Source organism: Gossypium hirsutum, chromosome A04, assembly GCF_007990345.1.
Source record: "Gossypium hirsutum isolate 1008001.06 chromosome A04, Gossypium_hirsutum_v2.1, whole genome shotgun sequence".
NCBI lineage: Eukaryota > Viridiplantae > Streptophyta > Magnoliopsida > Malvales > Malvaceae > Gossypium > Gossypium hirsutum.
Window position 1 is genome coordinate 75627953 of NC_053427.1, and position 72089 is coordinate 75700041.

Below are 72089 nucleotides of genomic sequence, written 5' to 3' on the forward strand. Positions count from 1 at the left end.
TTATCGTTTTGTTACGAATGGTCACTCTGCCGTTAAGATCTGTTACCTCCTAAACTACAATTTGACGTGACAGTTAAATGGGTTTTAAATGCCAATGTGGATGTCTAGCTAAATAAATTAATTAATTTTTTTAATTAAATAAATTTAATTAATTGAATTTTCTAAATTAATTAAAGAAAAATATTAATTTGATTTCTCGAAATAATCAAAACCAATGCATCAGATTAATCCTTAAACTGGAAAAAAAAGAACATTTGGTCTCTTTTCTTTTAGTTTTCGTTTCTATTTTGACTGAAAAAATCATCCATTTTCATAGTCGTCTTTGTTGAATCGAAACAATAAAAATCAAATTGAGTGCTCCATCAATTGGTTGGTTTTTCTTATTCAAAATGGAGAAGCAAAAGTTCGATTCAATGGAAGGCCCAAGCATGGATTACAATAAGTAATGGGTTTTTTTTGCTCTTTAATAGGATTTTGGGTTCAGGCATTATGGTTTATTTTTGCAAAAAAGGTGGTCCATCTTTTCATGTTTTTCTGTATATATGACAGACAAAAAGGACATGCTTCATCTTTGTTTATTTGTGTATTGTGGGCAACCACAATAGCAAGCATGTATAGAGGTTGGTGCATCTATTTCTTCTTCTTCTCTATTGTTCTGCTATTCTCTTCTCTGATGGCAACAAAAAAAAAACCCAACTGTTGTTTCTTTTTAAACTGGAGAAAAGAGGGTTTTAGGGCAAAATTTTGTATTCTATATTCATAAAAAAAATTTAACTTTTCTTATCCCAACTGGACATCCACATTGGCATTTAAACTCATTTTAATTGTCGCGTCGAACTGCCATTTGGAAGGTAATAAATCTTAACAATACAGTGACCATTTCGTAACAAAATGATAATGTAAGTGACTAAAGCGTAACATTTCAAATATAAGTGGCTAAAATGTAACTGAGGCAAACAAAAGTTACTATTTTGGCAGTTTTCCCTAATTTATTTGTCATTTATAGTACATTTTATTTTTACTGATTTTAGAACATTGATTTGTTTTCTTTCTTTTACTTACTAGGTTGAGGAGCAAAACCTTTAGATTCAGAATAACTTAAATTATCCAATACCGGTCGAAGAAGTTGTTTAACTTAAAAGTTGTCTAGGTGTAGCGAGTTTTTTTAAGGTGGTTGCAATACCTTCTATTCCATTGTAATCGTCGTTGCTTATGGCATTGGTGGAAATGTGGAGACTAGAGACTTCTACCTTCCACTTTCCCTACAGAAAAATGACAATAACTTTGGAATATGTAGCCCTAATCATAGATCTTCCAATTAAATGAGACATTGTCACCAATGTTGTTGAATTCAAGCTTTAGCCAAAGAAGAGAAGGTTATTCAACCATCATCTCAACAACGAGAAAGATTTAAAGAGTGGTTGAGTAAAGTTGACTTGGTTGCATAGATTGGTCGAACATCCACCAATAGAAGATATCCAGCAATGAAAAATTTCGAGTAGTATGTTAAAGCATACATATTGAATGTCATTGATGGATTGTTTATGAAAGGTAAGTTTGAGAATCTCTACCGCTTAAAGATCTATCATTGTTGGAAGGGATTACTTGTGTCCACACATATAGCTAAAGGTTCACAGTGTTGACATTCTTATGTTGGGCTCTTAACAATATGACTAATAAAGAAATACAACAATTGAACAATTGTTGTACCACCCTTCAAGTATAGGCCTGAATGTGTATGCCATTTATAATGTTGATACATTCTCTTCCATTATCTTTTCTTTTGGTGAGAAGGTAAAAAAAATATTTAACTTTTAGAATAAATTTTGAGTTATAAGTTTTTACAATATGTCTAATAAATTAGTTATCATATTTATATATTTAAGATCAATATAGATCACACAACGTATTATTGAGAATTTACATAGATTTGAATTAAAATTGACAGATATACAACTCAAGAGGTTAGTTAACTTAATTCAGTTCATTGTTATCATCATTTAATGTTTTGTTAACTACACCTTATTAAGTTGACAACATTTAGGTCATACTCTTAAGGGGCATAACTAAAGAGTTGTACACATTGGGTAACGTGTACATGGGCATTATATACTTCTACATCATTGAATAGAAACACATTGATTGGATATTGCGCCAATTCGACATGTATCAATCTATCCCAAGGGAGTTGAAGGACCTAAAGAATTTTGGAATGATGACATGATGGGTTGGCCTAAAAGGGAATAGGGGTAATGAGCAAAAAAATTGGATTGGACTCTGGTAAAAAGGTCAAGAATTTTTCTTCACAACATATCCAAGACCATTAGTTGGACAAGGTTCCACAGTACATGCATTCGTTTAAGGCCAACAAATTAGCATTCTTTTATCCCAACAAAGAGTATTCAATTATCTTAAAGGAAACAACATTGGGTAGCCATTGAATTCAAAATCAGTGAGCTCGAGCATAAGTAAATGCAACATTTAATAATGAACGTAATCTAGAACCAACCCATCTCAAGCTCGAGGTTGGCTATAGTCATCATAATCAACAGTGACCATCCCAAGTTGGTAAGGGATAGTTTGTTGTTGATGAGCCTACCCTTATGGTTCACAACTCACAACCTCTTTAGGCATTCCTTTTCAAAGTTTTGCCACAGAGGTAATCGTTTAAGAGGTTCGCCACAAAGGCATTCCTTTTAGCAAAGTTTGCCGCGAAGGTTTTTCCTACCCAGTGTTTTGCCATAGAGGCATTACTTAACATTCAATATTCACCACAAAGGCTTTCCTGTTTAGATTTTTGCCATAAAATATAGTACTTACCATAAAGGCTTTCTTGTCCAAAGTTTTGCCACAAAAGCTTTCCTTTTCATATAGTACTTACCACAAAGGCTTTCCTGTTCAGATTTTTGCCACAAGGGCCTTCCTCGCACGGAGATAGCCACAAAGGCTTTCTTGTTGGTGTTTTAGACAATAGGGATTCATCTAGACTCACATTTTGTGAGGTTTGCTCCTCATTGTCCCAGTACACATAGAGAATCACACTTGGTAATAACCGTCATTTAAGTTTTCCATATAATGCCATAGCCCAACTATAGTCTTACATGATATGTCCTTTCATAAAGGTGTCATGGCCATGGACTTATCCTTTCAGAGTTTCGTGTTTTTAGTCCCGATGGACCCCTTTAGATGAATCTGCGAAGACAGACACAAACACATTATACATTGACTTATTCGCACTAGACTTATTCATGCTTCCAAACACATATACCCATGCGTATCATTCAAATTCATATTTCATACCCAAGTCATTAGATTTCATGCAATACTTGCTCTCTTGTCCACACTTCTTACATTATCCATCAGAATCATCACATTTTACTTTCTTTGCTTCGGTTTCATGGTTTTTTACATTTTACAAAAGTTTCTAATACATACAAGAGTCGGTTTAGGGAATCACTTGATAACCTCGAAGGCATTTGAAACTTCAGATCTAGCCTTCCTTGTGAAATCAATAATTTAGGCTTTAGATTCATCATGCAGCCAGATGCTACAACCTCCTCTACTCTCAATGAACAGAGAAATTTTGTTAGAACCTATTTACGTAACCTTTATCACCACTTTAAACACTAACACATCACTAAGACTTATTTCTTCAAGTATACTAATAGATATGTGTTCCTTTAACAAGTAGAATCAGGGAATGTACCTTAACAGGAGGGAAATCACTAGTAAAAACTGGGGTTTCAAACTTATCTTTAGAAGACATTTCTATTTGCCTTTAGCCTTAGTTCTTAAGAAGAAAGATAAGCCCTCTTAACTTAACCTAAGTGTCCTTTTAACTTAGCCAAAGTCTCTATCGAAACTTGGTAAACGACACATCAATATTGAGTTGTCCTATCCAAAATCTTCTACTTCTGAGAAACTTATCCGATTTTTTTTTAGCCTTTAAATCTTCTAGTTCACATTTGGTTAGTTCCCAATCGACTTACCTTACAAATTAACTGGTACAGGACCATATTGGTTATAGAGCGAAGCATGCCTCTGGTGTAGACTCATACCTCACAACCATCCTTTGGGTAACCACCACTTTAATTCCACTTATCATCATAATCTGACCGGAAATTCGTGTCTATTTATTTTCATGTCAGATTCTACCTGCCAAAAAAGGCTTTTGGGCGAACTCTACTTCGCCAATCGCTCTTCTTCATGACTACGCGCTATATTTATATATATATGTATATACAATCTTACCATTATTCTTTGAGTCGTCATACTTACCTTTCTTCAAAGTTAGCCGTAAGCTTCATTCGTTTATGATCCACCAGACCAATGCGTCATTGTTGCACTTAAAAAGTAACTTACACTTAATCAAACCCTAACATTGGACACTTAATACTAATTCCTTAAGCCTTATTCTTATAAACAATATTTTGAACTTTGAGGGCTTTACCCAAGGGTGTACCCATAAACATTAGTTTCTTAAATAAATCTAAATCTTACTTATTTGGAACTTATTCTGGAATTATTACTTCCAAAACAACACATGAACACTGGGGCTTCACTAGGCAAGATGTTACATGGCATGTTTATGTTTAGCTTAGATAAGCAATCATATGTATCGTTGGTTTAGCCTGGACTAGTAACCTGTCACGAATATATATATTCAGCTTAGACGAGCAATTGGTGTATTAGAGATACCTATGTATCCGAGGTTGTTTATTGGAGTTCATCAAGTTAAATGGTTAATGTAAAATGAAAAATTGAAATGAAATAATATGATTTTGATGTTTTGAATGGATAAATGTTGAATTGAACATGACCATGATACTGAAATGTTGATTTTAAAAGGAATTGGATTGATATATGTTTGAGATATCATATGGTTTGATTATATGTTAAACTCACTTGGTTGATGTTGTGTTTTCCCATGTTTAGCTAATTATTCCAAATTATGGTAGCATATTGTATTTGATGGTATGGTAAGGTAAGTTTTTGTTTAATACCTATGAACTTACTAAGGATCATAGATGTTTACCCGTTTGTTTTTCCCTTGCCCTTTTAGATAATCACCTTGTGGCATCTATATTTGTGTTTTTGTTATATACCTTAATGAAAAAAGTATTTGGATAAGTTTGGTAACTTGAAATGGTTTGATGTTCTATTTTATATATGAAGATGATAATATATGCATTACATGCTTAATGACGTGGTAATCTATAGTAATAAGAATGTCATATGGAATGTTATGATGTGGTTAAGTTGAAATATGCACCACAATAGTGGATATGAATGTTATGTTGATTTTCATGCTTGAGTTATGTGTTAAATGGATGGTTACTTAGTTCATGGTTAAAATCATGGAAATTTTGATGTTGAATTGTGTATGTATGCAAATGTGAGTTAGGATAAACATGATTGACATGGTTGACATTGTAACACCCTGGATTTGGGCCTAGAAGTATTGGGCCTTGAGTGCGGATCCGTAAGGAGGTTGTATATAGGTATTTAATTGTGCAATGAAATAACACAATTAAATGTCCGCTCTGGTGGTTAATGGCCCTGAGAAGTGTTAGAGAAATCTTGGGTTCAAACTTGGGCTTCAGCAAAAATTTTGGTATTAAGCGAAAAAAACCTGGATGCTTGGATGAGGGCCTTTTAAATTGTTGTGGTAAATAAATGACACAAGGAAGCTTGTAGTCTAGTGGTTGTGGCGTCATTAAGGTTGTATGGGAGCCTGGGTTCAAGCCTTGGCTCTTGTAATTTATTTTGTTTTTTTTAAAGGGAACCTGGACTTTGGCCTTTAGACCTTATAATTAATTGGGGATAAAATATGACACAAAAAGCCTTGTGGCTTAGTGGCAAGTAGCGTGTGGAGCATCTGAGGGGAGGTATGGGTTCGAATCCCATGGCAAGCAAGGAGCATTTATTTTGCTAACAGGGGGCGACAAAAGTTGGTGTTGAATTTAAACTCTGATGTTGGAGGGATCTCACATCGGGAAGCTAACATAAGAGTGGATACAAAGCTGGCTTCAAATAGAGGGAACCATGAGGAGAGTAAAGGTACCTTTCTTGGCTGATCCCTTTCGCTGTATGGCGTGCTCGTTTGGGTTCGGCGTCGGCTAAGAGTACTGGGAGCGTGGATTAACTCCAGTCTCCTATCAGGTGTGTATTTCTCACTACTCTAGCTGTAGGATGGCTACTTCGGGCCGAAAGGGGTCATGTGGGCCTAATGGGCCTACGGGCCCGATTGGATAAGTTGTTTGATTGTGTAGTAAATATTAGACTAGGCTAGGTGAATTTCATATCTGTGGCTAGATTTGGGCTAAAAGGGCTACACGAGCGTGTGGGCCCATTTGGGCCGAGAATAGGCTTTAGGCCCATTCGTATTGTTATCCCTGTTTAGAATACTTTAGTTTACTAAAATTATCGAAATACCCTTAGTTTGTAAAAATACTGAAATACCCTAGATTTGTAAAATTACTGAAATACCTTCGACTTGTAAAATTACCAAAGTACCCTCGATTTACATAATTATTGTTTTACCCCCGATTTACATAATTACCGTTTTACCCTCGATTTATAGAATTATCGTTTTACCCTCGATTTATAGAATTACTGTTTTACCCTTGATTTATAGAATTACTATTTTACCCTCGATTTACAAAATTACTAAAATACCCTTGGTTTCTAAAATTACCAAAATACCCCTAGTTTGTAAAATTACCAAAATACCCTTGGTTTGTGAAATTACCGAAATACCCTCAATTTGTAAAATTACCAAAATACCCCTGATTTACAAAGTTACAGAAATACCCTTGACTTTTTAAAAATTATGGAAATACCATTGGTTTACAAAATTACTGAAATACCCTTGGTTTGTAGATTTACCAAGACACCCTTGTAGGATGAAATGACTAAAATACCCCTATTAGGTAAAGAGACCGTAAAGTCCCTGTAGGGTAAAGAGACCGTAAAGCCCCTGTAGGGTAAAGTGACCGTAATACCCCTGTATGGTAAAATGACGAATATGCCCTTATGTTTCATATGACTGATGTGCTTAGGATTTACATATATTGATATTGGATTAGTTAAGTTTGAGTGACAGGTGGTGGTTATTGTAGGCGATTGATTTTGGAAACGTTTCAACTTCAACCCGTAACAGGTGTGTACTAACCCTCGTAATAGCTTAGATTAATATTTGCTGAGAAGCCGAAATGCTAAAATACCAGTATTTTGGGAACTTGTAATGTTGTGTTTGGGTATAGATGCGATAAATACGATAAGATCGGTGTTTGGATCGATGGAACAGGTAAGAACTCAATTTTGTGCACGATGGTAAGTTGGGCCTCAATGGTCTGAAATTGGGCCCAATGGCCTTTCGGACCCATTTGGGTAGAATTGATAGAAAATGGAATTTGGAAAAGTTGCACGTTAACACGGTTAGTATTGTTGTAAAATTTGGGTTAAGTAGGCTAAATTAGCATTCGTAGGCCCCATTAGGGGTTTTGGGCCCAAAAGCCCGAATATGATAAAGTGGGTTAAAGATCATTGTTTAAACACTCGGAAATATTGATAATTGTAATGAACATGGAAAACCCTGATATTTGGTAAAATTACGAAAATACCCTTATAATGTGAAAAATGACTGTTTTGCCCTTGTGGGCAAGTGATGACTTGGACTGTGTGGTTGACGGATTGATTGTGAATATATGTTGGTGATACGAATGACTTGATTGTGATTGTTTATTCAAATATGGGCATGACATTCTGCATACATGACATGTTGCATTGGGTTAGGTTTTTATATGGATGGAGGAAGTGCAAAAAGGCTTATGCCCCAGTTTATCGAAAAGGGCTTATGCCCCCGTTTATTGAAAAAGGGCTTATGCCCCAGTTTACCGAAAAGGGCTTTGCCCCAGTTATTAAAGAGGCTAGGCCTCCAGATATATGATAAAGCAGCTATGCTGCCAATGGTGTGTTGGTTGGGTGGGTTGAGTTATTCCCCACATGGTGTGTTGGTTGGTACGGGTGGAGAGTAGCGGATGGTGGCATGAGTAGTCTCCCCAAATGGGCTTGCATACATTCATTGGTATTTCATGTGATGTTGAAATGGGCTTGCATACATCAATTGACATTACATGTGATATTGAAATGGGCCTATAGGCCATACCGTTTACAGTAAAGGTTTCAGCCTAGTGAAATGATTTATGAAAAGGCTCTGGCCCAGTGATATGATTTATGAAAAGGCTTCGGCCCAGTAACTGTTAAACGAAAGGCTTCGGCCCAGTATATGTCAAGAATAAATAGGGCTTTGACCCAGATTGTACTGATACTGTGTTTTCACTATTTTTTTGTTATTGGGATTACACACTGAGTTTTCGTAAACTCACCCCGTTTCTAACTGTGCAGGTAATCCCTAAACTTAGATGGTTTGGAGCTGCGAGGGACTCGGAGATGGCCGCACTACTGTTTCCATTTCTTTTAATTGCAATAAGTAGCCGATTTATTTCTTTATAAGTTTTATGTTATTAATATTATTGTTTGGTTTTGGGTTGTAATAAGGCCATTTTAATTATTTTTCTGGGATTATTTTATTTTTAATAACTTTAATCTGTTTGTTAATAAATGGGCTAGACTTAGGACGTGTTTTCAAAATGATAATTGTTTTCAAAATAACACCACGCCACGATTATCCGATTTATCAAAGATTTCAACTTAAATAAATTACAACTCGATTTAGCCAAGTGTGGCAATGGTTGTGGGCATGTTTAGGATTGGATCCATTAGAAGAGCTTGGTACTTAAGCAGCCTTCATGGCTCACCTCCTCTGTTACGGATTCCTACCTGGTGCCCAGCTCCCATTCACTTTGTTAGCTTAACAAAAGTCAGTTTTTAAAGCACTAAAATGAAATATGGGTTTTTAACTTCAATGTGGCACATCAGATTCGGCCATAACGTCTGGGCCGGGTTTGGGGTGTTACATTTAATGGTATCAGAGTCAGGTTGCAAAACTCGGCTGTGGTATGGGTAGCAGAAAATTATTGTTATTTTTTTCTTTTCTTTTTTCGAAATTGGGGTTTGAAAAGGGTTTTTCTAAAATTTTGTTTTGAAATCTCTCAACGAAACTTGACTTGTTTCTGAAAAGATGTTACTGGAAGTGTGGCACACCGAGTCTCCGGCACCAAATCTGTAAGTTCTCTAACTCTGTTTACTGTTTTAGATTGAAATGCTATATTGAGAAACCATTATAGATAGTAGCACTATACTGAAACTCACTAGTTAAGAGTAAACTGTAACGATTGAATTTAGATTTAGTATTTATTTGGTGTGTGTTCTGGAAATGTAGAAATTGTTTGCATGTGAAATCTATCAGCTCTGATGGATAAATGTTTTTTGTGTATGTTAGTATTATTAGTATCAGAGTGCGCAGCGGAAATGTGGTGGTGTAGTCTGAGAGTGGAAAATTTTGAGGACGAAATTTCTTTAAGGGGGTAGAATTGTAACACCTCGAATTTAGGCCTAGAAGTATTGGGCCTTGAGTGCGGATCCGTAAGGAGGTTGTATATAGGTATTTAATTGTGCAATGAAATAACACAATTAAATGTCCGCTTTGGTGGTTAATGGCCCTGAGAAGTGTTAGAGAAATCTTGGGTTCAAACTTGGGCTTTAGCAAAAATTTTGGTATTAAGCGAAAAAAACCTGGATGCTTGGATGAGGGCCTTTTAAATTATTGTGGTAAATAAATGACACAAGGAAGCTTGTAGTCTAGTGGTTGTGGCGTCATTAAGGTTGTATGGGAGCCTGGGTTCAAGCCTTGGCTCTTGCAATTTATTTTGTTTTTTTAAAGGGAACCTGGACTTTGGCCTTTAGACCTTATAATTAATTGGGGATAAAATATGACGCAAAAAGCTTTGTGGCTTAGTGGCAAGTAACGTGTGGAGCATCTGAGGGGAGGCATGGGTTCGAATCCCATGGCAAGCAAGGAGCATTTATTTTGCTAACAGGGGGCGACAAGAGTTGGTGTTGAATTTAAACTCTGATGGTGGAGGGATCTCACATCGGGAAGCTAACATAAGAGTGGATACAAAGCTGGCTTCAAATAGAGGGAACCATGAGGAGAGTAAAGGTACCTTTCTTGGCTGATCCCTTTCGCTGTATGGCGTGCTCGTTTGGGTTGGGCGTCAGCTAAGAGTGCTGGGAGCTTGGATTAACTCCAGTCTCCTATCAGGTGTGTATTTCTCATTACTCTAGCTGTAGGATGGCTACTTCAGGCCGAAAGGGGTCATGTGGGCCTAATGGGCCTACGGGCCCAATTGGATAAGTTGTTTGATTGTATAGTAAATATTAGACTAGGCTAGGTGAATCTCATATCTGTGGCTAGATTTGGGCTAAAAGCGCCACACGAGTGTGTGGGCCCATTTGGGCCGAGAATAGGCTTTAGGCCCATTCGTATTGTTATCCCTGTTTAGAATACTTTAGTTTACTAAAATTACCGAAATACCCTTAGTTTGTAAAAATACTGAAATACCCTAGATTTGTAAAATTACTGAAATACCTTCGACTTGTAAAATTACCAAAGTACCCCCAATTTACATAATTACCGTTTTACCCCCAATTTACATAATTACCATTTCACCCCCGATTTACATAATTACTATTTTACCCTCGATTTATAGAGTTACCGTTTTACCCTCGATTTACAGAATTACCGTTTTACCCTCGATTTATAGAATTACTATTTTACCCTTGACTTACAAAATTACTATTTTACCCTCGATTTACAAAATTACTAAAATACCCTTGGTTTGTAAAATTACCAAAATACCCCTAGTTTGTAAAATTACCAAAATACCCTTGGTTTGTGAAATTACCGAAATACCCTCAATTTGTAAAATTACCAAAACACCCCTGATTTACAAAGTTACAAAAATACCCTTGACTTTTTAAAAATTATGGAAATACCATTGGTTTACAAAATTACTGAAATACCCTTGGTTTGTAGATTTACCAAGACACCTTGGTAGGATGAAATGACTAAAATACCTCTATTAGGTAAAGAGACTGTAAAGTCCCTGTAGGGTAAAGAGACTGTAAAGCCCCTGTAGGGTAAAGTGACTGTAATACCCCTGTATGGTAAAATGACGAATATGCCCTTATGTTTCATATGACTGATGTGCTTAGGATTTACATATATTGATATTGGATTAGTTAAGTTTGAGTGACAGGTGGTGGTTATTGTAGGCGATTGATTTTGGAAACGTTTCAACTTCAACCCGTAACAGGTGTGTACTAACCCTCGTAATAGCTTTGATTAATATTTGCTGAGAAGTCGAAATGCTAAAATACCAGTATTTTAGGAACTTGTAATGTTGCGTTTGGGTATAGATGCGATAAATACGATAAGATCGGTGTTTGGATCGATGGAACAGGTAAGAACTCAATTTTGTGCACGATGGTAAGTTGGGCCTCAATGGTCTGAAATTGGGCCCAATGGCCTTTCGGACCCATTTGGGTAGAATTGATAGAAAATGGAATTTGGAAAAGTTGCACGTTAACACGGCTAGTATTGTTGTAAAATTTGGGTTAAGTAGGCTAAATCAGCATTCGTAGGGCCCATTAGGGGTTTTGGGCCCAAAAGCCCGAATTTGATAAAGTGGGTTAAAGATCATTGTTTAAACACTCAGAAATATTGATGATTGTAATGAACATGGAAAACCCTGATATTTGGTAAAATTACGAAAATACCCTTATAATGTGAAAAATGACTGTTTTGCCCTTGTGGGCAAGTGATGACTTGGACTGTGTGGTTGACGGATTGATTGTGAATATATGTTGGTGATATGAATGACTTGACTGTGATTGTTTATTCAAATATGGGCATGACATTCTGCATACATGACATGTTGCATTGGGTTGGGTTTTTATATGGATGGAGGAAGTGCAAAAGGGCTTATGCCCCAGTTTACCGAAAAGGGCTTATGCCCCTGTTTATTGAAAAGGGCTTATGCCCCAGTTTACCGACAAGGGCTTTGCCCCAGTTATTAAAGAGGCTAGGCCTCCAGATATATGATAAAGCAGCTATGCTACCAGTGGTGTGTTGGTTGGGTGGGTTGAGTTATTCCCCACATGGTGTGTTGGTTGGTACGGGTGGAGAGTAGCGGATGGTGGCTTGAGTAGTCTCCCCAAATAGGCTTGCATACATTCATTGGTATTTCATGTGATATTGAAATGGGCTTGCATACGTCCATTGACATTACATGTGATATTGAAATGGGCCTATAGGCCATACCGTTTACAGTAAAGGCTTCAGCCCAGTGAAATGATTTATGAAAAGGCTCTGGCCCAGTGATATGATTTATGAAAAGGCTTCGGCCCAGTAACCGTTAAACTAAAGGCTTCGGCCCAGTATATATCAAGACTAAATAGGGCTTTGACCCAGATTGTACTGATACTGTGTTTTCACTATTTGTTTGTTATTGGGATTACACACTGAGTTTTCGTAAACTCACCCCGTTTCTAACTGTGCAGGTAATCCCTAAGCTTAAATGGTTTGGAGCTGCGAAGGACTCGGAGATGGCCACATTACTATTTCTGTTTCTTTTAATTGCAATAAGTAGCCTATTTATTTCTTTATAAGTTTTATCTTATTAATATTATTGTTTGGTTTTGGGTTGTAATAAGGCCATTTTAATTATTTTTCTGGGATTATTTTATTTTTAATAACTTTAATCTGTTTGTTAATAAATGGGCTAGACTTAGTACGTGTTTTCAAAATGATAATTGTTTTCAAAATAACACCACGCCACGATTATCCGATTTATCAAAGATTTCAACTTAAATAAATTACAGCTCGATTTAACCAAGTGTGGCAATGGTTGTGGGCATGTCTAAGATTGGATCCATTAGAAGAGCTTGGTAGCCTTCATGGCTCACCTCCTCTGTTATGGATTCCTACCTGGTGCCCAGCTCCCATTCACTTTGTTAGCTTAACAAAAGTCAGTTTTTAAAGCACTAAAACGAAACATGAGTTTTTAACTTCAATGTGGCACATCAGATTCGGCCATAACGTCTGGGCCGGGTTTGGGGTGTTGCAGACATGGTTGAATAGAACACTTTGGATCAAATATGCTTAAATGATGTTTGATAAAGAAATGTAGTCTAATTTTGTTAGTTGATGGTTATATTTTGAGGCTTATATGCGATTGATCTGCATAATTTGCCAAAGTGTGTATAAATGAAATGAAATGGTATGTTTCAAGATGTTAAAGGATAAGTAAAGTTTGATGTTTGGATGATTAGTTGGTATGCCCTAAAGACATTAAAATGTTTAAGTTTAATTGATGTTTAGGTAATGAATGACTTGTTGAAAAGTTGAATATGTGTATTAAACTTATTTGATATGATTTTGGGATGTTTTAAATCAGCTAAAGTAAATGTTTTGTGCATAAATTGGTATATTTGGTGGAAAGCTTGAAATATGTACCAAAAGGCTTAAATTTTTTCCCCAAAAAACAGAGTTCATGTCTCGACGAATAATTTTTCTCGTCGCAACATCGGCCAATAGTAAGTGACATCATAATGGCGAGTGGCCTGACTTCGTGACGTGACAAACTGTTTGGCGACATCATGAACTAGAAGTGATGATGTCAAGATGTTGACTCTGAAATTTTAAAATTTTACAATTTAGCTCTAATTTGCGCTCGAGTCAACAAAAGAGCTTTTTTAAGCTTGATTCGGACTTAAATTTTTATTGTTTAACCATAAATGAATATGTTTTGCATTGAATTACATATGCATGTGAAGATTTTACTAAAAATTGGCTATAATTGCTCCTGTAACGAATGTAGCATCCTATAGCTTGGACTTGACGAACGGGTTAGGCGAGGGGTGTTACAATAACGCCTTAAAAAAAGGGTCATAGAGGGGTAGATTACGGGCCATTTAGATGATGCCACTATTTTTTTTATGTTTGTGATGATTAAATCATAATTTTTATGTCTTATAATTTCTATGATGTTTTATTTTATTTTTTTTCTTTATTTATATATATAATTTTTATAATGTTTCTATATTTTTATAAAATTTTTAAATATTTTTCTATATTTTTCTATTTTCTATTAATTTATATAAATTTATATAATATTTTTCTATATTTTTCTATTTTCTATTAATTTATATAAATTTTTATACTCTTTATTTTTAAATATTATCTGATACTTTTATTAAAAGCCAATTTTTATCATTTTACAACATGTGTCACAACCACGACTTGTCACGTGGAAGTGATAACTTAAAAAATTAAAATAAAAACAGATAGTTAACTTTAATGGTCAATTGTTAAAGTTAATAATTAAAGGGCCTCTTTGATTTATTTTGGTAGTTTAAGTACTTAATTGAGTGAAAAAGAGGGTCTTAATTTTTTTTTGTAAGTTTGAGGACTTTTTACAAACTAAGGCAAAAAATTAACACCATTAGAGGGAGGTACTGTAACAGCCTATTTTTAGTGAAATCGAAACAGTGGTTTCGGACCACAAATTTGAGCCGAAAAGAAAATTATTTTAATATTATTGTATGCTTTGCATTATGATAGGATTATTATATGAAAATTCTGATAAGAAAAAATTATCGATTATATGTTTATTTATGGAAAGGACCAAATTGCATAAAATGCAAAAGTTAAGTTCTAATAGCTATAAGTATCAAATAGCTATGTAATTCAAAACTTGAGGTCCTTATATGGTAATTAAACCATTAAAGAAAATCTAGTAGATATTTTTGGTGATTCATTCGTGGAAAAATTAGAAAAGGCTAAGGACTAAATTGGAAACTAAAATAATTAAAAAGATGATAATAGAAATATCATCTTATTTTGTATCATCTTCCTCAAATTAAGACATGGAAACCCTGGGAAAGAGAAAATTCTTCAAGCAAGCTTAATTGGTTCAATAGGGTAAGTATTCTTGTCCTGTTTTTAGTAAATGTTATATTTTTTGGGATCGGGATAGTCTAATCTATCTATTTTTGGGATTAAATTGAAAATTTATCTAAGTAACAAAGTTTTTTCATGGAAGAATATGATGAAAAGTTGAAATTTATGGTAGAAAATGAAAGGTTGTTGATAGATAAACAACTTTTACAAAGGGAATTTTGATGAAATCATGATTTAGGGACTAAATTGAAAAGTGGTAAAACCTATGAAAAAATTCTGAATTTTGTGAAGTACAAGTGCTGTAAATGTTATATAAAAATTTTGGTTAGGCTTGAAATAAGGATTAAATTGCATGAATTTTATTTTCGAGCCTAGGAACAAAATTGGAATTTATAGAAAGTTTAGGGGCAAAATGGTAATTTTTCCTAGTGTGTAAATTGAATCCAATTGAGAATGAAATTAATTAAATTGATGTTTAAATTCATTTATATAGATCCGGACAACTCAAATTTGAAGCTAGATCGAGGAAAAGAAAAAGTTTTGGATTAGTAGATTTCATATACGAACAAGTATCGAGGTAAGTTCATGTAATGTTAATATGTTTGAAAATGAATTTTGTATTTGGGTGAATTATATAAATGCTTAAATTATGAAAGAAATTATATGCCTGATAATTCTAGAATAAATAACAAGTTCCGATTGAATTAAGAAATTCGATGGATATATGTGATTTTTCTTATTGAATGTGGTCTTGTATATATTGCGGACAGAAAATAGCTCGGATGAAAAATCTTGTTATAACCCTCTCGAGCATCCTGTTAAATATTTCTTGCGAGCATTTTGATTGGTAGTGATCTTGAATGTGTTACACACTACCGCAGCTCTGTGTGAGCGTCCTGTTACATGATTCGATCGGTTGTGATTTAGTATATAATACGGAAACAAATGCAGCTCTATGTGAGTATCCTGATATAAGCTCATATGGGCTTTCAGGCATGGCTCGCTTGAACTCTCTGTTACCTTATCCGGTGCTCCCTGATAACAACTCTTTGGAGTTATTTGTTAAGCTCTATGAGCTCTCTGAATAAAACTCTTATGAGTTTCTTGTTTAGCTCAGATGAGTGTCCTATTACATGGCTCATCTGAGCATACTGATATGTAGCTCAAGAGAGTGTGCTCCTTGATTAAGTGCCCTAATGGGTACCCCTAATTATGAGTTGACGGTTATATAGTTTCGTACACCTTGTGTGTACTACTTGAGTATCCATTGAAGTTTCAATGATTCAACGGATAAATTCTCGAAATGAGAATATATGAGATTAAATGAATTTTATCTTGAATGTTCCTAAAATTTCTTAAAAATTGTAACATGATGAGCACATCAATACTATTTAATGTACATGTGAATTATGTGACTAACATACTTGTTTGAGCGTATGTGATTAGATAAATTTGCCAAAATATTGGGAATCATATAATTGTATGCTTATTTGAATGAATGTAATCGGTAAGTTTAATTCTTGTTATACGAACTTACTAAGCATTAAATGCTTACTAGGTTTTATTTTTTCTGTTTTATAGTGCTCGAAAGCTCGTAAAGGTTGGAGACCGGTCGGAGTATCATCACACTATCTCCAATTCATTTTGGTATAAATAGTAAACTTGCTCTAGTATAGTGGCATGCATAAGCTATTGGTAACAGAAAAGACATGTAATGGTTGGTTGTAGATCTAGCCATTTGAAATGGCTAGAGTGGTATATTTTGGCATGTTTTTATAAGACCATAATATGTTTGAGGAGTTTGAAATGGTTAAATAATAGATGAAATTTAAAATAAATGATAAATGAAGTTGAGTTGGAATCATTTAAATAACTTATAAATTAAACTTAATTGGACTTGAGGTAAGTTTGGAAACACATGAGCGTAAGTGATAATATATCATACATAATTCTTGCAATTGGCCTGGATAAAATGTATTGAATAGGTTGTATTGAATAGGTTGTTATATATGTGCGAGCGTGGTTGTAGTTTCATGGAAAATTTGGGTGAGAAATAAAGCTAGAAGATGACTTTATTCTGTCCATACGGGTAGACACGCGGGCGTCTGTCTTGACCGTGTGTGACACACAGCCTGACACATGGGCATGTGGTTTGGCCGTGTGTCCCCTGCATCCTAAAATTGAGAAACAGAATGCTCAGAATTGGGCACACGGGAGGAGACACGGGCGTGTGTCTTAGTCGTGTGTGCTACACAACCCAGAACACGGGCGTGTGTCTTAGCCGTGTGAAACCTGCACCTAATTTGTGAAAATTAAATTGACCACACGGCCTAGCACACGTGCGTGTGGCAGGCCGTGTGGCAGGCCGTGTGGCACAAGTCTGGGAGTTAGACGAGTAAGGACACGGCTATGTGCCTCACATCGAATGCCCACACGACCCGAGACATGGGCATGTCACATGGCCGTGTGAGCCACACTGCCTATCGACACGGGTGTGTGACCCCTGTATATAAGAAAAATTTTGAAATTTTGCAAAAAATTTTCTGTGTTCCTGATTTAGACCCGAATTAATTCTAATGTTTAAATTGGGCCTCGAGGGTCCAATAAAGGGACAATATTATTAATTTTGGATATGAAAAGTAAATGACATGAATTATATGAAATTACTCTGTAAACTCCGATAATGCTCTGTAACCCTGTTCTGGAGACGGGTATGGGCTAGGGGTGTTACAGGTACCACTTTGGTGGGTAAAATTAAGTTCATGTACCAAAGTCGACATTTTAAAAGTAATGTAGCATATTAGAAAAACTTTTGAAGTATAAGGGTCAAATCAACCACATTAGAAAGAAACTTTCGTTAACAAGTTGTCGTTTGAGGTGGTAATCGGTGAGAATTAAAGTTTGAACTTTGGAAAGTGAACTTGTTGCGAATCCTTTACTTTAAATACTCTTGGCTCTACTAGAATTAGTCTCAAATCCAATATAATTTGAGACAACTTTGATTTACACACACAAAATTCTAGCAAAACAAAATTTTCACTTTCAAATACAAAAACTTAAATTCCACATTTTTTTATATTTTTTAATAGAATCTTTTTGTGTGCATACTAAGAAATTTGATAAAAGCGATAACTATTAGCTAGGAATCTATATTCCATATAATAATTCTTAGACTTTGATTGGAAAAAAAACTCGAAATAGTATTTAATAGGAAATAAGAAATTGGGTACATTTCTTTTAAATAAATTAAACAATTATAAAAATAAAGATGAGAAAATAATTCTTTCTTTATTGAAGGATGTGACAAACAAGGTAGCCCATAGGTAACTTTTAACGCTGATAGGGCTAGAAAATAGTTAGAATACAATAGGATAATCCTCTAGATAGAGTGGTTATAGAGATGAGTACTTTGGGTGGCGATTATATAGAATTATTGGAAGGGGATTGATGTGATTGATTTTGTTGATGGAATGCCTTCAATAAAATTCCTTGATTCTATTCATTGTTTTTTAGATCAAAATATGTAGGAAACATTAATCATTAGATTGTTGGGGAGAAAAATCAGATTTTGCACATTGCAAAATAAAAAGTATGCTTTGTAGAAGCCTTCACAACCCTTTCAATTAATTGCCTAGAAGATGATTACTTTATGGTGAAATTTCAATTGTTAGATAATTAGACAAAGCTTTTCGTTGAAGACCTCTGGGTGGTTTTAAAAAAAAAATTCGGTTTGAAAACGGTTATCTTGTACAACGAAAAATTAAAATTTTGTAAAGCACCTAGTTTGTGATATTTATAACAATAAACCTTACACAGAAATTGTACCTGTGTTTTCAGTTAAGTAGATCCTTGATGTTTTCCAGCTTTCAACCAAACGTTCTTTTATACTATTATTGTTTCACGAATAGTTTCGAGTGTGGGCTCAAAACAATTGCATCTAAACACAAAAATAGAAAAAAAATACTTTTCCTTTTGGGTTGAAAACAAAAATTCTCTCTTCTTTAATTAAAATCAGGAGAATTGTTATTCTGGAAAAATATATTTAATCATTGAGAATAAATCATGTCTATTTTTCGACAGAGTAACAATCTTTGAAAGTTGTGTTAATAGCCCTACCAGTGTCATCTGTTTATAGGAAGTGAAGGTAGAAACCTTGTTGAATTGTAGAGGTTTATTTCAACTAAAAAAACAACTTCCTACTTAGAGTAGGAGTAGGATGGATGACAACCCATAATTTATCTACATTTGCAAATGAATCATTTCTCATTTTCATTTCCATTTTAAGAAAACTACATTCTTTTCCAAATGATTTTGTTTCTCTATTTTGGAGAAAGCCATAATCATTCATGAATGTTTCCCATTCTCTATTTCTATTCATTCCTTTCATTTAGATTCAAAGACGTAATTCATTTCTGGTTTAAATGAGCTAGCGGAGGGATCGATTGGGCGTATGCAATTAGGGCTCAAATAATTTATAATTAAGTTTTGACTTTTCGATTATTAATTATAAACTCATTTAGTTACGAAATCATTCCACTATAGTATCATGACTAAGCTCTCCTTAACGAAATACCATTTCAAAAGCATCTACTCAATGCTCGTCCAATGACCTTATCATAAGTGTTTTACCCTCATATGATATCCTTAATCTTTTTGGGATAATATCCACTCTCTCAATATGATCCTATTTTATCTCTTGGTAACCATTACATCTTCCTTCATGAAAAGTCTATTTTTATCAAATAGTAATCAAGTCATTCCTTACAAAGACAAATGACCCGTGGCCATGTTTACTTTTCATCAACCATGTAATGCCAACGAGAGGATATCATTTACACATGTTTTGAGCTATGAATTCCACTATTGTGAATGATGCTACATACTATAAAGTTTAACATCCAATACACCAGCTTTCGGTTCCTTATCTATTCATACTCAACCTTTTTACTTACATCAAAGTGTACAAGTCAAACATACATAGTCCGTCATCTACTTAGAATTTAGGTATGCCAAACTATGAACTTTACAATTGAATAAATCCACAAACGGATTTAGGATCTATTCATATTGGGTCCTGCCTAATATACTGTAAATCCAGTTAGTCACATCTATATCACTTTCTTTTAAGAGTCATTTGCTCTAATAAAGAATCTCCCCAATTGGACTAAATAGATGACATATTAGTGTTTCAATCGACTTGCTCAGTTTTTATTAGACTAAAGATATGTTTAGGTTCGTTTACTAATACAAGTTGTATTTGTATATTACAATCTGACCACGTAATACTATTTAATATTAGTTTAAACGTTAGATAACAAATGAACAACATTTTCTTCCATTTTGCTTTGCTTGCAAAAACCATATGAGGACAATTATACTAAGTATATTAATGTAATCAATGAATTTATTTTATTAACCAATATGTTTGAAAAATTTCAAGTTTACAAATGAATATACTACACTTAGGGCACTAGATCTAACATGGTTTACGAGTAATACTTCATAATTTAGTTGTGGATAGATTATTTTGCAACTACTAACTCGTATTCGAACAATGTGGTTGTTTGGATTTGCCTGCAAGGTTTATCAAGGGCTATGTAAAAAACAATATACATTTTGCATGCAATTGAATACATTATTGGTAAAGTGGTAAATATTGATTACAAGATGGATAGTATTGGAAAAATTGGTTTAAAAACAGTGATTGTAAGCACAGTAGAATTTTAATTTTTTTTAAACTGACTAGTTGTGTTTTTGGATTAGGCGGACTTTTTCATTCCTACCTTTTTACTACTCGATCTTCTCCACCAATCTCAATCTCAGTTTGCTAGAGTGTGGGATATATTCAAAAATCAATGAAAAATTGTGAACTTTTTAAGGACAAGAAAATGAAGACGAACTATATCAAAATATAAATTTTATTTAGGAAAATAAATTATTATATGTTGACAAAATATTGATTCAAGTGATTTACCTTTGACCTACCCTCAGTATCTATTTATAGAGAAGATAACAAAGGTTTCAGTTGAACAAAGTGTAGCTGAAATAACAATATTTTAATAGAAAAATCAACTCCCTCTAGGAGAGCACATAAGGGGCGGATGCAATGACCTTTTTTTGGACTTGGGTTTGCCACCCCTACCTCTAAACTAGGCTTATTAGGGCCTTGTCATGTATTAGATCAATCATATGTGTTATCTAGTCTTTAAACCAACTCACATAATTTATCCTACCCAATAAATATATTTCATATACCCAGAATATTATTTATTCATTTAATTAATTAAACTAATTAAATAAATTCTAATCCAATTAAAGTTCTGATGACTTTACTATACTAGAATCTATGAGTAAATTAATTTAATTAATTTGTTCTCATGAAACTATGATGATTTAATTAATATAATTTCCTCTTTGAACTTTAATTATTTAGTTAAATAATAATTAAAAGAAATTTATTTAATTCCCTAGCTATGTATTATTTATAGTAAGAAAACACATTCATTGTGGATAATGATACATGCTATATTTTTTTTTACCTAGTTGATTGAAATATAATAAAAAGAGAAAGACGTTGGTAAATACCAACCGGAGACATCCAACACCAACACCAACAAACTAATAGCCAGCAGACATCAATCAACTCCTACTTTTGCTCTTGTAAGTTACTTTTCTATCTATCATGTAATGCCAATGACAGGATACCATATTGGGTTATGAATTCCACTTTTGTAAGCGAAGTTATGTCATGTAAATGTCGTATACCCAACATACCAGCTTTGAACTCTATTACCAATTGAATTTAGGTTTTTAATACATTAAAGTATAAGAGTCACACACACATAGTTCTCCACTTACTTAGGATTGAGGTAAGCCACACTCTGAATTTCACAAGTGAATAAATTTATAAATGAATATAGGATTTATTTTACTTGAGTCCTATTCGATGTATTATTAGTTTAGTCAGTCACATCTGTCTCTATCTTCTGGGAGCCATCCGCTTTGATACCCAATATAAGGTATCTTCCCAATTGGACTTGATAAATGACATAATAGTATTTTAATCAACTTGCTTTATTTCGATTAGACTATATACTTATTTGGATTATCTACTAATACAAGTTGTCTACTCCCATTATGATCCGACCATATAATGCAACTTAGTATTAGTTAAGTATTAGATAATCAATGAGCTAATATTTGCTTTTATTTTACTTTGCTTGCAAAAACTATTGAGGAGATTATACAATAGATATTAATGATAAAGATGGAATTTAATAAACCAATTTTTTGAAAAATTAAAAGTACATAAGATACATAGATGTAATCACTACACTAAGAAAACTAAATCCCAATAGATAATATGGCTAAAGGAAAGTTCATTTGTATGGCGATGAGTATTGATCTTAAAAAGCCATTGGTATAAAAATTTCAAATTGAAGATACAGTATAATGAGTTGAATATGAGTCTTTACATGCATATGTTTCAAATGTGGTAGGTACGACCATATGAGGGAGGATGTTTGTTGCTAAAGTCTAATGAAAAACAAATTTTATGAAGGAGACGATGCCAATGGAACAAAAAATTGGCAAACAAATAGCCACTAAATAGTTTGGTCTATGAATGGTCATAAATAGGAAGTGTAACACCCCAAACCCAGCCCAGACGTTATGGCCGAATCTGGCGTGCTACATTGGAGTTGAAAACCCACGTTCCGTTTTAGTGTTTTAAAAACCATATATTTTGTTGAGTTAACAAGGTGTATGGAAGCTGGGCACCAGGTAGGTATCCGAGATAGAGGAGGTGAGCCATGAAGGCTGCTTAAGTACCAAGCTCTTTGATTGGATCCAATCCTAAACATGCTTACAACCATAGCCACAGTTTGTTTTATCGAGTTTAAATTTGTTTAAGTGAACGACTTTGATAAATCGATTAATCGTGGTGTTGAACTCTTTTGAGAACAAGTATCGTTTTGAAAGCACGTCCTAAGTCTAGCCCATTTGAATAATTATCAACCAGGTTTGAAGTTATTAAAATTAAAATAATCCCGAAAATAAATAAAAGGAAAGTTAAAATGGCCTTATTACAACCCAAAAATAAATAATAATTAAAGGGAAACTAATGAAAACCAACGCTTATTTAAAAGTCCAAAGACAATCACCGTGGCTACTCTGAATCCCCTCCGGCCCAAGTCCCCACATCAAGGCTCACCTGCAAGGTTAAGGAAAGGGGGTGAGTTTGGAAACTCAGTGTGCAACAAGCCCCTTTTAGAGCCCAAAACAATAACAGCCTGTTGGGTCTAAGCCCAAAACCAATCTCAAACATGTACTGGGCCATAGCCCTTTTCATATTTCATAATTCATAACACTGGGTCGAAGCCTTTTCATATTTCATATTACTGGGCCGAAGCCTTTACTGTAAACGGTATGGCCCAAAGGCCCATTTTTATGTCACATGTAATGTCAATGAAAGAATGCAACCCATTTGGGGAGGCTACTCAACCCACCATCCGCTACTCTCCACCCGTGCCAACCAACACACCATGTGGGGATTAACTCGACCCACCCCGCCATAACTCTCCACTGGCAGCATAGCTGCTTTATCATATAACTGGAGGCCTAGCCTCTTTTAATAGCTGGGGCATAAGCCCTTTAATAACTGGGGCATAAGCCCTTTAATAACTGGGGCATAAGCCCTTTTAATAGTTGGGGCATAAGCCCTTTTGCACTTCCTCCATCCATATAAATACCCAACCCAATGCATTTATGAACATCTCGTGTGCATATCATACATATCATGTGCATATCATACATGTCATGTGCATATCATACATATCATGTTTATCAAAATCCCATGCATTAAGTTCATATATAAACCATAGGGGTATAATAGTCATTTTTACCTAGGGACAAAACGGTCATTTTCATATTATAAGGGTAATCTTGTAATTTTACCAAAAATTAGGGTTTCCATGTTCATTAACGGTTACAAACAATTCATGGGTGCAAACAGTGATTCTAGCCCATTTTTAGCGAAAATGAGTTATTGGGCCAAAAACCCCTAATGGGCCCTACTTAGCCGATTCTGTCATCTAGGCCCATTTAGCCTATATCCATAACAGTATTAACAGTTTTAACATGCAATTTAACAGATTTCCATTTTCTACCAAATTTACCCAAATGGGCCCGAAAGCCTATTGGGCCCTAATTCAGCCCCTCGAGGCCCAAATTACCGTGAACGCCAAAAACACGTCCTTATCGTTTCCATTATTCCCGATCATCATCTCATCGATTCTAACTAACTAGTGAGCGTTCGCTTGCTCACAAGTCCTCGAAATGCCAGAATTTCGGCATTTCAGCTTTTTGGCATTTATCGCTTTAAGCTATGAAAAGGGTTCGTTACACACCTGTTTGGCAATATTCCTCGACGAGATCTCCTACACGATTTCTCCTATAATCCATAGTTAATAATCAGCTTCCCATAATTGAACCAAACCTCAAATCATCTAATAATAATACTTACACATTCGGCCACCATCCATAATGGCCTTAGGAATCTTACCTTTGTCGCGATTGATGACTAGGTCTAGCCACTCCGGCGATCCAAGCTACTCCAAGTCGACACTAAACCTTGCTACTCCTTCAATAAATAAACCAAAAATATTAAAAGAAGACCGCATAAGGCCTACACCCACATTCGGCCACCTCCCTAAACTAGAGGGGTTTCGGCTTTTGGCCATAGTTACACTAGGAATTGTTTAGAGTTTGAACACTTACCCTAGTCTTCCTCCTCTTGAATCCGGATGCCTAAAAGGTAAAGGAATTGAACGCCAACTATTGAAAAGGAAAGAAAAGGTTGCTGGTCACAAAGAATCGGCACCCACCTATCTTCACTGATTTCGGCTTTTTGCGGTATTTCGGCAGAAGTAGAGATTAAAGAAAGAAATAATAAATGAGTAGAGGAAAGTAATAGGCTGGATTTTGAAAAAGAAAAGGGAGAAAAGATGAGAGGAAGGATGGTAGATTCGGCTAGGGAGGAAAAAGAAGAGAAAAACTAAAACAAAGGAGAAAACGGCACAGCTAAGACCCTAATGCCGAAATTACTAACCTAATACCCTTCTGCCGAATTCCCCTCTCTAACCCCTTCCAAACGGCTAAGCTCTATCCTTCTCTCAAATCCCTAAAATCTCTCCCCTTATCCTTCCTTAATCCATGCGTTTGACTTGATCCAACTCTCCTCTTACAGAATCCACTTAGGTTCCAACACTTACCCTTCCTGCACATAAAAATAAATACTCTTATTTGCCAACACAGGGAATCGATCCCAGGTCTTCCCTTATGCTCCACATGCCACCTTTTTAGGAGCTTAGAGGCGTCACCCTTGCCACTCTACCAAAGCTCTTTTTGTGATACACTTTACCCACAACTTAATATAAGGGCACCTAGCCAGAACCCCTAACTCCTAAGTCCAAAATTTAAAAATTCAACCGGGTTTTGGCTAACTCATAAGCCTTCCATAAGCCCATTTACACACCCAAATTATGAATTCCATAATCACATACCAAATTTTAGAAAATTACTTAAAATATCAGGAATCGCAAAAAACCCGAAAATCAGGATGTTACAGGAAGTCATAATGAATGGGTAGGAGAGATGTTGGTGTAAAGTAGGGAAGTGAGAAAATAGCTTATGGTAAGACTATATTCGACCATACTGCTGGCTTGGATAACAATTTGAATGACAAGGTATTTGATGAGGATGTAACTATTATGAACAATGATAATCTGATAAGGAAAGCCAATGTAGATTATTCTTTAAATAGGTTTAGTCCTAAAATAAATATTTGGATATATGGAAGACTATAACAACCCATTTTTCAGTGAAATCGGAACAGTGGTTTCGGGATATCAAATTCGACCCAAAAATAAAATTTATTTTTTATTTTACTATATGGCCCGTATTAAGATAAACATGTCATGTGAAATTTTTGATACGAAAATTTTACCGATTAAATGTTTAGTTACAGAAGGACTAAATCACATAAAATGCAAAAGTTAAATTCTAGTAGCTATAAGGATTAAATAGCTATGGAATTCAAAACTAGAGGTCCTTATATGATAATTAGACCATTAAAGAAAAGTACTAGATTTTTGGTGGCTTATCCATGGAAATTTAGAAAAAAGGGCAAGGACTAAATTGGAATTTGAAAAATATTTAATTAATTAAAAGATGAAAAGAAAATATCATCTTATTTTTATCATCTTCTTCAGCCTAAAATACATGGAAACCCTAGGAGAGAGAGAAGAAACTTTCATGGCTTAATTGGATCCGGACAACACAAATTCGAGGTTAGACTGAAGAAAAGAAAAAGTTTTAGATTAGTAGATTATATATGCGAACAAGTGTCGAGGTAAGTTTGTGTAACTTAATCGAGCATGTAATTATGTTAAATTAAATGTTGTGATTGTATGAAATGTGAGTATCATTTATGTGATTTACTTGGATGTTACAATATGAGAAATTAATACATGCTTGAAAATAGTGAAAAAAGGGTTATGTCCCGATTGAATATTGAATTCCGATGAACATATGTGCTTTCCCAAAATGAATGAGGTCCTACATTTGTTGCTGACGGGAATTAGCTCGGATGAGTAAACCTATTGACCTCATTATAGGAAGGATTTAGCTCGGAAGGTTAATCCTAATACGATATCTCTCGAGTATATGTTACATTTAGGATTTAGCCTGGATTGGTAATCCTAATTGAGCTCTTCTGAGCATACATTATATAAAGGATTTAGCCTGGACTGGTAATCTTGTTATACGTCATGTGGCTCGAGAGTGTGTTCCTTGATTAAGTGCCCTAATGGGTACTCTTGAAAAAGAATTGATGGGTTATTGAATCGTACACCTCGAGTGTACCACTTGAACATCCATCAGGATTTCAATGTTTCAACGGACACAACTCTTGACATGGTATGAGCATTATGAGGTGAAATGATAATATCTTGAAGGAATATTGCATGATGAGCTCATCTATCCTTACTTGATGTATATGAAGATTTTGTGACTAAAATGTTTGATTGAATACATCTGTTTAGGCAATTATGCCAAATGGATGGAAAATATGATATTGTATGCTTAGATTTAATAAACGGGATTGGTAAGTTTAGTTTCCATTATACGAACTTACTAAGCATGTAATGCTTACTCCGTTTTATTTTCTCCTTTTTTATAGTGCTCAGAAGCTTGCAAAGGTTGGAGATCATTGGAGCATCGTCGCACTATCTACTAGCTATTTTGGGTATTTATAGTAGAATCATTTTGGTATAATGGCATGTATAAGACAACTTGGGCAATAGTGGCTTGAAAATGATGTTTTGTAACCTAGCCATTGGAATGGCTAGTAATGGTTTATTTTGGTATGATTAAGTACGTTATTATGATATATACACGTGTGTTATGTTAAGTATATAATGCCTAAGTTAAACCAAGGTAAGTTTATAAATACATATGCATGTAACGATATACCTTGTTGAATGATGGAGTTTGCTTAATTAAATGCTTGAAATGGTTGGTATTGGATGTGAGTTTTAAGTGTAGGCCTTTGGTGTAATTTTGGGTAAGAAATGAAGCTAGAAATGACTTTATTTTGTCCACACAGGCAGACACACGAGCGCGTGTCTAGACCGTGTGTGACACATGGCTGAGTACATAGGCGTGTAGTTAGGCCGTGTGTCCTCTGCACCTTAATTTTGAGAAATAGAATGCTCAGAATTAAGCACATGGGCAAAGACATAGGCGTGTGTCTCAGCCGTGTGTGGTACACAGCCTAGAACACAGGCGTGTGTCTTGGCCGTGTGAAACATGCACCTAATTTTGAAAAGAATTAATTAATCACACGGCCTACAACACGGGCGTGTGGCATGGTCGTGTGCACAAGTCAGAGAGTTACCTGATGTCGAACATGGCCTATAGCATGAGCGTATCCTAGGGTCACACAGGTGTGTCCCTCGGACCACACGGGCTTGTGAGCCCTGTAACTTAGGAAATTTTTGAAAATTTGTAAAAAAATTTTTAGAGTTCCTGATTAAGTCCCGACTCGATTCTAATGCTTGTATTGGGCCTCGAGGGTCTATTTAAGGGACATTATGAATAATCTTGGAAAAAGAATAGTGATTTACATAAATTATTTGTAAAATATTTTGAAAGTTTTGGTAATGCTTTGAAACCCTATTCCGACAACAGATACGGGTTAGGGGTGTTACAAAGACTAAGGTTGCGACTGAGTAAAGTAAAGACCCATATACAACTATGATTATGTTTCTGGCTTTTGAGTTTGTAGCTAGTACGCAGTCTAAAGAGCAAACAAATATTACTAACTATTGCCAAACCCATCGTTTATATTCCGCACTAGATAGATCAATAAATACCATTGTATAGGTGGATGAAAATGCAAACCCTAATTCGAAATCGACTAAATGCTCAAATTAGGGCCCAATTTTTTAGTGGTTGCTTATATAATGGCCAAACCTTTAAAATTGTTCATATAAGGGCCTAACCTTTACAAAAATGCTTTCAACCTAGTTTGGGTAAAAATTTGGTGAATGTTAATAAAATACATGATAAATGAATCATATATAGCTTGAAAAGAAAAGAAAATAATAATAAAACATAGTTTTAGACCTAATATACGACATTTGAGAAGCCTTAACATAGTTTTAGACCTAATATACGACATTTGAGAAGCCTTTATTTAAGTACTTTCAAAAAGTTTTGACCCTTATTTGAGCACTTTCATAAATATCTGACCCTTATTTGACCATTTTGAAAGGTTTGGCATTCAATTTTGCACTTTTGTAAAGGTTAAGCCCTTATATGACCATTTTGAAAGGTTTGGCCCTTATGTAAGCAACCCTTAAAAGGTTAGGCCCAATTTGAGCATTTAGGCTTTGAAACCTATGAATGGCAAGAGTGTAGTAGGTGGAAAAAAAGGAGTTACCTTTCCTAACAATAGATCTTCTTCATCAGAACTACCTTTTTTGGGTATAATAAAGTGGGTGAAAAAAATTTCAAGGAAAAATGCAAAAGTAAAGCTTAATGGGTTGCAGAAGGTTCCCATTTAGGAAGCAATGTTTGTGATTGTGGCAAATCTTGAAATTGAAAGGAATGACTGTAGGATAAAAAAAGAGCCTTTAATGCAGGGAGAGGAAATGGAAGAAAACAGCTATGAAGCCTAAAGTTTTAGCTACTTTTTTTCTGCCAATTGTTTATCATGCAATTAAATATGTTTATTTGGAATTGGCAGGGTTGTGGGAACCTTAAGTTCCATAAAATTATAACGCAACATATTCAGAGATATCAACCTGATATAGTTGCTTTGCTTAATACCTATATCAGTAAGGTTAAAGTAGACCAAATAATAGTGAAACCTAGTTTTGATTACTTTTATAAGGCCAAAACCAAACGATTTTCAAGTGGGATATGGACTTGTTGAAATAATTTATTATATGTTATGGCAATATATAACCATAGCCAATTTGTATGTTTGAAGATAGAACATACAAGTTTGCATATTAGCTGTTTTGTGTCTATTGTTAATTGTATCCCTCAAATCCAAAGATGAAATTGGTTATGGGATTATCTAAATTTTGTTGTTAAAACTATATACTAATTATGGATCCTTGTTGAGGATTTTAATTCTATATAGCCTTGTACGAAGAAACATGGGATCACCAATGCTTAAAAATGCTAGTAAATTGTTTTTGAATTTCATGTTCATAAAAATATTAAAAATTGGGCTTCAAATTTCCGTGTTTTACTTAGTGTTATATTATTTTAGAAGGACTTGATAGAGCTCTTACTAATCTTAAGTGGAAAAGCTAATGTTCTAATACTATGGTTTACCATATATGAATATTAAAGTTAGATCATATACTATTGTCGATAATAGTGGGGTAAAACCAAAGATCTAAAGGGGTTAAGCCATTTTGATTTTTCATTGGATGGTTAGATCACCATGATTTCAATGGTTTCTTCAAGAATCCATTAAAGTATTAGAGGAATATTACTGAAACAAAATCTTCTTTTATTAATGATGTGTGTGTATTGAATAAAGATGTTTTTAGGCATTTTATTGGTAGAAAGAAACGGGTTAGTAGAAAATTGAAAGGAATTCAAGTTTCCTTTGAAAGACATTGAAGCTAGAGCTTTGTAAACTTGAATACTATAATGATAATTGAAATAGAAATCGTACTAGACCAAGAGGAACTTTTACGGAAACAAAATTTGTTAAATGAGTGGTTGGAAAACGGAGACAGAAATATTAGGTACTTCGATAATCGTACTTTAAATATAAGAAAACAAAATATAATAATTGTTTTTCCTTTGAATAGAGATGATTAGTGCTATGATTAGGAAACAATAAAATATAAGGCTATCAAGTTTTTTCAAAGTTCATAAATAGCTAAGGGATTACCACTATCTATATGATATGATTTCTAGGATTTTTTTAGCTATGATTATGAAATGTTAAATTCATGTGTTTGCTGAGATAAGGTTCAGTGTGTTTTTATTTGATATGACATCATTCAAAGCTTTAGGATGGGATGGTTTAAATGCTCAAAATTTTCAAAATTGGTGGAGTATGGTAAGGGGTTCGATATTTGCAAAATGGTTTGGAAGGTCTTTGAGGGTCAACTTCTTAATCTAGATCTCAAAAGAACTTTGTTAGTATTAATACTAAAAGTGGAAATTTTGTAGTGATTTGACAATTTTAACCTGTAACATCTTGCCCGGAGAAGCCTTAGAGTTAAGGTACTGTTTATAAAACAAAGGCTTATAGAGTAAAATTTTGAGTAAATAAGATGTTAAAAATTGACTAAGTGTTTAAAGTCTATGGATACGCCCTAGCTGATAGACGTTAATGTTTATTCCTTAGTGTTAAGTCCTTAGTTTGAAAGAACTATTAGCGTTATTATTATTTTATTATTTTGGTTGAATCATTTAGTTGGCCTAAAGATGACTAGTTAGAATGGGACAAGATTTTTGAAATTGAAAGGACCTGCATTTAAGATGAGAGAGAAAGTTATTAGTCATGGGTACTGAAGGAAGGGTAGTAGAGAGGATAAACTTGCCCACTAAGTTTTCCTTTCGTGTGCAATTGTATAAAGTCAACATTGATTTTTTGAGCAAGTTTTGTGCTTTCTTTTTGGCAAAATTTATTTTTCAATCAAAACTTTCTTTGAACTAAGACTTGCTTGAAGGTTTGGGTTCGCTGTATTCAACAAACTCCATCTATGTTGGTACCTGGTAAATATCGATGAAACTCAAGTTATTTTCATGGTTATTTATAGGGCCCTAAGGTTTTATGCTTTAAGGTTAGTAAAAGTGAAAAAGGAGGAAACTTTTAGATTCTAGGAAACTTTTATGTTAATGTTCTTATTTAGTTTCTGGTAAAATGGTCTGATAAGATAACTCTTGATGTTATAGTTCAAGAAACTCCAGAAAGCTCTAGAAGTAAAGGCAAGAGTCCTGTTGTCTGAACTTTTCTAGTAAGTTCCTTCATACTCCATGTGTGTGTAATTATTTTGTTCTTGTCTGGTTCAAGGTAAGTATGCTTGTCTTGTGAAAGTGAAATGTTTGCACAAAAGTAACGAATGTTTATTGTGAAAGGTCTGGCCTGGTATATTTGTATAAATGTTATAAGAGCATTGCTTCGTGTTGAGTCAATACCCCTTTTACTCTGAAAGGAACCATATGGTCTGAATAAAGGAAATGAATTCATGGCATTGCCTTCAATGAAATGACCATTGAATTGGCAAATTGCAATACATGAAAATGATTATGTAGCCTCTAGTAGGGCAAGTGTTATTGCAAACCAGATTGGCAAAGCATGACAAAGGAAAAATAAATGAACGAATGATATTATCTCTAACACAGACTAGGGTTTTTGGCTAACACAGAAAAGGTTGTCTACATGAATGCATAGGCGCAGTGGATGCACCAAAGGAACATAGTATGTTATAAAGTCTGTGTAAGTTCGGTATTCGCCAATAGGTGAACTGTGTAAAGTCTACTTGTATATGGTGTTCGCCAATGGGAGAACTGTATGTCTCACTGAGTTGGAAAGGTTGTTTGTCTTATGTATAGTTATCTTAGTGTCTGCTCTAGAACTTACTAAGTTCTTTGAACTTACTCTGTTACCTTTCCTTCTAAGGACCATTGAAGAAGTAAAGATTCACCAAGGACTAAGCCAAATGATATTTATTGTTTTGAGGCTTTTAATGATTATGTATTATACATGGCAATGGGGGTGGTGTTAAGGCTTAGGATTTTGAAGAATGATATTTTGTAACTAAAATTGTATTCGCTGAACTATGATTTTTCCTTAACTTTTACAATAAAGCTTATGGCCTTGATTCGTATTGGTTTTCTTCTTTTTAAGTCTGCTAAAATTTTTTTATTTTATTTTTAGTTGTTAACAAACTCTAACTTTTCTACAAACAGAGTTTTTGAAATGAAAAGAATGAAAGGATGTAAGACGTCGTTCTTGGTCCCTCCTCATGGGGTTGGGTATGGGGCGCTACACAACCAGTCAATTTATGTTTGGTTCTTTATAAGTTATCATAAAGAGTATAATGAATTGAATGAAAATGACTATATCAAGTTTGATTGTACTATTTCATGTGAGTTGTCCATAACTAACAATATATTAAATATCATGAAGCTATACATACGATGCAAAAAAAAATGGGGGATGGGTGATAATAAAGGTGGATTTGGGAAAGACATATGACAAATCAAGGTGGGATTTCTTAGAATACTCGCTTTTGGATGCATGATTCCTATTTAACTTAATACGACTAATTATGAACCTTGTTACATTTGCATTTATATAAGTTATACGGAATAGGATTCTAATAGATGCATTTAATTAACACATGGTATTTAATAAGGGATCCTTATCTGTTTATTTATTTGTTATTGGAATAAAACAATTAGGACATCTTATTGTTGTTGTAATTTATAAAGGCGAGTGGAATCCAAATCGGCTATCTAGAAATGACCCATCTATTTCACATTTAGTTTTCATTGATCATTTTTTTACATTTAAGAAAAGTTGAGAGGGAAAAAGGTGGGGCTATTCAGAGAAATATACACCAATTTAGTGTGTATTCTGGTCACAAAATAAATGCTTAGAGAACACAATGTTTTTTTCATTGAATACATCGAAAAAACTAGCTACTTTTATTGGTAGCATCTTGGGTTTCGTAGAATGGAAGATATTGGAAATTACATAGATAATTACTTTATTCCATAAAAGGGTTACCGATAGTACACTTTTTTTATCATGGATAAGGTAATGAGTAGACTTAGTGAGTGAAATGCTAAGATTTTATTTTTAGTGGATCAAATTACTCTAGCCAAATTTGTAATCATGGTTATTCTTAACTATTTTATATAGACTGCTTTTATTCCAAGAGGTCTATGTAAGGAAATTGAAAAGTTGGAAAAGAGGTTTTGTAGGGTTCCTCATATGGCACGCGAGAACCTTTAATAGTGAGCTAGGATGAATCATTCATGTTAAAGCTTGGGTACAATATCTTAATGGAGAAAGATGATTTTTGGGTTCAAATAATGAGAATTAAATATAAAATTGGTGGTGGATGCTCGGAAACCATAGAAATATCAAATTATTCTTATGTGTTGAGGTTTTTATCTAAGATTCGTGGTATGTTGAAAGTAAGTATAAGTTAGTTTATTGGAAACCACAAAAAAAACTACAGTTTGGATAGATAAATGACTACTAGAAATTAAGTGAGGTTTGCTATGATAAAAATGATATTTTTCTTAATTTATATGAAATATATGGTTGATAACCAAGGTAATTGAAAATGGAATAAGTTCGTGTATCTTTTTGATAATTCAATAGTCTTTCAAATATCAAGTACTTTCTCACTGAATGCACAAGTAGGGAATGACGATGAGCATAGAATGGAGATTTCATGGTTTTAACTGCTCACAACTATCTCTCAAAGGAGAAATGAGATCCATGCCATAGTATTTGGAGAGTGATTTGGAAGTATAAAGGCTCACAAAGAATTAGTACTTCATAATAAACTATTACAAAATGGTGAAAGGCCAGTAAGAGTATGGCAAATGATTTGTCCTATCAATTATGTGGTTATGGTTTCGAGAGTTGTCTTCATGTTTTACATGATTGTCAAGTCGCTCATGCAACATGGGCATGATTCATCTTTTTGGCATCCTATAACAAGTTTTCTAATATGCCCATTGATGTGTAGGTTATTGCAAAGATCAACAATGTTTTCAATTTCCAGTTTAAGGATGTGAACTAGAAGATGTTCTTTGTTATAATACGCTGGTGTTTGTGAAAATAAAGAAATTATGTTGTATTAAGCAATGAACACTATTGTGTATAAGATGTTTGTGGTGAAGATATAGTTTTTTGCTCAAGTTGTGAAGATTGCATGGCATAATAAACAAAGACATTCACAAATAGAGATTACTAAAGTTAGTTGGATCCTACCTTTAACGAATTGGATACATACTAATGTTGAATCAGTCAAGTCTAATACGAAGAGAGAGTTGAAAAGTGGTGATGTGGAAACCAAGATCTAATATAAGAAAAGAAGAACAAAAATTAGAATTGAAAGATCTAAACGAGAAATAAAAAGAAAGTGGAAAAGAAAGGAAGGGCTTATTTATGAGTAATCGACTAAGGAATGAAATTTGATTGGATGAATGAATTAAAAGCCCAATCAAATCAATCAAATATGAAAATTAGAGTAAGATAAGAAGAATGTCAAATTTGAATAATGTAAATTAAAGAAGATAAAATGAAGAACCAAATAGAAAATTAAATGAATAAAAATTGCCTTATGGAACCCTTGGAAGACTTGCTCTCAAAAATGCTAATGATCAGACGAATTTCCACTACAAAGTCACTAAGAGAAGGGCCTTTATAAATGTCGATAATTGAGCTTTGGAGTTTGAAAACTTTGCAACTCTAAAAGGCTTGAAGTAAAAACTTCATAAGAAAGCAATAGTCGAATCACTCCAACTCTTAAAACACTATTTGTATCTCATAAAGAAAACACAAAACTTCACCAAGTAAATATAATTTTTTACTGAATTCTATTTGATTCTTAAAAAGGGTGGCCTAAGATCCCTAATTATAGGCCAAAATGCAAGAGTTTAAAATAAATAAATACTCTTAATTAATATCTATTAATTATGTAAATAGAACTCATATAAACTAACGAAAACCCTCTAAACATTTTAATAATGTGTCATAAAAAATAAAAATAGAGGATTTATGTAATGAATACATGAAAATTAAGGACTTAAATGGGGTAAATACTCCTCTAGGTGGCCAACTATGAAGAGTCACAGGTTAATCATCCTTACGTGTTATATTTCAACTTAAATTCTTACTTTCTTCATGGCCAAGTAACCCACATATGGCGGAATACTCTTTAGGCTCATTGGGACCAAGTTTGACTTGAAAGGTATGCTTTCAAATTGCCCAATATGATCTCTAAATGTTGATCCCAAGCCTTCACCTAAAATAACCCGTAATAAATTTGGCCAAGTAACTTGAGCTCATGAATTGATTTGACATGTTTCGAAGTACTTTGTGAAACTTAAAAACATATCTTTGATTCATATCTTCGATCCATAAAGAAACAAGCTCAACCCAAAGATGCTTAAACCTCATCCAAAAATGTTTTACAAGTTGACTGATGTTCCAAATTTAACTCAAATGAGTTAATTCCTTCGAGGTTGGTATCAGTTGAGTTTACTCCTCCCAGGTTCTTAGTTTGTGCTTCAAATATGAGTACTACAAATGGTTACTGGGGTATAGCCTATTTATTGGTATGTGTACTGTTGAGTGATAAGTTAGGTGGTTAGTTTGTTAGTGTTTGTTAAAGAATTGTTAAATAGTAGTTAGACCTCATTTCCTTCTATTTATAGAGTTGTGTATACTTTACTGAAGTAAGTAAAAGTTTACAGAGTATTACCTCTATTAGTTTTCTAACTTTCTTCCTTAAAGATATCTTCATTCTTCTAATCTTCTAGCATGGTATTAGTCGCTCGGTGATTCTCGGGCATGGCTGTCACGCATTCCGCTGACTCTGACTCTGTTGAACTTGGAGGCTCTATTTTCACTAGTGACCGGCTTGTTGCTTCGTTTCCTCGACATGAGGTTGTTAAGTTTGATGAAGGATCGTTTGTTCAGTGGCAACAGCAGGTTCGTTTTATCCTTGCCGGTTACGATTTGCTTGGCTTTCTTGATGGTTCTTTGACTACTCTGACGAGATTCGTTCAAGCTACCGGTGGATCTCTTACTTCAAATCCGGCTGCCTCAGTCTTTACTCAACAAGACAATCTTCTTACTTCATGGCTGCTTTCTACCATTCATTCTTCATTTTTGTCCTCCTTCACGGACATCCGGACTGCGAGCGATGTGTGGATCATGGCCACTAGCTTGTTTGCGACTGACACGAACACAAAGCAATCTCAACTCCAGCATGAACTTCATTCATCAAGAAAGGTAGCTTATCTGTTCGGTCTTATGTTGACAAGATTAAAGTTTTATGTGCTCTTCTTACAGCGTCTGGTTCTCTGATTTTGGAGGCCAAACGATCGGCGGTTTTTCTTGCGGGTCTTTCTTTCGATTTTGAGGGAGTCGTGTCGTCGACCTCACTTTCTTCAGCCTCGTTGCTGTTTCAAAGGCTTGTTGATGCCTTACTTGAGTGTGATACTCGACAGAGTTGATTGGTTTAAGAAGTGGTGGTTGCTGCGCACTATGTTGAAGGATCACCACCGCTCGTGGAAGATGGATATTCTCGTGGTGGATGTTCGTCGATCCGTGGCCATGGTCGTGGTTTTCGTCCTCGGCTTCAGTGACAAATTTGTAGTCGGTATGGGCATCTCGCTAAGCGTTGCTATTACCGGTATCACCGGGAGGAACAGTCGTCGGTGGTGGCGCAACAAGGTGGGATGGTCTCTAGTTTGTTTCATGATTCTGGCCAAAAATACTACTGGTCAAAATTATAATGCTAGTCAAAATTGCTCTTTGCTCTCTTTGTTAAACCGACTTTGTGATGGATATTATGGCTACACAAGGGCCGCATGCTCTCTATGTGCCATTTAGGCTACCTAATACTAGGCCATATATTGGTATGCCTTATGCGCATGATGGTGGCCAATTTGGATCTCCTTCTTTGGACCCGTGTGACAAGGGCATGAATATTCATGCGCGTGGTCCGATTAGTGCTGGTCATAATTTTGGGCCAAATAGTTTTCTCAGGCCTCAATTGGATGATGGCCAATACTCCTTCAGGCCCAATGCTAATTATGTTCATCTTGGTCCGCGTGTGTCGCCCACCGCGCCTGAGGTTCTGTGGCGGACAAAACTGCATGCTCGTGTGTTCGATGTTGACTCGTCTCTGTACGACTCATCTCAATTTGTTGGAATACCTCCACGGGTTTCTAACTTGCGTACTTCTGACTATTCTGATGCCACTGACTATGGTTCGAATTTTAATAACACTGATTCTTATGTGCTGTTGCCGGTTGGGAGCACGTCGTGGTGTCCAGATTCTAGAGCTACTCACCATGTGTGTCAAAATGCCTCCAATTTTCATACCTCAAATCTGTATTCAGGTAATTCATCTATTCTAATGGGTAATGGAGCTTCTACTAAGATTTCATTTATTGGGAATACTGCTATACCTACATAAAAGAAATTGCTTCATTTGTCGAATGTCTTATGTGTTCCAAGCATCCGGAAAAATTTGTTGTCTAGTGTCTAAATTTGCGATTGAGAATAATGTTTTCTTTGAGTTTCATCCATCTTATTATGTGACTAAGGACATCCAGACACAGAAAATCTTGCTGCGGGGCCAAGTTCGTGATGGGCTCTATCATTTTTCAGCAGAGTCAGTTGCTCTCCGTCCGTCTGCTTACAACGCTGCAGTTTAGGATTGCTCTACGAGTGATGATGTTTTTACGTTGTGGCATAAAAGACTTGGTCATCCTTCTTCTACTATTGTAAAGACTGTTCTTAATCAGTGTTAGATTACTTTCAATAAAAAATGTCTTGATCATGTTTGTGTAGCGTGCCAGAAAGGTAAATCTCATAAGTTGCCCATTTCACAATCTCGTACTAAATATACTGAATTGTTTGAATTAGTTGTTTCTGATTTGTGGGGACCCGCATCTATTTCTTGTGAAGGTAACTTGTATTATGTCTCGTTTATTGGCATGAGTAGTAAATTTACCTGGGTTTATTTGTCACAAGCAGTGGATTATAACACAGGCAAAAGTCTGGGCAGTTTTTGATGGTTTAAACGTTGCTTGGTCCAATGGATTTTGAAAAGCGAGTGTGGAAAGTGATAATGCCGCTCTGGCCGATTTATTGAACACAGTAAATGGAGGTAACAACAGCAACTCTCCGGTCAGGAATATTGTGGAGCTACGCAAAAGGCAGATAATTCATGATTGTCCAATATGGAGGAACCTACAGTCTGCCAGTATCCTACCGCCTCTGCCGATTGGGTTTAACCCATTCCAGAAATCCTACTGCCTCTGCCGATTGGGTTTAACCCATTCCAGAAACTATCTTGGAAGTATGATTTTTATTTAATAAATCATCTTTTCTATTCTTTTAGAAAAAAACTATAATGATATATACAAATGATTACAAAATAAAATGTGAACAATGGGTTTTCTCGGAAAGGCATGTTGGGTCCAAATTGAAGGATTTTCCCCCCTTAAAGTGGGTCTATAATTCATTTATATTTTATAACCATTTTTAAAAAAGCAGGATTGGGAAAATAAAAAAGACACTAATCTGTATGTGCTGTGTGTTACGTGTGGGTCCAATGGACTCAATTATAGTCCTTTTTGCCACTCATAATTCTTTGGTAATGATGAAGAGCTTACCTTTTTCTCTTTTATCTACAGTACAAGACATGTATTTGCATCTGAATTGCTCTTTACAGCTTAATTATTTTCCTGGAAAAATGTTCCAAACAGAAGTATATCGGGAGGATAATATATGGTTTGTGCAACTACGGCCAATAATGATCTTAGTCCTATAATAAGACACCATTATTGAAGAAAAAAAAAAGCTTGTGGAATCCATAATTCTGATGCATGTTTTACAGTAAAACCTGTTCCCCATTTATAGCAGAATCATTAATCGGTGGATGAATAGATTATAATGAATTTATAATGTTAAAAGGACATGCAAAACATGAACATAAATCATGATAATTTCCATTAATAAGGTTACATTAATTGCCCTACCATGTTGTGTCAAAGGTCCTGTTATTATCATTGCAAATATTGGGTATAATTTTATATTATTACTAGAGATTCTAAATGCTGATAAAGATTTGAATTTTCTTCTTCTTTTTCCATTGATTAAAAAAAAATAAGAAAAGTGGAAATTTAAAAAGAAACAAAAGAAAGCTCATTCTCATTCTAACTGTAAAAGAAAGCTTGAGAGAAGAAAAACACAAGACTGCAAGAGTCTGAGTCTGATTACCGAATCTTCAGTTGTTCACTAAACAACAGCAAAATAAACTTAAAAAATTGCCCCCCCAATCCAAAAGCTCTTAAAACTCCTAATCTTTGTTTGCATGCCTGAAAAGTAGCCTCACCTGCTTTCCATGTCATCAGCTTTCACCACGTAAATACTGTTTATTTTTTTTCAGATGTGAACCCCTCTAATACGTTTGGCCTCCGACTCCATGGACACAAGAGAAGACCATGCAGCTTAACTTTAGCTTTGTGTCTACGCTTATATCTACCTAAATTCTTTTTTCAAATTATCAATTTTGTTTCATTTTATTTTTCAAGAATATCACATTAAATAAAATACATCAGCATATCAATTGAGCTGACATCGATATTATTGCTTATACAAAAGAATATGAGTTCGAGTGCACTGAAATAAATTATTCTCTTATTAAAAATTGAGAAGGAATTTTAGATAGTTTTAGGTATTATACAAAAAAAATTAAAAATTATAATACTACACTCAGAAAAAAAATATTTGGAGTAAAAATAACTGATAATTTAAATACTTTTATTTAAAAAAGGACCTACTTTAGAAGCTAATTTTACATGTAATCTTTGTGTTTACAGTTTACTTATCAAGATCAGTAATTCTCATGCATATTTTTTTTCCTTAAACATGGTGGACCCCAATTCTTAAAATTATTTTATAAATTAACCGAACTAAATTACAATTTTAAATAAATGACTCTCCGAAGTTACAATATATATGGTGAAGCGAATGTCAATAATCTCATGCTTTGCAACTTTATTTTTGAACAAACTTGCACATGTAAACTACAAATTGAGCAATAAAGTTTGAATTATGATATTCGAGGTGCCAACAAAAAAAAGTTTAATCATTACTCCCTTAAACTGTTTGCCTAAATTGTAATTGCTGATACTACCAAATCAAGACTAGAATCTTCATTTCAGACAAAATTTGGATAATTTGATAATTTATCCACATACATACATATATATGATTGATTGGAGAGAAAACAGACATCGCTTATAGTGGATTGTTGTGTTTTTTCAACTAAAGGTTTTATTTAAAAAAAATATATTTAATTTTTAATATGATATTAAGTAAATTTCTTTAAATATATTTAAAAACTTCATATAAAATATATATTATTTAATTTTGTAGTTCAAATAAGAAAATCCAATACTGGGCATGTAAGAGCTTTGGTGGGGACTGATCAAATAAGTTGGAGGACTGAAAATTGGCACAATACCAGATGGATATTGATGAAAAGCAAAATTTGAAAACAATGGGTGAATGTTCCCATAGTGGAGCAAGGATAGGGAATTTGGGATGATGGAAGCCTGGACCACTGCCTACACAATTGGAATTTTTGTCCCAAATCTGTGTGTTTTTCCCACAGACCTTGCATACATTTACACATCCACTTTTTAAATTGTATATATAATGTCTAGATAATCAACCGATACAAACAAAACTCAAGAAAGACAAAGCCTTAAATAATTCTATCTATGATACATCTATCTATTCATTGGAATAAAAAAAGGGAAAGTAAAGGTGGAGGGGACAACGGATGATCCCTTTATTCCTCATTTGATTTAGAAAGAAAATACTCTCGCTTATAAGTTCGCCACAGGCCCCCACAATCGCTCTCACTCTCCCGTCCATATAAATTTAAGGTTAAGTTGTAATTTTGAAATATATATTTTAGATTTTTTTAAAGAATTTAGTTATTCTATTAACTCGATAATTTTTTTTCATAGTGTTAAATGTTACCATATTAATAAGGGTGTAGTTAAGGGATTGGCAAGGTCCCAGCCTCCCTAAAATGCAAAAAAACTTCTATTTAGACTTTTTAAAAGTTTTTAAATTTTAAATTAATAAAAATAAAATTATATTTTGACCTCATTAAAAATGATAAAAAATTGATTTGATCCTTTAAAAATTATAAATATATAAACTATTAAAATAATGAAATTATATTTTTACTATTATAAAAATTATAATTTAGCTTCGGCCCCTAAAAAAGTTTCTGGTTTTACCCTTGTATACCAACAAAATTAAAAATAATTTTAAATGTATTAACAATTAAATTTAAATTTTTAATTTTAAAAAATTAATAAACTAATTTTTTTGAAAATAAAAGTATAATTAAAGTTTAAACGTAGTAAAATACAAAGACTTGGAACATTTCAAACCTAAATTCAAAATTTAAAAAGCATAATTGATATATTAGATATGTCATATTCAAATAGGATGAAAATAATTATGTTTAATTGAATTAAAGGCTCTTAAATTAATTTTTTTTGGTCGAATTAGATATCTTAACTTTTTTTCTATAACCAATATTAGTTCTTAATATTACATCCATTAAAAAGAGTTAAAACCAATCGAGAAGCACCACGTTACCACGACATTAAAATCTAATTAATTAAAAAACTTATAATAATATTTATATTAATGTTAAATAAAAATATTCCTCCCCTCTCCCCCTTTCCATCTTCTCCCTTTCAAAGTCCCCTTCCCCCTCCCCTCTGTTTTTTTCCTCTGAAGTATTGTTTTTATTGCTATACTTTTTACATAATATTCTGGGAGTTGGATCGGAATTTATTAAATAAGAAGCCACACAAAAAGCCTGAGAAAATTCCATTTTCTCTTTGATTCCTGGTCAGTCCTTTTCTCGGTCTACTTTTCTAGAGTTCCAAATAGAGGAATAAAAACTTGAGAAGATGTAGAGAGAGGGAGGGGGGACAGTGGGAGGGAGAAGATGCAAAGGGGGAGAGGAATGCGGGTGGGGGAGGTATTGATTTTATTTTATTTAATATTAATATAAATAAAATTTAAATAAATGAGGTGTTGAAGATTTTATAAAAATATATATATTTATAAAAGATTTATTATCAATTCGAATATAGGTAGAGTTGTGAAGATTTTATATATAATATTTCATTAATTTCGGGTTTGATATTATTTTTAATTATTTTATCTAAAGGTTTTATATAAAAATATTAAAAAGATAAAAATAACATTATAATATAATTTATTATTTTTTAAAATCGTTTTTAAGTAATTTTCTAAGTTGTTGTTCTACTAATTTATGACACTAATTCATCAAAAAAATTTACAAATTCAATAATTACTAATTAGTTTGTATTCTGATGTGATGATGCATAAGTTGAATGTATATTATTGAATTGTTATTTAAAAAAATAAATTGATTAAAGAAAATTGCAGCATATATCGTAATCTATGATAAATGATCATAAATTAAAAGCCACTAATGAAATTGTGAAATGCATTTTGAGAAGTAGGATTGAATAAAAAAAACATATATATTTTTAAGTTTTCCATCTACAATATATATATATATATATTATTTGCCTTGTGCTTTTATTTTATAATAATTCTTGATTCGGTCTTTATTTGATTTTATATAATATTTTATAATATTTAGTACAGCACAAATAAAATATGATATATCATATTGACTAAACTACACAATAAATTGAGTATTTGTTAGATTAAAAAAAAATTAAAATAGCATCACAATAAAAAAATTAAAATTAAAATTAAAACTAAAGTTATCTTTAAATTTAAAATAAAATTAAAAATATATCATAGAAAATGACTTAAATATAATGATGCAAATAAAACAATATATTAAAACAAAATTACTTCTCTTTTATCTATTCTCATGTATAGTTTCATAAGCAATTGAGCTTTTAATGGTTATGACTCCTCTCTTTTTCTTTTAAAATCTAATTGTAATTATTTCCATATTTAGAAGGAAGGGGAAAAAGTAATTTGAATTTAAGGGTTTATGGGAATTAATTTGTTCATGGTAACAATTTTATTCAAAAATAAAAAAAATTAATCAAATTGATTTAAAGGGTTTAATTAATTTTTTCTCCAAACTGCTATTTTGACCTAAAATTAAGATGATTTCATTGTAACCGTAAAAGCTAAAAGCTAAAAATATGTTTGTTTATAGTATATATGAAACATTACATGTGGCAAAAATTAATTTAAATAATATATATTAGGGATTATTTTCATATAAAATCCTTTTTATATAAAATTGTTGTCATATTAAAATTATTATACTACATTATTATAATTACAAAATATTATATAATTTCCAGTTTTTATTCTAATCAAATAAAATTTAAATTCTAATTTAGATATATTTTCTTGTAATCAATGTTTGGATAAAATATAGTAGGGATTATCATCTTATAAAACCGCTATTCAATATAATGTTGGGGTTTAGAGAAAATTGCTTTTGTTTTGAAATTTATGTTGTACGTAAAAAAAATTAGTACTTTAAACGTTCATACATGAACCTTCTTCATAACTTGCATATCAAAATTTGTGTTTATTATCCCAATGGACTTCATTGTATACTATTGTAGTGATCAACTCACAACTCAACCTCACCATACTGAGATTCACCCTATTCCCCAAAAATTTACTAATCATATATTTCACATTCATCGTAAACATACATTCAGGTTGACTAACTCATCTTCTTAATTCAAAGCATACTTCATTACCTGCTTCACACATATCAACACGATCATATCTCATAGTATTCATTCCAAGCACATACACTTAGTTGCTTATAAAAATCACATACACCTACACACACAATTCATTATATTCTAGACTCGCAAATACCTATTTCGAACATATATACTTATTTTTAGCAATTATTCATGTACTTATTCACTGTTTCTGGAACATCATTCATAAGAGATTTCTTTAAAAGAACTTATAGGAGTCAATATTAGAGATTCACTTGAAATTCACCTATAGCAGCTTCTAACTCCTGACTCAAACATCTAGTTCGAACTAGCACCAACAATTGCTTAAAGAACATGCATTCACAATTAAACCTATTTACAAACATATTGCTAACATTTCGATTACAGAGAATGTAATAACCCGTTTTCAGTGAAATCGGAATAGTTGTTTAGAAAGCACAAATCCGAGTCAAAAGAATTTTATTTAATATTATTGCATGAATTGCATTATGATAGAAATGACGTATATAAATTTTATTAAGAAAATTTTACCAATTTCATGATTAATTGTGGAAACGACCAAATTGCATAAAATGTAAAAGTTGAGTTCTAGTAGCTATAAGTATCAAATAACTATGGAATTCAAAACTTGAGGTCCTTATATGGTAATTAGACCATCAAGAAAAGTTAGTAGATATTTTTTAGTGAATCATCCGTGGAAAATTAGAAAAAGAAAAGGACCAAATTAGAATGTTGAAAAATTAATGGATGATAATTAAATTAAATAGAAATAACATATTATTATTATCATCTTCTTCCCCAAAATACATGGAAACCCTAGGTAAGAGAAAAACATTCAAGCAAGCTTTCTTGGCTTAATTGGGTAAGCATTATTGTCCCGTTTTTAGTAATTTTTATATTTTCGAGTTTGTAATAACTTAATCTATCTATTTTGGGGATTAATTTGTAAAGATATCAAAGTATAAAATTTTTTTAATGGATGTAAATGCTGAAAATTTGAAATTTATGGTAGAAAGTGAAAGATTGTTGATAGATAAACAACTTTTACAAAGAGAATTTTGATGAAATTATGATTTAGGGACTAAATTGAAAAATGGTAAAACCCATGGAAAAATTATGATTTTTTGTGAAATTTATGGGTTGTTATTGTAACGTGTAAAATTCAGTTTGGCTTAAAATAAGGATTAAATTGCATGAATTTCATTTTCCGAGCTTAGGGACGAAATTTTCATTTTTGAAAAGTATAAGGGTAAAATGGTATTTTTTCCTAATATGTGAATTGAATTCAATTGAGTATAAAGTGAATTAAATTGATGCTAAATTCATTTATATAGATCCGGAAAGATCGAATAAAGAGTTAGATCGAGGAAAAGAAAAAGGTGTCGGATTAATAGATTTACCTACACGAACAAGTGTCGAGGTAAGTTCGTGTAACTTAATTATGTGTATTAATATGTTTGAATCGAATGTTGTATTTGTGTGAATTACATAAATGTTTAATGTATGAAATTTATCACATGCCCGATATTGCTCAATAAATGATAAGTTTCGTTTGAATAATGAAATGCGATGGATCAATATTTTCTCATATTGATTATTGTCCTGCATATGTTGTGGACATTATAGCTCAGACGAGCATTTTGTTAAAATCCTTCTCGAGCATTCCTGTTACTTGGTTCTTGCTAGCATTTTGATCGGTAGTAATCCTGCATGTGTTGCGCACTACCACAGCTCTTCATGAGCATCCTGTTACATGATTTGATCGGTTGTGATCCAGAATTTATTGCGGACACAAATGTTGCTCTTTGTGAGCATCTTGATATAGACTCTTTATGAGTTTCTTGGTATAGGTCGCTTGAACTCCCTGTTAGGCTATCCGGAGCTCCCTGTTAATAACTCTTCGGAGTTACCTGTTAAGCTTAATGAGCTTATTATTCTAAACTCTTATGAGTTTCCTGTTTAACTTTAATAAGCTTCCTGTTACATGGCCCATATAAGCATCCTGATATATGGGTCGAAAGTGTGCCTCCTGATTATGTGCCCTTATGGGTACCCCTGAATATGAATTGACGAATTATCGTTTTGTACACCTTGTGTGTACTACCTGGATATCCATCGACATTTAAATGATTCAACGGATAAAATTTTTTATATGAGAAACTATGAATTTTAAATGAATTATATCTTGAATGTTCCTGAAATACCTGTAAATTTGTAGCATGATGAGCTCATCTTTGTTATCTTGAAATTTTAAGTTAATTACATGACTAACTTGTTGGATGAGTGCATGTGATTAGGCAATTGGTCAAAATGATTTGTATGTTTATTATAAATGCATAAAAATGGTAAGTTAAATTTCCATTATGCGAATTACTAAACATTAAATGCTTACTCTATTTTATAGTGCTCGGAGCCTCGAGTAGGTTAGACCTTGGTCAGAGTCACATCTTACTATCCCTTGGACTTCTCGGTATATGAAACAAATTTATTTTTAGTATAATGGCATGTATAGTCTAACTTGGCCAATGTTGCCATGTAAACGGTTGTTTGTAATCTAGCAATTGGAATTGCTAGAATGGTATGTTTTGGTACATATTTATAAGGCCATAACATGTTTGAGGTGTTTTGAAATGGTTAAATGGTAGATGACATATAAACCAAATGGTGAATGGATTTGAGTTAGTATAATTTATAAAACTTGCAAATTAAACATAAATGATATTATGGTAAGTTAAACATTTGAACATATGTATTAATAAGTTATACAAAATACTTGTATTTGGTTGGTATATATGTACCAAATTGATTTGGAAATGTGTTGAGATGTTGTTATAAGTTCATGGCAAGATTGGGTGAGAAATAAGGCTAGAAAATGGTCTTATTTTGTCCACACGAGTAGACACACAGGCGTGTGTCTTGACTGTGTGTGACATACAGTCATACGCACGTGTGTGTGGTTTGGCTATGTGTCCTCTGTATCTTAAAATTAGAGAAACAAAATGCTCAGAACACGGATAGAGACACGGGCGTGTGTCTAAACAGTGTGAGACACATGGCCCAACACATAGGTGTGTGTCCTGGTCGTGTAACCCTTGCACCTAATTTTCAAAAATTAAATTGTCCACATGGCCTAGCACACGGGCGTGTGATTGGCCGTGTGACCCAAGTTAGAGAGTTACATGGGTAAGGACGCGGGCTGAAACACAACCTTGTGCCTCACATCAAATGCCCACAAGGCCTGAGACATGGGCATGTGGCTGACACAGCCTAGCCACACGGGCATGTGTCCCCTGCACCTAAGAAAAATTTTGAGATTTCGCGAAAAATTTTCTGTGATCGCGGTTTAGTCCCGACTCGATTCTAATATGTATTTTGGGCCTCGAGGACCATATAAGGGACATTATGATTGATTGTGATTGATTTTCGAAAATGAATAGTAAATGACATAAATTAATTGTAATTGAACTGTAAACTCCGGTAATGCTTTGTAACTCTATTCTAGCATGGATACGGGTTAGGGGTGTTAGAGAGAATCCCCATGCAAGGCTTCTTATTCATATCTTACTACCCACAGACTTTATAGCATTCTTACTCTTAACATGCAAAGTTATTAGGCTTACCAGGAGATAGAATGTCTCTGTATTTTCCAAGAATTTTTAGCTTCTGGTTTACATATGAAGAGTAACCAACAATAACATTTAATACTTATGAAAAAAAAAATGAATTAAAGAATTGCTTTGAAGGAAGAAGAAAACCTTCTCATGAACATTTCTTACACATATATACAATCCACCCCCATTTATTGGAATTTGACAAGTGTCCCAAAATTTCAGAATATGCCTTTAATAATGGCCTACAAAATCCAAAGGAAGCATAAATGAAAGTATTTTCCAAATGCCATTGGTCCAATTTGTTTAGTTGGTTTATAACTGAATTTAGTTACTAAGACTTGCCCTTCACAGTATTGGAACAAACTAGGCGTAATATACATTTGGCGGTGACATACACAAAGCTTACTCTTCCTATATGTCGTCTTTTTTCTTTACTGAAGAACACGTCATAGATAGAATCCTAATATACTTCCTTGGGCGGCTACTTAATTCATCCAAAATATTAATTCACTAGAAGTTACAATTTGGCGAACTAACTTCCAGAGTGCATTAGAACAATCATCTTCTTGTCTACGCTCCCAAAATTCGAGTTATCCAAATTTGGGGTGTGACATATTACCTTTGAAATTTTTTTTTCAAATTTATTGGTATATTAAAGGTATTACTTATATTCAAATCAAATTAATTGCGGTAATATCTAATATATTTAAATTATTAGACGTGCAAATTTTTAATAATATGAATTTTTTTATACTCATTTATATCAAATATAAGCTCATATTTTTAGTATACAAAATAGGTGCAATATTTTAATTTTTAATTTAATCAGTGTCAATGTAGTTGATGAAAATACTTTCAAGAAAAAGAAGAAGAAGAAGTAGGGAATCTCGAAAATTAGAAGTAAAAAATGTAATTTATTGTTTTTTTAGTTATGAATATTATTACTAAAGAATTTTTTTAATTCTAAAATTTGATATTATATATTAATAAGAAATTTACATTTACAATTTTTTAAATACAATAATTAATTACATATGGTAGAATAATATAGTGATAAATGGTAGATTATAAGCATATCACATAAGAATTACTTTCTTTTTTGTAACCTTTTATTGCTACAGTGTATGTATATATGATATCATAAAAAATATTATAATTTATTATGAAAAAGAATCTTTTACATAAAAATAAAAAATAAAAATTTTATTAAAAATAGGTAACTTTTTTTAAGCTTATAATTTTGGAAGTTACGTGAATAGATAAGTGAGTAAGTTTGCAAGATATGTGAATAGTTGCATTAAACTTATGGTTCCCTAAATTCTTTTAGTTATTCATCTTGTTTAACTTTTTGAAGATCAAATGAGCTCATTTAGGTGGATAATCTCTTAGCTTTCAACCACTCCATTAAGTGGTGTTATTAGTGTTTGTAATAAGCAATTTACTATGAGAGTCAGTTAGAAGAAGTTAGTTAGTTATTAAACAAAATTAGTTAGTAGTTAGTCGTTAACTACTTGTATTAAATACCCAGCTTATCATCTCTAAACAATTCAATGAAGTCAAAAACCTTTTCTATTGAAGGTCTTAACATGGTATCAAGAGCTCATGACTTCTTGGTATAATTTTTTTTCTTTTTCTTTTCTTTTCATTCATGCCTACAAAAGCTGTACCAGTAGTTGATACACCTCGTCATTCTTTCAACACTGGGGAAGCTGTTCATCCGCAAGGTCATGGTAGTTTTACTTCATCAACCATTCATTATTTCTCCAAACATGATACTATTAAGCTCAGTGAGCACAATTTTCTTTTATGGAAGCATCAGCTGTTGTTGATTCTCGAAGGCTATGGTTTTGAAGGGTTTGTATTGGGCACGGTTCTTGCTCCTTCTCCTCTCATAACTGGGAATAATGGTCAGCTAATTGATAATCTTGCTTTCCTTGTCCATAAGAAGCAGAACAATTTTTTAGCGTCTTGGCTTTTGTCTACGGTCACAGATGAAGTCTTGGTGCATCTCATGACTGCTAAGACTAGTTTTGAAATCTTGTAACACGCCTTATCCGTATTCGACGCTGGAACAGGGTATGAGGCGTTACTGGACATAAACTCACACAATCATACAAAACCAAGCCATAAAATTTCGCCCAAATTTAAAACTTTTCATTCACATGCATATCGTCCCTTAATGGGCCTTCGAGGCCCAAAACATACCTTGGGTATGGTTTGGGACTAAACCGAGAACTCTCAGAACTTATACAATACAAAGAAAAATTTCCTATTTTGGAGGGTCACACTACCTTGTGGGTAGGCCGTGTGGCTTAGGACACGCTCATGTTTATGACGTCATCAACTAAATTGAGGTCACACGGCCAAGTCACATGCCCGTATGCTTAGGCCGTGGCCTCCATACGGCTGAGGCACACGGCCTTGTCTCTGCCCATGTGTTTACTACTGAGCATTCTGTTTTACCAAATTAGGGTACAGGGGACACACAGCAGAATCACACGCCCATGGGGGCAGACATGTGTCACACACGGTCTAGACATACGCCCGTGTGCCTACCCTTGTGGACAACTTTGAGGCTATTTTCCAAGCCAATTGCCACCCTTATTTGCACATACACATACATGACTTCAAAGGCATTTAGCATGGCATAAGTGAGCACTTAAATATACACAAACAAGGCATGACCGTGATCATTTCATCTTTACTTATACATGCATAAGGCTTCATACTTTGTCAAGCCTAACTTACCAATTCTCATTTAAGCCATGTTTATCATCATATTAAACAAATCTAAATTAAATTATCAAGCATTCATAACCACAACACATCACCATTGCATAGGCACATGTATACTTAAATAAATAGGCTTACAACCCAATAATCAATATGAGCCACATCTCATTTCCTTATACCAAATAAATCAAATATCAATATAAGCCAATTTACATGGGTTCACATTACATCAAACCCTTAACCATTACAAGCCAATACCTTTGGCTAAATCGTAATGACACATTCACAATTGACTAAGTCCCTATACATGCCATAAACTTAAGAGGTTTGTATTCATTTTTACCCACGATGATAGCTTGATAGTGTGATGACATCTCCGGTGGTCTCCAGCCCGAGCTAGCTAATTTAACCTATAAGACATAGGAAAGGAGGGGGGTAAGCTATATAATATAGCTTAATAAGTTTATATGTAAATAATAACAACTATTAACATTCATTTACTTTATCCATCCATAAGAGTACTATAATTTCTATTAGCATTAGATTTTAAGATTTCTACTTATTCATTCATAGTGATTACTCCTTTAATTTATAAACACCATTTACATGCCTTGGCATTAGCCTAGCCACTATAGTTTTCCTATTCTAACATATCACATTAACTAACAAGTTATTTCCATCATCTTAATCACATGCACATTTTTTGTGAGTAATCATAATTTCAACATATAGTTCAATCACCTTTCACTTGTCTAAGCTCGTATTTAGTATATTTTCATAATTTCTTTATTCGGCAATTATACCTGACTTTTTTCTCCTCATATCCAATGAAACGCAATTTTAATAAATGAACAATAATATATTACAATCAATTAGGCTCCTAAGCCTATCACATGATCATTACCAAATTTTATCATGCATCTATTCATCATAAATGTAGACCATTTGTCACAAGGTTATCAATGTTTCACAAGCATAACTTGTTCATGTACATTCTCACCAAGAATTCACCATATATCAAATTCACTTCACATGAGTTCCGTGTACATACCTGTACCACTCGTAATATAGTCACATACTTTCTCGTTCTTAGCATACCCTTTGAAATAAAATTCAAGCATATAAACATATTAGGTCACATCTCAATTCGGCCAATCAGCCTAACACATAATCATCATTCATATTCATCATATATCCAACATCACGAGTATGTGTACTATCAATCACTATGGGTAATAAACAATTATTTCCACAATAAACATGAATTTACAATTATAGGCTTACGGACATGCTTGTTTACTTGTAGTAATTTTATTCTCATACTCATTTTTAATTTACCCGTTGAACACATTAGAATACTAAGTATGCTCGGGGATCTCATATCTTAGTACCGTATCAATGCCATATCTCAGTTATGGTCTTACATGAAATATCATATCGATGCCATGTCCCTAACATGGTCTTATACAAAATCAAACACCGATGCCATATCCCAGATACGGTTTTATAGGGAATCTCAGTAGCTCTAATATCATGACTTTTGTATTCTACCCTTGAGGCTAAATCGAGATTTCTCATTTCTCAAAACCTCGTCAAAATCGTCATTAATCCATTTCATAAAACCAAATGTATACAATTCATGCAATATCGAAATATTAAATGCATAACATAAGGTTGCATTATTTACGCATAAACTTACCTCGACACCAAAAATGGCAAAATGGACCTAACTGTCAATTTCTCGTTTTTCCCCGTTTTAGGTCCGAACCACGTTTTCTTTGATCTATAATATCACATTTAGTCTATTTATTAGTCACATTAGTAAATGTGATCCAAAAATCATACTATGGAAAAATACATTTTTGCCCCTAAACTTTGTCATATTTACACTTTTTCCCTAGGCTCGTAAAATGATTTTTATTCAATTTCTTTGCACTTTAAGCCTAGATGAATCATTTTCATAACTATAGCAGCGTACAATTTCCACTAAATCACATTTTTATGATAAATTTTATAACTTTTACAAATTAGTCATTTTTAGCGTTTTCACCGAAAACTACTTAGTAAAAGTCGTTTAACACACACAAAAAAAACATTAATATTCCTCTCTTAAACATCAAAATACACACATGTAGCACATGGGTAAATTTTTAAATATCAACCCCAGCTCAAATAAATGGTAGAAATAGATAGATCTTGTTACGGGGATTGCAAAAATGTAAAAATCATTAAAAACATGGCTAGAACGGACTTGCAATCAAGCTTGGAAGCTTGAAAAACCCTAGCCATGGTTTTTCCATGCAAGTTTCGGCCAAGGGGTTGAAGATGGACAAAAATTGGCTTTTAATTTTGTTTTTAATTCATTTTAATAACTAAATAACCAAAATGCCCTTAATGAAAAACTTTGGAAACATGCCTAACCATGCCTAACCACCTCAAAATTAAAATTTCATAACAATTGAACACCTCTAGCATGTAGAACTCAACTTTTGCACTTTTTATGATTTAGTCCTTTTGACTAAATTGAGTATCCAAACGTCAAAATTTTCAAACGAACTTTTCACGAAATAATTTCGTGACATCGTAGACCATAAAAACATAATAAAAATAAATTTTCTTACGTAAGATTTGTGGTTTCGAAATTACTGTTCCGACTAGACCCTAAATCGAGATGTTACAAATCTAAACAACCATTGACAGAAGATTTGGTGCCAAATCCAACATCAAGATCTCGAGTATGTGCCATGCTCTATACTCATTCAAGAAATCAAATCTTACCATCAAATATTATTTGTCTAAGGTAAAGAATATAAGTGATAATCTAACTGTAGTTGGTAGTTTGTTTATTGAACAAGAACATGTGAGATCATCTTGGCTGATCTTTCCATCGAATATGAGTCTATTTGAGTGATCACCTCAACAACTCCTATGACTCTTGATTTGTTGACTGAAATGCTGTTTGATTGTGAAGCACGAAAAGTGGCCTTGTTGTCAGAGGTTCCTTTGCAAGCCAACTTGGCTTCTCGACCACAATAAGAAACACTAGACAACTTGAAACCTGTTACAGACTCTAATCACTATTATCAGAAGTTCAAGCAATGACACAAAAGGTAAGGTCGAGGTTGGTCTCGTGGCAGAGCTTGTGGTATTGGTCAGAGTTGGTCACGCTCTAGACCGCAGTGTCAGTTATGTGGCAAAATAAGATATGTGGTTCAAGTGTGTTATCATAGGTTTGATGAAAACTTTTCTGGCATTGGTTCGAATCACTCAATGACAGTCAATTATCATTAGCTCAATGGGCCAAGTTTCTCCTCTCTTACATCTACTTCCTCTCCTATGCATCACTGTTGTAGTTCACTCTCACAGCTTCCTCCTTCCTCTCATCAGCCATTTCTCGAGCTCCACCCTCCTCTCTATAGTTAGCATAGGCTCCTCTACTTTATTGGCTGGTTCTAAGCTCTTACACCTCAAGAATGTTCTACATATTCCTATAGTATGCAAAAAATTTGATATCTGTAGGTCAGTTCGCAAGAGAAAATGCAGTTTATTTTGTGTTTCACCCATTTCTGTGTTTTGTAAAGGATATTTAGATAGGGAAAACTCTACTGGTGGGCCACATGCATGATGGACTCTACAGATTCGATGTCTCTCGTGCTGCTTCACCAAGCCTAGTGCTGCTCAGAAGTCAGGGTCACATTATATGCAATGTCCAAGCTTCTTTCTCTCTTGAGCTATGGCATAACAGACTTGAACGTCCTTGCCATAATACACTTGCTCATGTTTTGCGTGTAACACCCCAAACCCGGCCTAGACATTATGGCCGAATCTGTGATGTCACATTGGAGTGTTTTTCCAAAACATCAATTGCGTGAAAATTTGTTCTTCATAAAACTCCTTTAGGATCTTAACCAAAGTTTAGAGTGTCCGGTTCATCATGAAAACTCAAGTTATCTTAGCAAAACATTAATTATCTTATATTGTTATTAAATTTTAAAATAGTGTTTGTTACGGAAGCTTTCAAAATGTGTTGCGTACACGAGGTGTTTTCAGAAAAACATTTGTTTATAACTTCTTGAAAATCCAAGACCTACTACTACCATATTAAAATTTAAGTAATTAAATCCCCAAATTAAAATAAAAATAAAATTAAAGAGGCTTTATTACAAAATGAAAACCCAAAATAAAATCTTAATTATAATATTAAAAGAAACTTTGTCGAGTGGCCAACTTTGAGTCCTCCGTCGCCTCGATCCATCTAAGTCTGGGGGTTTTCTGCATAGTTAACAGATGGATGAGTTACGAAACTCAGTGTGCAAAATCCCATAAAAGTATACAACCAGAGTAAACACAATCTGGGCCTAAGCCCATGAAGTGTCAGTTAGGCCTTAGCTTATTTCAGTAATAGTAATGGTCTGGTCTTGAGCTCGTTCCAGTAACAGTAGCAGCCTGGGCCTAAGCCCGTTTAACATTTTAGTACAATATGCAAACAAAGAGTCCTATCCAATCCATCATCTACACACCATCTGCGTACCAACCCTACACAACATGTGGAGATAAAATCAACCCACCCATCCCTACACAGCAAATAGTACTGGTTACGACATTTAAGCAGTATTTGCAATAAAGCTACTAGTAATAGGCTTATAGCCTTTCAGTACACTTCCTCCAATATTAAATATCCCATCCCATGCAATGCAACATAATATAAATGCGTATACTGTAAAATGTCATGCTCGAATACAGTTAAATATAGCATTGGGATATATCAGTCCTTTCATCAGTAAGGGGTCTAAGTATATTTACCTACCCAACAGTAGGTCCACAGGCGTCTCGGTGACCCGTGCAACCTTAATGGTCAAACAGTAAAAATGGGCTCAAAGCCCATAGCACGGCCCATGAGGGCGCACACGCTCGTGTGGCCCAATAAGCCCATGCAATCTACACAGCCTGACCCAACAATCTCCACATATCCGTACGGTTTTACACGTCTGGGCACAGGAACTCGTGGGGCCCACACGCACATTTTGGCCCAACGTGGCCAAAATCGGCCTTAGCCCATGAGATCGCTAAAAAACGTCTACGTTTGTGCATTCAGCTCACACCACGAGCGAGCGTACGCTCGTGTAGAGTCAATAGTCGTACATTTCCGCCTTTTGCCGATCCATGCTAATAACAGTGTGATTACATACCTATTGCGAAACATGCGTCTAGCCCAAGAGTTCCCCAAACCTACATTTAGTCATGATAATCCATTAGTCGATTAATACTAGGGTTAATCACCCTTCTTTATTCCCAACTTAAAATAAGATCCGATACTTGCCTTGATCATAAGAGTGATTAGCCCTGCTGGTACCGTTGATTAAGGCTGGTTTACTCCCCTAATCGAATAACTGCGTTGACAGCGAAACCCATTAATGATGACCACACAAAAACACATGATGTAAGACTAAAATACGGCTTATAGAAAATACAACCCAAGGATAAGAGGAAATAAGCAACCAACACCTTCCTGAACAAGTCATGCACCAATTGAATACAATAATCATAAATAGAATTACCTTGATCGAGTAAAGGGGGAAAGGCTTAACTGCTCAGTATTCACTAGCAACTCATTCACTCACCAAGAAACTTTAGAAACAGAAAGGAACACCACACCTAGGAAAAGGAGGGTAAGAATCGAAAAGAAGGGAAAAAGTATTTGGCTTTTAGCAGTGCAAGAGTACTTACCGACTTGTTGAAGAACAACACCAAATTACAACCAGCAGGGATGGAGTATTCGGTCACAATAGCCAGATGGACAGGAAGAAACTTTGATGAACTCGAGAGTCAAAGAGAAGAGATGTTATATTTAGTCAAGGGAGAAGAAAAGAGGAAGGGTGAAGGAAGAAAGTGCCGATAGAGAGGGGAAATGTTGGGCTGAGGGAGAGGAAGAAATAAGGATATTCGGCCAAAGAATTTGATACTAGAGAGAAGAGGAACAAGGGAAATTGGTGACCAAAAACGTTAAAAGAGAACAAACCGGGAAAAACCAAAAATGTTGAAATTCACACCAAGGAGAAAAGAGCCAAAAAGAAACAATGACCAACCTCGCAGCTTTTGCTCAAAAGCCGAAAATGCCAAAAGTGAGAGTCTCAAATTCGACAAAAACACACTCCTCACTTGACTCCTCAAATCTCTCAAACTAAGCATTATCCATATCTTTTCCAAATTCCTAACTTTTCTCCCCAAAACACTCTTAGAATTTGGCTACACATTCCCCACTCCGCTCAATACTCTCAACCGTCCAAGAGCATCAGAATCCTACTGACAAACAACCTCTTACATGGCACAGCAGCAAAAAGACACCCCTTGCGTGCAAAAAGACTCAAACTCAAGTCCCTTTACCATTAGTAACACGCCACTATCCCTTGGACCAATAGGCTTCTTATGACATATTCTCACCGTTTTTTATTTAAGAGCCCTACTGACAAGAGACAGGGTTTATTCAAGCCAAAATCAAAATTTTGAACAAGCCAAAACTTGAGCTCAAGACCTCTCCAACACTCCTTAGGACACTCAACCATGGACGCAAGCATACATTTATGCACACAACACAAAAAAATAATTTTTACAGGGTTTTTGGGATTTGAGGTGTTACAATTCTACCCTCCTCAAAGAAAATTTTGGCCTCGAAATTTACCTGGTTAGAATAGGTGAGGGTATTGTTGTCACATTGCCTCCTCGGGTTCCCACGTAGCCTCCTTAGAACTGTGGTTCTGCCAAAGAACTTTAACCAATAGAATAGACTTCTTCCTCAGAACTTTCACATCACGATCTAAAATCTGAACCGACTCCCCCTCAAAAGTCAGATCTGGTCTAACCTCAACCTCCTCAGTCGAGACGATGTGCGTAGGATCAGACCGATAGTGCCTCAAGATAGAGACGTGGAACACATCATGAATCCGGTCCAACTCTGGGGGTAACTCAAGCTGATAGTCAACCAATCCCACACGTTTTAGTATAAGTAAGGACCAATGAACCTAGGGCTTAACTTGCCCTTCCGACCAAACCTTAGTATCTTCTTCCATGGTGAGACCTTAAGAAACACCAAGTCTCCCACAGAATACTCAATCTCCTTACGCTTCAGATCCACATAAGACTTCTTCTTGTCGGATGTCACTTTCAGTCGATCTCGAATCAATCTAATTTTATCTTCAGTATCAGAAATCAATTCAGGACCTAGAACACGCCGCTCACCCAACTCAATCTAGCATGACGGAGTGTGACACCTACGACCATTAGCACTTCATAACGTGCCATCTGTATGCTAGACTGGTAGCTATTGTTGTAAGAAAATTATGCTAGTGGCAAATAATCTTTCCAACTGCCTCAGAAGTCAAATACACAACTCCTTAACATGTCCTCCAGTATCTGAATCACCCTCTCTGACTGACCATCTGTCTGATAATGGAACACAGTACTGAAGTTCAACCGTGTACCCAGAGCTTCATGTAACTTTTTCCAGAACCAAGATGTGAAGCGGGGATCTCTGTCAGATATTATGGAAACTGGTACCCCATACAGTCTCACTATCTCGAATACGTACAACTTAGCCAGTTTTTACAATGAATAATCCGTGTGAACTGGTATGAAATAAGGCGGTAGGGGTCGCCCACTTACAAAGTTCATAGTTACCCTTTCCCACTTCCACAGCGGAATCTTAATTGGCTGAAGCAATCGAGAAGGCAACTGATGTCCCGCTTTAACTTGTTGGCAAATCAGACATTTCCTCACAAAGTCGGTAATCTCACACTTAAGACCTGGCCACCAATATATCTCATGGAGATCTTTGTACATCTTATTTTCACCTAGGTGCATAGTATAGGGGCTATTATGCGCCTCTAGTAGTAAAGTCTGCCTCAAATCTGTATCCTTAGTACACAAATTTTACCTCGAAAATAGAGTACCCCTTCACTATTCAACCCAAAATCCACAGTATTATCATTCTCAATTTGACGAAATAGAAGACCCAATGATTCATCTTCCAACTGTTTACTCTTAATCTGTTCGATCGACACTGGTTTAATTTGGAGTTCAACCAACAAGCTACCATCATCAAATAAGCTAAGACGAGCAAACATTACTCTCAGATCAGCTATAGCCCTACGACTCAGTGCGTCAAAGACCACATTGGCCTTTCCAGGGTGGTATTCAATCGAACAGTCATAGTCTTTAAGCAGCTCGACCCATCTACACTACCTAAAGCTCCTTCTGAGTGAAGAGATACTTGCGGCTATTGTGATCCGTGTAAATGATATACTTCTCATCGTACAAGTAATGCCTCCAAATTTTCAAGGCGAATACGACTGTGACCAACTCCAAGTCACGCGTTAGGTAATTCGCCTCATGACTCTTAAGCTGGTGAGATGCATAAACTACCACCTTACCCTCTTGTATCAACACACAACCCAAACCAACGTGTGATGCATCACTATAAATAGTAAATTCTTTCCGAAACTCCGGCTGAATCAAAACAGGGGCCTCATTCAAAACTTCATTGAGCTTCTCAAAGCGCTCTTGCTACACATTAGTCTAATTAAAGGGCACGTCCTTACGTAGTAGCTTAATTAAGGGCGCAAAAATCAGTGAGAACCCCTCCACAAATCTTCGGTAGTACCCAGCCAGTCCCAGAAAACTACAAATTTCTGACGCAGTCTTAAGCTGCTTCCAATCTAAAATAGCTTTAATTTTCTGATGATCAACCCTAATCCCCTCAGCAGATACCACATGACCCAGAAAAGTTACTTCTCGCAGCCAGAATTCACATTTGTTGAATTTAGCGTATAGTTGTTTCTCTCTCAAAATCTGCAGAACAATTCAGAGATGTGCATCATGCTCATCCTCAGTCCTCGAATACACCAGAATGTCATCTATAAACACCACCACAAACTGATCCAGATAGGGCTGGAACACTCGGTTCATCAAATCCATAAAAGCTACGGGTGCATTCGTCAATCCAAACAGTATCACTAGGAACTCGTAATGATCGTATTGAGTCCTAAATGTTGTCTTGTAGACATCAGTCTCCTTGACCCTTAGCTGGTGGTACCCCGATCGGAATTCAATCTTAGAAAACTGGTGCTCCTTGCAGTTGGTCGAATAGATCATCAATCCTTGGCAGAGGGTACTTGTTCTAGAGCTCAATCCCAAACTCCACCTCATGTTCTGGAGGTACCTGGTAACTTTTCCGGAAATATGTTCGAAAAATCCTTAACAGTTCTGATATCCTTTACCGAAGAGTCCCCAGCATCTGAAACACCGACGTAGGCCAAGAACACCTTACAACCCTTGCAAACCAATTTCTCAACCCTAAATACTGAAATTACATTACTCAAATAGTTCCATCGTTTCCTAATTACCACTATCTTGTCATCTACCTCAGTTCTCAGTACAACCTATTTAGTGGCACAATCCAAGCTTACCTGATCTTTAACTAACCAATCTATTCCCAGTATTAGGTCAAATTATCCGAAAGGTAGCTCCATAAGATCAACCAGAAAGATAACTGCTTGCATTTCCAAAGGAACATCTCTAAACATCTTATTAATATTAATGAACTGCCCCAGTGGGCTTAGAATAGTAATCTCACTCATAGTGCTTTTAGCCATAAAACCTAATATCTTAGACATAGAGTATGCTATGTATAAATGAGTAGACCCTAGATCAATCAATACAATATAAGGTATATTATGGATAAAGAACGTACTCGTAATAATATCTGGAGCATTCTTGTCCTCTCGGCGAGGTGCAACATAAATCGGCACCAGCTGCCTTGCCACAGTATGACCAACACCTTTGCCCGGTGCTCCACGACCATGACCTATACCATTTCTACCCCTAGCTTGACCACGGTCTCTCGGTGGCTGCTGACTAACCCGCTGAACATTACCAAAACCAGTAGCTTGCATCTACTCAGGCCTCCAAGGACAATCCTTGGCGCGGTGCTTCAATGATTCGCATCTAATATATGCGCCCATCATTTTCCAGCATTCGCCCTAATGGCGTTTTCCACAATCAGCACAAAACTGCGGTCCAGTAGTAGCAGCAATAGGAACCCTGACTCTGATTGGCCCATCAGCTCTGGGCTTTTTCTTAAGCCTCTGAAAAGAATTTGAGGGCTCAGTATCCCTCTTTCCTCTGCCTTTTTTTCTGTTCTGACGCTCAGCATGCATCACCTCCTTGGCGATTTTTGTCTTGTCCACTAGTGCTGTGAAATCCCACTCTCTCTAAGGAGCTATTAGAGCCCTTAGACCATTCCTAATGCCATACTCAAAATGAACACACCGCTCATATTTTGTTGCATCCATCCCACGTGCATAGCAGCTCAGTCGCAAAAATTCGGCCTCATATTCAGCCACTGTCCTTTATCCTTGAGTTAAATTCAGGAATTCCCTCCTACGGGCATCCACATAGTTGACACCCATATACTTAGCCTGGAAAGTAGTCTCTAAAAACTCCCAAGTCAACTAATCGGCTTAAGTGCCCTCTTTGACAGTAAGCCACCACTGGTATGCCTTGTCTCTCAACAGTGATACTGCACCTTTTAGCTTCTGATTAGGGGTGCAGTCAAAGTCATCCATGATCCTTTCTGTCGCCTCAATCCAATATTCTGCCACATTAGGGGAAACTCCAGCAATACCCCTAAATATCTCCGTCCCATTAGACCTGAGTCGTTCTGTAACCGACCCACGGCCTACATTACCAGTACAAGGCCCAACGACCCTTTCCAAAATCCTCGACATTGCTTGGGACAGTGCGTCGTCCCCAGCTACTCGATTTGGAGACCCTGTCTCAGCCATAGGTGAACCTGGTGCCTCTCTAACTTCCTCATTAGGCTGGTGTCCAGAAGACAAAAACCCAACTCATGCACCCCCACGGCCTCTACCACAAGTACCTCTAGTGCTCATTATCCAATCGCATTTTTATCTGTATTAAAAGTTTTATGCCAGTCAGTTTATTATTCCAGTGTTTTTTACAGATATCTTATGAATAATATTATCTCAGAGTTTTGTTTTTGCAGTTCGTATTCCTAATATGGTTCATAGTTTTACTTTAACTAAAGAATTTCAGTACAATTATACTACCTAAAGAAGTCTCAGTAATAACATTTCAATATTATCCTTTCAGAAATAAACAATCAGAAAACTTATAGGATCAGCGTGGAGACTCAGTGTACCACTCCTTCAGTAAAACATTTTCAAATAATCATTTTTTAACCAGTTCAAAACAATGTTGTTGAAATTTATACGTTTTTGAAAAACCCAAACCCACAGCTGAGTTTTGTAACTTGGCACTGATACCACTAAATGTAACACCCGAAATCCGGTCTAGACGTTATGGTCGAATCTGCGATGTCATATTGGAGTGTCTTTCCAAAACATCAATTGCGTGAAAATTTGTTCTTCATAAAACTCCTTTAGGATCTTAAGAAAAGTTTAGAGTGTCTGGTTCATATGAAAACTCAAGTTATCTTAGCAAAACATTAATTATCTTAGTTTGTTATTAAATTTTAAAACAGTGTTTGGTGCGGAAGCATTCAAAATGTGTTATGTACACGAGGTGTTTTCAGAAAAACATTTGTTTATAACTTCTTAAAAATCTGAGACCTACTACTACCAGATTAAAATTTAAGTAATTAAATCCCTGAATTAAAATAAAAATAAAATTAAAGAGGCCTTATTACAAAATGAAAACCCAAAATAAAATCTTAATTATAATATTAAAAGAAACTTTGTCGAGTGGCTACCTTTGAGTCCTCCATCGCCTCGATCCATTTAAGTCTGGGGGTTTCCTGCATAGTTAACAGATGGGTGAGTTACGAAACTCAGTGTGAGAAATCCCATAAAAGCATACAGCTAGAGTAAACACAATCTGGGCCTAAGCCCATGCAGTATCAGTTAGGCCTTAGCCTATTTCAGTAATAGTAGCGGTCTGGGCCTGGGCCCGTTTCAGTAACTGTAGCAGCCTGGGCCTAAGCCAGTTTAACATTTGAGTACAGTATGCAAACAAAGAGTCCTACCCAATCCATCCTCTACACACCATCTCCGTACCAACCCTGCACACCATGTGGAGATAAAATCGACCCGCCCATCCCTACACACCAATTAGTACCAGTTACAACACTTAAGCAGTATTAACCACGAAACAATAAGATTGAAGCAACGCAAAACTTACCCGTCGAACACAGTCAAATAATTGCCCATGAACAAGGCGATTTGAAAAAGATCAAAAGAAGAGGAAGAAGCAGAAATTCGGTAGAGAAGAAGGGGAAACAAAACATTGAAAAATGGATGAATTTTGGGGAAAACGTTAGAAAAGTTTGGAAAGGTTCGGAAGAGAGAGAAAATTTGAGAAAAATAAAAATAAAAATAAAATATCCCCAAATCCCTCAAATTTCTCCCACTAGACCCACTACTCAGAATTCCTGTTTGATCGAAACACTCTTGGTCAAACGAGCAAAAATAAACTCCCATGCTCGTGTAGGGATTTGAACACAAGACTTTCAACAATCTAACACTCAACTTAACCACCAAACTAGCAGGCCCATTCTACTATAAGCTTACCAACAGCTAAACTTAAACCCTTTTAGTAAGGTTAAGGCTTTATTCAGAAAAATACCAAAATTTTTAAAAGTTAAGGCTTGAACTTGAGGCCTCTCACACATACCCAGAACACTTAACCACTGAAGCAAACATTTGTGTCACATTTTCACAAAAGTAGAAATTGAAATTTTGAGGCGTTACAACTTTACCCTCTAAAAGAAATTTCGGCCTCAAAATTTACCTGGTCAGAATAGATGAGGATGCTGCTGACGCATCGCATCCTTAGGCTCCCACGTGGCCTCCTCAGTGCTATGATTCCATCACAGCATATTTACTAATGTGATAGTCTTCTTTCGAAGAATTTTTACATCATGATCCAAAATCTGAACCAGCTCCTCTTCGAAGGGCAAATTTGGCCTAACCTCAATCTCCTTAACAAGGACAATATGAGTAAGATCAGAACGGTAACTTCTTAACATCGAGACGTGGAACACATCATGAATATGGTCTAGCTCTGGAGGTAACTCCAACTGATAAGCGACTGGTCCCACTCGCTTTAGAATCCAGTATGGTCTAATTAACCTAGGGCTCAGCTTGCCCTTACGACCGAACCTTAGAATCTTCTTCCGTGGAAAGACCTTAAGAAAGACCAAGTCCCCCACAAAATACTCAATCTCACGCCTCTTCAGATCAGCATAGGATTTTTGTCTATCCGGTGTCGCTTTCAGTTGATCCCGAATCAATCTAACCTTATCCTAAGTCTCAGAAACCAACTCAGGACCCAGAACACGTCATTCACCCAATTGAGTTCAACACAAGGGAGTGCGACACTTATGACCATACAGAGCCTCACAATGTGCCATCTGAATGCTAGACTAGAAACTGTTATTGTAAGCAAACTCCGCTAACGGCAGATACTCCTCCCAACTGCTTCGAAAATCGATAACATAGCTCCTCAACTTACCCTCTAGTATATGAATCACCCTCTTTGATTGACCATTGGTCTGAGGATGGAACGCAGTACTGAAGTCCAACCTTAAACCCAGAGCCTCATGTAGCTTTTTCCAAAATCGACACGTAAAGGGAGGATCCCTATCAGAGATATTGAAACCGGTACCCCATGCAGTCCCACTATCTCAGAAATATAAAGTTTCTCCAGCTTCTGCAGAGAATAATCTGTCCTAATAGGGATGAAGTGCGTAGACTTGGTCAATCGATCAACGATGACCCACACTGAATCCTTCTTAGTGGGTCTTAAAGGCAACCAACTAACGAAATTTATCATTACTCGCTCCCATTTCCATAACGGAATTTTAACTAGTCGTAGTAAACCCGAAGGTAACTGATGCTCAGCCTTAACCTGCTGACATGTCAGGCATCTTGCTTCAATCCTGACCACTAATACAACTCTTGAAGATCTCGATACATCTTATTTCCACCAGATGCATAGCATAAGGGCTACTATACGCCTTTCTCAAAATAGACTACCTCAGATCAATATCATTTGGTATACAAATCCAACCACGAAAACAGAGTACCCCATCACTATTCAGCTCAAAGTCTGTAATGTTGCCACTCTTAACCTGATGGAATTGAAGACCCAAAGATTCATCCTCCAACTGCTTAACCCTAATCTACTCGATCCAAGTCAATTTTACTTGTAGCTCAGCTAACAAACTCCCATCGTCGAACAAGCTAAGTCGAGCGAGCATCACTCTCAGATCTGTCATAGCTCTGTAATTCAATACATCAGCCACCACATTGGCTTTGCGAGGATGGTACTCAATGGTACAGTCGTAATCCTTAAGCAGCTCAACCTATTTATGTTACCTAAGATTCAGCTTCTTCTGGGTAAGGAGGTACTTGAGGCTCTTGTGATCAGTATAGATGACACACTTCTCACCATACAGATAGTGCCTACAGATTTTCAGAGCAAAGACTAAGGTGACCAATTCCAAATCATTCGTTGAATAGTTTGCCTCATGCGGCTTGAGTGGACAAGATGCATATGCCATAACCTTACCATCCTGTTTCAACACACATCCCAAACCGAAATGTGATGCATCACTATAAACTATGAACTCCTTTTCAGGTTCAGGCTGTATCAAAATAGGAGCCTCACTCAGTACAGTCTTGAGCTTCTCAAAGCTCTCTTACTGCACATCAGTTCAGACAAACGGAACACCCTTTCGTAGTAGCTTAGTTAAGGATGCTGCGAGAAGCTCTACAAACTGCCGATAATAACCCTCCAACCCTAGAAAGCTGTAGATCTTAGACACATTCTTAGGCTACTGCCAATCCAATACAGCCTCAATCTTTTAAGGATCCATTTGAATCCCCTCAGCAGAAACCACAAGACCTAGAAAAGTTACTTCATGTAACTAGAACTCACAATTGCTGAACTTAGCATAGAGCTGCTTTTCCCTCAAAATCTGAAGAACAATCCTAAGGTGCTCGCCATGCTCATCCTCAGTCCTCGAATAAACCAATATGTCATCGATGAACACCACCACAGACCGGTCCAGATAGGGCTGAAATACTGAGTTCATCAGATCTATGAAAGCCGCTGGTGCATTAGTCAGTCTAATGGCATCACTAGGAACTCATAGTGACCATAACGAGTCCTAAACACCATCTTATGTACGTCAGCCTCCTTAACCCTCAACTAATGCTACCTATACAGGAGATTAATCTTGGAGAATACCGAAGCTCCTCGAAACTGGTCAAGCAGGTCATTGTTCCTCGGTAATGGATACTTGCTCTTGATGGTTAGCTTATTCAGTTGCTGATAGTCAATACACATCCTCATGGATCCATCTTTCTTCTTAACAAACAATACCGGCGCTCCCCACGGAGACGCACTAGGGCGGTTGAACCCACGATCCAACAATTCCTGAATCTGAGCCTTAAGCTCTGTAAGCTCCTTCAGTGCCATTTGATAGGGAGAAATAGATACCGGAGTTGTACTAGGGAAAAGCTTAATCCCAAACTCTACTTCTCGATTCAGAGGTAAACTCGGTAGCTTTTCATGAAAGACGTCTGAAAAATCCCTTACAGTGCGGATATCCTTTATAGTAGAGTTCCCAGAAGCAGAAACACTTACGTAGGCCAAGTATGCCTCACATCCCTTGCGAATTAGTTTCTCAGCCACCAGTGCAGAGACCACATTAGCCAAATGATCCCTACGTTCTCCAAACATGACTACCTCATTATCCTCCTCAGTTCTCAAAATGACCCTCTTAGTTGCACAGTCCAGACTGACACGGTGCCTGACCAACCAGTCCATACCCAAAATCAGGTTGAACTTCCCAAACGGAAGCTCCATTAAGTCAACTAAGAAGATTGCCCCTTGAACCTTTAACGATACATCTCTGAATAGTTTATTAACCCTTATAGACTGTCCCAACGGAATTAGCGCAGTAATCTTACTCATAGTGCTCTCAACCGAAATCCCTAAGTTTTCAGATATGTTGCTAGCTATGTATAAGTGAGCAGACCCTATGTTTATCAGTGCAAGATATAGTACATCAAGAATTAGAAACGTACCCGTAATGACGTCTAGAACATTTCTATCCTTTCGGTGACGCGCAGCTTAAACTAAAGTTGGCTGTCCTTAGTCTGTCCAGCACCTCTGTCCTGTGCTCTCTGTCCACGACCCATACCATTACCACCCCTAGCCTAACCATGGCCTTTTAGTGGCTGCTGTGCTACCCTCTGTGGCTGTGCAGTACCAGTACCCTGAGCTTACATCTGGTTGACCCTTAACGGACACTCCCTAATGTGATAATCCAATGATCCACACCTTAAACATGCCTTAGTCCTCCTTCAACACTCGCCCTGATGGCTTCTACCACAACCGACACATGGCTACAGCCCCGTAGTAGTAACAGGGGGCCCAACTCTAACTGGCCCATCAGATCTGGCCTTTTTCTTACCCCTCTTGTTCTTACCCTCTCTATCTCTATTTTGGCGCTCAGCTCACTTAACATCCTCAGTTATCTTCTCCTTCTCGACAAGAACAGAAAAATCTCGCTCCTTCTGCGAAGCAATGAGAACTCTCAAATTATCTCTGAGGTTATACTCAAAGTGGACACACCTCTCATACTCTGATGCCACCATACCTCATGCATAGCGGCTTAATCTTAGGAACTTAGCCTCATACTCGGACATTGGTCGATCCCCCCTGAGTAAGATTCATAAACTCCCTCCTACAAGCGTCCACATAACTGGCTCCCACATATTTCACCTGGAAGGCAGTCGAAAAGAATTCCCAGGTCAGACGTACGGGCTGAGTGCCCTCCTTAATAGTTAACCACTACTAATAAGCTTCATCACGCAACAGAGAGACTACGCCCTTCAATTTCTGCTTAGAGATGTAGTCCAGATCATCCATAATCCACTCTGTGGACTCAATCCAGTAATCGGCCACATTAGAGGCGACTCTAGTGACACCCCTAAAAGATTCACCTCTATTAGACCAGAGTCATTCTGTAACTGACCCACAGCCCTCAAATCCAGTATTAGGTGCAGTGACCCTCTCCAATATGCTTAGTATAGCCTGAGACATGCGTTGTCCCTAACCAAGCGATCTTGAAACCTAGACTAAGTAGCAGACGACACTGGCATCTCACTCGTGTCCAGATTTGGCATACTGCCTAGTGTAGAGAACTCAGTTTGAGCCCCTCTATGGCCTCTACCTCGACCTCTACTACCTCGTCTGCGGATACCTCGTGCGCTCATGTTTAGTCAGATTTATCTGTATTACGAATTTTTTAAACCAGTTACAGTTTTATTATTTATTAACAGATGTTTTATGTAACCAGTTTCAGTAATTTAGTGTGATTTTCGCAAACCGCAGTCTTTATCAGTTTTGCTCCAGGCTCAGTTTACTACAGTCTCAGTATACACTATCTAGAGTGTTTTCATAGTATACTACCTACACTAGTTTTTGAATATACTTTCTATAATATTTTCAAGTCAAACTGATCACAGTTTCAGAATACTTACAGGATCGGCGCCGGAGACTCGGTATACCACATTCTTAAACAAAACATTTCAAATATTTGAAAATCAGTTCTTAAAAACCAAGGTTTAAAACCCAAATCCACAGTCGAGTTTTACAACCTGGCTCTGATACCACTACATGTAGCACCCCAAACCCGGCCTAGACGTTATGGCTGAATCTGGTGGCGTCACATGGAATGGAATTTTGAAGTCAAATTACCAAGTTAAAATCGTTTTTGTTTAATATCTTCTATTTATCTCTCGTCAAATTCAAAATTGTTTTCTCGTTAATTTAATTCGTTCAAAACCTATTTTATAGCGGAAGCTTTCAAAATTGTGATGTCTAAAGAAAACCGTTTACTTTTAGGAAAACATCACGTTTAATAAAATCGAGTTTCGATACAATTCAACAGTTCGTGAAAATAGTTAAAATCCCAAACAATGATAAACAGTCCAAAATGTCCCAAAATACATAAAAATACCCAGAAAACAAATAGGAATTTAAAACCATTAAAAGGATAAAAACCATTCAATAAAGTCGTGGTCACCACTGAGTCCTCCGCCGCACCGAACCGTCATGTCTGGGGATTACCTGTACACATTAAACAGAAGGGGTAAGTTTATGTAAACTCAATGCGTAATCCCCACAGAAAACATGCATACAGTCAATTAGTTGTAAACAGTCAAATGCAGTCTGAGGCCATTACAGTTTCAATAGTAGTTTGGGTCTTAGCCCATTTTAGTCCAGTATCAGATATGTGTTAGGGCATTAGCCCATCACAATATCAAGAATGCAAACAGTAATCAGTAACAGAGTCCTACCCACCAGCCTCTACACATCATCTCCGTCCATCCCTACACTCCATGTGGGGTTTAAAACACCCACCCATCCCTACATTCCAAGTAGTACCGAATGCAGCACGTAATCAGTATCGCAGCTGAGTTTCCAGATAATAGGCTTAAAGCCTTTCAATACACTTCCTACATATATCATCATCCCCACCCAATGCAATGAAAACATACAATATGTCATGCTATTATGCAACCATCAGTCATACGTAAAGATATATATTAGTAATCATGCATAATTTACCATGCATCACATACACTCAGATAATATATTTAGAGGACTAGATAAAGCTTACCGACCCTACAGTAGGTTCATAGCTGACTTGAGCGACCTGTGCAACCCTAGGAATCATTTCAGATAAATGAGTTCACACGCCCATGTGGCTTACCTGTGTGGTCTACATGCCCAGATTGATCTTGGCCCGTGTGGATCACATGGCTTGGCCAAAATTTCCACACACCCGTGTGGACTACCCGTGTGGGCCCACACGCCCGTGTGTCACACACGTCTACCTGGCCATCACACGGTCGTGTCTTGTGCGCTCGACCTGGCCTCATCGATCACACACCCATGTCATGGTACACGGCCTACCATACGGGCAACCATACGCTCGTGTGGCATCGATAGTGAGGTTTTCGACTTTAGCCGAAACTTCGTTTTCTGCGTTTCTGGGTACACCGTTTTTTGATTGATGCTCAAACACTCACACGACCGCTGAACCTATGACATAGCATTAAAATGCCCCAATTCAATCCACAATTATGAAACTCAATTTGAAATTAATCCATATACTCGGCCTTTAAAACACTAACCAATGCGTACGAAAACTTACCACCAACCAACTGTGACCATTAAAGATTAAATCGTGAAAAGAGTAACAATTGCTCATTGACCTTCCCCTAGCCAAGAGTAATCATAAAGAAAGTCCCTTTTAGAATATTAACCATGAAACAATAAGATTGAAGCAACGTAAAACTTACCCGACGAACACAGTCAAATGATTGCCTAAGAACAAGGCGAATTTGAAAAAGATCGAAAGAAGGGAAGAAGAAAAAATTCGACAGAGATGAAGGGGAAACAAAACGTCAAAAAATGGATGAAAAAGTTTGGGAAATTTTGGCAGTGAGAGAAGATTTGAGAAAAATAAAAATAAAATATCCCCAAATCCCTCAAATTTCTCCCACTACTCAGAATTCATGTTTGACCGAAACTCTCTCGGTCAAACGAGCAAAAATAAACTCTCATGCTCGCACAGGGTTCGAACACAAGACCTTCAGCAATCTAACACTCAACTTAACCACTAGAACAACAGGCCTATTCTGTTATAAGCTTACCAACAATTAAACTTAAACCTTTTTTGTAAGGTTAAGGCTTTATTCAGAAAAATACCAAAATTTTCCAAAGTTAAGGGTTGAACTTAGGACCTCTCACACATACCCAGAACACTTAACCACTGAAGCAGTTACATATTTGTGTCACATTTTCACAAAAGCAGAAATTGAAATTTTGGGGCGTTACAATTATAAAGGAATGACTTCGTGACTAAATAAATTTATAATCAATAGGCGAAAAGTTAGAACTTAATTATATATAATTTGAGCCCTAATTATATATGTCCAACTAGTCCCTCCACTATCTCGAGGAAACCATAAATGAATTCCATTTAGAACCAATGGAGAGAAAAAAATGAAAATGATGAAGTAAGAGAAATGAGTTGCATTCACAAATGAAATTATTTTCTAGCTAAGTACAGAAATGACTTAAGAATTAATTTAAGGTTTTTGAATTATTATTTAATTAATTATAATTAAGTAATTGATGTTTGAAAATGAAATTAAATTAATTAGTCATTATGAATTCGTTAAATAAGAAAATTAAATATATTTCCTCATAAATTCTTTTAAGTAAAGTTGTCATGACTTTGGCGGAATTAGAATTGGAAAAATATTTTAATTAATTAATTAAATTAAATAATATTTATTTTGGAAAATAGAAAATAATTGTTAGGTTGGATTAAATTATAAAGTGATGAGTCAAAAGTCTTGGAAACACATATAATTGGACTCAATACATGAGAGACCCAAATTCCCCTCATTACCAAGAGAGGGGGCGGCAACCTGATGGTGTAGGATTGTGTCATCTATTAAAAAAATATTATTTGTAAAGGAATTGTTCAACTAGGGTTTTACTATCTCTCCCTATAAATAGATGACACTGGATGACCTAAAACACAAACTTCTTAATTATTTAGTTATCGTTATTCTGTTAGAAAATAGTGATAATTTATTAACAAATAATAAATTCTATTTTTATTGGAATTACGATCTTTACTAGTTTCTATTGAGAGAAATTACTTTCTTACTGAAAGTAGTTACATTGTTTCTTTTCTGTGTTTGGTTCGTGTTGTTCGAGCCTAAGGTGAGAGCAATTCGAGGTATGAGGATAATAGAGAAGACCGCTTCATTGAAAGCCAGGATAGACTCAAATTCGTCTCACACAAAGCACAAGTACTTTTTCGTAAAAGTTTATTTCTATAAATATCACAAACTAGTTGGATTTTGAAAATTTTAATCTTGTGCAGTAACTGTAAACCATTTTCTTAACTGGATTTTCCCAACAAAGTGTAGGTATCCTAAGTTATTGTATAGCTTACAGGCATTTGAGAATTCCTAACTTGGTTTATAGCTTATAGGAATTAACTAAACTATTGACCGTTATTATGATCAATCCCTCACTACCTAAGTTGGCTTATATCTTATATGTTAACTAGGTTAATTATGAATAGCAAATTGAATAATTAATCTAGTCACAAACTGAATTGATCTTTTACCTATGTCAATTATTAATCCATTAACCTACAATATCTTTACCACTTATAAAAAATAGTTTATATTGAAATTCAAATAAACAACCAAATATAAATAAGAACATAATCAAAAGAAAAGAGAAAATAAATGTTATTTGATTGAAGAATAATACTTTTCAATAATTTGATCTAACATTTGATTGAATCTACAAACAAATCTTTGGCACAATCACTCTCGAAAATGAAAAAGAATTAAAAGTCTAAGTGACTTCAAAACAAAAAAAAGAAAGTAAACTATTAGAAACCTAGAATATCTCCACCATTAGCATACTTAACCTAACCTAAAGTAAGCTATTTATAGGTGTTTGCATGGCTCTTTTAGGGTTGCAACTAGTACTTGGTGTCCAAGGATTGAAAAGAGAAAAAACCATGCAAAAACTTAGCCAACTCA